The sequence below is a fragment of the Podarcis gaigeae genome (assembly GCF_964106915.1).
Source record: "Podarcis gaigeae genome assembly, chromosome: 11".
Lineage (NCBI taxonomy): Eukaryota > Metazoa > Chordata > Lepidosauria > Squamata > Lacertidae > Podarcis > Podarcis gaigeae.
Window position 1 is genome coordinate 14,796,055 of NC_139687.1, and position 72,089 is coordinate 14,868,143.

A 72,089-nucleotide genomic window follows, 5' to 3' on the forward strand; every position below is an offset into this window, starting at 1 on the left:
ATGCCTTGCACTTCATGTGGTACCTGCAGGGTTTAATAGTCATACCTTCAACCAAGGCAGGCATTTTAGATACTGCCTCAAAATGCAAATGACCAAATTTTCGATGAAAATCGTGAATACATTCTGCATGCAAACTTTTGTTAGAACCTGCAATGCAACAAGTGTCATCCTGCACAACATCATCAAAATACAAAACATACAAACGATCAACATATTCAGCATGCAATACATAATCATTTTTCTTTGTGATGATACACCTTTTGTTCTTAAAGGAAACGTCAATTTTCCGCTCATTCAGCTGTCCAACGCTGAGCAGATTATGCTTGGCATCTGGCACATAAAGCACATCCTGTATCGATAAGTCCAAACTGTGAAGAACAACAGTTCCGTAGCCTTTACTGGGGATTGTGTGGTCAACCGCCTGGTGAATCGCACCTTCCTGCGGTGTAAAAGACACGAACAGTCGCTTATCGTTGCACATGTGGTGGGTCGCCGCTGAATCAACAACGAAGAAAGATCTAGACGTCTTCTGGACCTCTGCAACCTTTGGAGTGAAGCGTGAGACCATTGCCTTGTGCTGCGTTGTCCTGGACACCGGACCTTTGCCTTTGCCTCGGCCTTTTCCACGCGATGAGCTTTCGCTGCGCTGCTCTGTCTTGGCCCTGGGATTTCTGCATTCCCTCTTCATATGGCCTAGACGTCCACACGAGTAGCATTTCACTGCCTTCAAAGCTTTGGCGCCATCTGGTGGTTCCACTGCACTATGGGATGACGACTGTGAAGTCTCCCCCTTGCCCATGCAGCTAGCACCCTGGCGGTCTGCTCCATTCTGAATCATGGCAGTATCACTGGCTACTGTGAGTTGAACATTTGGCTGATTGGCATCAAATTCCCCACTTGCCTCATCCAGCCTTCTGCAGCTAGCCATCATGACTATGGCATTAGCCTTCTGCGTCATCTCTGCTGCTTTAAATCAGGCTGCTTCATACAAGCTGTGTCTGTGCTGCTTCATTCCAAAAGCAAGTCCAAAACAGCCTCTGCCTGTGAGCCTGTGCCACTCTGCTTAATTGCAGCTGCTTCAAACCTCATTCCAAAGGCAAGTTCAAAAGTGCTTTCTCTCTGCTGCCTTAAATCCTGCTGCGTCACTGCTGCAGCTGCTTTAGTCCAAAAGCACTTTTAAAAGTTACTTTCGATTTCCCCCAGCATAGGAGCTTGTTCCTTTGAGCCCGGCAAAACGGCCTTAAAAGTTCAAAGTCCAGCCATAAAGCCATTAATTAGAAGCTGGCAGGCTGCCCGGAGCAGTAGCACATACCTCATCAATCATCTTGACACGCAGAGCAGATTCCGTTCCGATCTGTCCCTCTGCATTCCGATCCTTTGCCGGCACTCCGATTCGACTTCTGGGCCCATAACCATGTGTTGTGTGATGAGCAGCGTCCCGTGCACAGCGGAAGGATGAGGAGTACGTGCCACATACTCTATATTGCTTTATTTACACTTCAAAGCTGGTAGATTACAGAAAAACATCTTGCCTCTGCCGGAGCAGAGAAAAGCATCCTCTCTCCTCTAAAGCACGGAGAGAACAACACACTGAACTGCAAAGAACAGTGAAAAACAGGAAACCAGTGTACGTCACATCCAGTCTCCTTTCCCGTGAGAAAACCCAACAGCACTTGACTGTGGAATGTAAACATTGTCTTGTGACAAGCACTTCGCTGCTCAGTGAAGGAAGCAGAAACCAACAGTGGCATGCTGAAGAATATCCAGGAGTATCTTAGCACCAAGGCAGCACCCTATCATCTCACATGAACAGCACATTTTGGCTGGGATGCTCTGGCAATAAAACATCCCTTTGTACAGGGATTGTGAGGGATTGTGGGGAAGGATTGTGAAACGGTACAGAGATCACAAAACAGTACGGAATGAAGAGTGCTGTGACAGTTACCGCAACTTACTAAGCAAAACCAAAATATATGGGGATACGTGTGGTGAAGTTTTAACAAAAGGTATGTTAAGCAGGGAATCTGTCCGTGGCAAAGGATTTATATTGTTCTGAGTTTGGGGGTGGGGGAGGCTGTATGTCTGAGTTCCTTCCATTCCCAGGATCCAGAAGGGATTCAAATTGCTGGAATAGCTGACCAAACTAGTTTGGCTTGGTTATATTTGGTATGTGAAGAAGTATGCATGCACACAAAAGCTTAGACCCAGAACAAACTTTGTTGGTCTCTAAGATGCTACTGGACAATTTTCTTACTTCTCATTTTTTTTATTTATTTAGTTTGGCTTGGGTAATGGCCCAAGTATGAGTTGTTAAGGTAACAAAGGAAACAGCTCTGTGCCAGAGGAAAATGGGTGGGGCCTCTCCATCAACTGTCTAGTTAATAGTTAGAAAGACAAAGAGTTGAGTTGTGTGAGTGAGTTAGTGAGCAAGAAGCCTCAGACTGCAGGCTGGGATGCGGAAAGATGGAGCCTTGCCTGATTATTTCTGCTGTGGCTATGGGAAAAGCAAGACCCTCTTTGGGAGTTACTGCTGTGAGACCCTTCATCGTAGGCTCAGGTTGTATATACATGTAAATAAACCATATATCATCAAGATATCACCATCTCTGCTGTCCATCATTCTGAGGAAACAACCCTGGATAAACACCTGGAACCCCTGGAATTTCTCACCTCTTGAAGATTAGGGTGACGTGTATCTATTCCTTGTTTAATCAGTGTACATAAAAATTGTTAAAAGCATACAACCAATAAAATCAATTAATATTAATCATAAAAGCAGAAAACTACCTTAAATATATATGAGGAAAAACCAGTAGGTCTGTGTAAGCTGCATTGAAAAGTCTTGACCTCTGTGTCATGTAAACTGCTAATCTATTAGACTTGGTAATTAAGGATAAAACTTTAATATCACAAGTGGTCTGTCAGCCAGGGACTGGCATTACCATTCAATAATTAGAAAAAGATGAGGAACTGTGATCTGAACCAAAGTCCACTAGAAGTAATTTGCTGCACATCTCTTGTGAGTTTATTATTTTTTTTAATAAAAAAAATCCCACCTTGATTATATATTTAATCTCCAAACCAAGCAGTTTGCTTATGCTATCAAACTTTGTGGAGATTTAACTTTACACAACTGAGCAAAGTCAGACGGAGTTCTCAGAGATCAAAGACTTTCTTGCATGTACTTTCTCAATGGGTAGAAAGTTGATAACAGGGGATTCTTGTGGCTTTCGTTTACTTCACAATTCAAATATAGTGCAGCTGGGGACCGAATCTGCATCCTATTTACTAGTAGGTCATCTGGGGAATTAAAGATTTGGAAGGGTGATAAGAGTTTATCACACCAGAACAGTCCCCGCTTCCAAGGCAAAGGACAAGCATGCTAGCAAAGAATACTTTAGGGGAAAGTTGTTGGCCTGTTTTAAGAGAAGAAAATGGAGCCAAATTGCCCCTTTGAAACTGTATAGGAACTTAAACTTCTGGCAGTGCCAAAGGTTTTTTTTTTTTTTTAAGAATATTTATTAAAGTTTTCAATAGTAGTACAATAAAAATCAAAAAGAAAAAAGAAAAGAAAAATAACAAAAATACAAAAATGAAAATAATTAAAAGCACGCAAAATTTCCATTACTTATTTCCATTAACTTATTTCCCAGACCTCCTCATACCTCCCTTTTTTGTATTCCAATTCAAATTGTTAGTTCAGCAAATCCTTATCAATAAATTTTAACCTAATTCTAAACCTTATTTTCCATATTCTCTTAGGGCATTACAGCTGGAAACCACTTAGTTTCTATCCAGTGGAAGTAGATAAATAGGTACCGCTGTGGCAGGAAGGTAAGTGGCATTTCCATGCTCTCTGGTTTGCATCACAGTGTTCTGTTGTACCAGAAGCGGTTTAGTCCTGCTAGCCACATAATCCAGAAAGCTGTCTGCAGACAAATGCTGGCTCCCTTGGCCTGAAAGCGAGATGAGTGCATTTGACTGGGCTTAACCATCCAGGGATCCCTTACCTTTACCTTTATTTTACAGTGGGTAAATAAAGAAAATGAGGGTCAAGGGGTCCTGCATTGGAAGAAAAGTTTATGAGGTATGAATGCATCTTCCTTGCCAACGAGGAACCTCTGTGCTTAATAAAATGTTTCCACAATACAATAGTATTCTCAGACAATTCTGCTTAGGAAGGAAGGAAGGAAGGAAGGAAGGAAGGAAGGAAGGAAGAAAGAAAGAAAGAAAGAAAGAAAGAAAGAAAGAAAGAAAGAGTTGCAAAGTTTCACTTTTTAAACAATTACAGTATTTGTTACAGTATCCAAAGAATAATTCCCACACCGCTCATTCGCTCCCTCAAAGATGCCAAGATATAAAAGCAAGCTGCCTTCAAAGAGCTTTAAAGTAGTTTTTCCAAGGAGATTTTGGGTTTCGGTTGGAGACGACTTTGTAAATTCATCAAGGGGCCAATGAACTCAGAAGTTTGGGGAGCTCTGCTGTAGATGTTGTGGGGCTTCAGTTCTCATCACATATACATTCAAGACGACAGTATCATGGGAATTGAACTGAGCACAGTGACATCACAGTTCCTTGCAGTACAAGGGCGATTTCACACAATAAAAATAGGCCTTCCCACCTCCTTCCCAAAGCTGGGAAAATGCTAACTAGGCTTTGGGAAGGAGGTGTGAAGACTCTAGGACCTTGTCAGAGCCTCCTGCTCCCTTCCCAAAGTTCAGGGCCTTGCTTAGCGGGCTGTGAGATGGTGCCTCCTTGTCTCAGCATCCTGTTCGTGTGCACTGCTCACACAGCTCAAACTTCACCGGTCTACTTCTCTTGTAAGGTCCACTGGGTTTGATGGAATTATTATCAAATGCCAAGATTTTTTAAAAGTGTAAGGGAATAGCTACTATTCTTGGCAAGCAAAAGTAATTATTTTCTGACTTAAATGTGTTACACACACACACACACACACAGTGCTATGTCATCTAGAGGGAAACTTTTAAAAACCAGGGAAAATAAGGAGAGAAACAAGGAGGAGGAATCTCTGGTGCAACATTAGAAGGAAAACAGTTCAGGAGACATGGAATGAGATTGCAGCCACAAATGGACCCTAGACGGCAGATTGCCCCCTGTGCATTAGCCCTAGGCACAGAGGGGGAAAGTAAATTGGGCTGCTCTGAATATACTGACATCTGTAGCATCCACAGCACAGAAGGTGGTGCCCTGATACAGCTTCATCAGCAAATAGAAGCAGCTTCAGTCTCTCATGTGCCACATCAGTTGTGCCTATTAATTTGAATTTCTAGCCCACTGTAGGCACATTAAGCCCGTTAAAACATAGCCAGTGACTATTCAGTGCATTATAGCACTCTCCTGGCTGCAGAAGAAAGGCAGAAAGGAGTCTGACTCTCTGAGCTGAATGACATAATTGTTGAGGGAAATGCAATCATAATGTGCTGCCCCCTTCCCAGTTCTTCTTGCTACATCATTAAGATTAGGTTCACTTAGACTAAAGTAATGCAGCTCCATCTATAATGCAGCCAAATGTCTACAGTCCCATCACCAGGATATTCTCTCTTAGACCAGTTATGTGTTGTGCAATTGCTTTGTACAAACCTTCAATGTAGTACCATGTGAAAGCAGCTGAGATCACTGTCCCACCTGCCCCCCTGGCCACACACACATTTTAAATTATAGATATGCAAAGGTAAAAGTAAAGGACCCACAGATGGTTAAGTCCAGTCAAAGACGACTATGGGGTGCGGTGCTCATCTCAATTTCAGGCCCAGGGAGCCAGCGTTTGTCAACAGACAGCTTTCTGAGTCATGTGGCCAGCATGACCAAACTGCTTCTGGCACAACGGAACACTGTGACGGAAACCGGAGCGCACGGAAACACCGTTTACCTTCCTGCCACAATGGTACCTATTTACCTACTTGCACTGGTGTGTTTTTGAACTGCTAGGTTGGCAGGAGCTGAGACAGAGCAATGGGAGCTCACCCCATCACGTGGATTCAAACCACCAACCTTCTGATCAGCAAGTCCAAGAGGCAAGTCCAAGAGACGTACAAAAAACCCTCATAAATACATACTATATAAACTATCACAAGACACTACAAAACAAGTTTACTCATAATACTTTGGTGACCAGTTCATAACCTTTCTGGTTTTTCATAATGTGTACAAAATAACTCAATGATCTAGACTCATCACAATATAGTCACACCAATAAAGCAAATACTCTATACATGTTAATACCAATATTAAATTGTCCTTTTTTATAATAAATAAATGGCATCCAACACTGCTCAGGGGTTGTTGTTTTTTGTCTACTTCACATGACTGAACCTTTTTTGTTAGTTTAACTATTGATGCAACACATTCTATAGGTTGTTAGTCCTTTCCTTTCCAGAAACTTTCTGTTTCTGTCCAGTCCTGTTCAAGCAATGACCAGCATTTTGTTTATTGTTCCAATAAGACCTCTAGAGGAAATGGGCAAGAATTTTTCTTTTATAGAAGAAAGTACATGGATGGATGGAGAGATGGGCCGACAGATATCTATTTTCCAAGATACAGTTCTTGAGGCAAAGGAGTGGTGACGTTTGACAGGTTTTAAATCTACCCATTTGTGGTAATTCTGACAGCCAAAAGTTCCAGCAATGAAGTGTACCTGAAAATGAAAAGTACTGCCATCTGTTCTCTGCAGTCAATAAGAAGGCAGGTTTCCAAATACTGATCTCATCTCCTCCAGTGTCAACAGAATTTCCTAAGATTTAATGAAGGACAGATTTTGCCCTGGAATACATGTGTGGCACATTGTCGCTAGTCGTTTTTAAAAATTTGCTAATAGCTGTAAACGCAAATGAAGTCATTTGTGATTACGAAACCAATTTTATCAGTGTCAAATTTATGTTCTCCTCTAGGGCACTCATATGGGAGGCTGATGACTGGAGAGACAGAGACATTCTCAGTGTTTTCATGCCACGACGATTGTACCACTATAATCTTATATAACACTTGCTGTGTACTTTAACACACTGCTACACTTTGAGCATCAATAGGAAAAAGGAATGACAAACAGATCCCACCCAGCTCTAATCTTGAGATGTGCATATAAAACATCTTGCTTTCATCTGGTTAACTAAGCATAAAATTATTAGAGTATCAAACATGATAATCTTTCATCACACTTGTTAAGATACAGCTCCACAGTTTTTTAGATTATTCATTCCGTTAGCACTGATAAAATAAATATCTGGGAACAACTCCATATGCCATTTTCCTTCACAAGAGCACCTTCTATTCGATAGCATTCCCAAGGAAGAGAAGATATTTTCAGGACACCTTAAATATATATATATATCATGCACACAAATTGTGGAAATGTGGAGAACCCGACTTAACATTAGAAAACTGAGGAACTGAGAGAAAACAGAATTGACCAATTCCGCCTTCCCCAACCCCATAAATGGAAGCTGGCATACTGAAGAAAAGCTCTTGCAGACTTAGGGCAGATCCATATCATACAATTAGAGCACACCCAATGCAGGCTGAAATCCCATGGTTTCTGCCCCAAAAATATTGGGAACTGTACTTTGTTAAGGTGCTGGTAACCTTGGTGTTATCAGCACCATGCTCTAACCAACTCAAGCCCCATCGTTATATGGAAAAGAAGCAAAACAACCAGCCAATTTGACCTGTGGGGAAATTCCTTATTGATTCCCTAAATGAGGCCCAGATCCTGTTTGAGCAAAGCGAATCCCCTTCGTCACTCCAATAAAAAATGTTTTTGGCTGCAGCCTTATGTAACAGAACATCCTGTCTCTAGTTAATTGTGGCACTCAGTGATGTCCCAGAGGGAAAATGGGGAGAACCACAACCATCTGCAAAAAGGGAAGGGAAAAGGCCTGGCTGGGCCAATGAGTTACAACAGAAGCCACCAGACTGCTATGGCATGCACAAGTCTGATAAGGGACAAATGTATTCAAATTCCTTAAAAGGATTATCAGCCCCTGTAGCGGTTTCTGATCTCTGTAGCTTGTTGGTATTTGCAGATCAGCCTTTCTACACTAAGAAAACCCAGCAGCTTCTGAAGCTGGGCACAGAATGCTGCATATTTGTGAGCGTAACCAAATCAATATTTAGAAACATGTCTGAGAACTGTCTTCATATTATGATTACTAGTCAAATCTGTTAGGAGGGTGATAAGTTTATCTGGATCTTTTTATGATAGTCACCTGAGTGGTTCTTCAATTAAAAACTTGAAAACAAAGAAATTACAAATTAGCAGTGGACCTCTAGACCAGTGTTTCCCAACCTTGGGCCTCCAGATGTTTTTGGCCTACAACTCCCATCATCCCTAGCTAGCAAGACCAGTGGTCAGGGATGATGGGAATTGTAGTTCAAAAACAGCTGGAGGCCCAAGGTTGGGAAACACTGCTAGACACTATGCATGAAGTCCTATCGCCCCTGGGAGACATCCCAGAAGCCATATAATGCATCAGGTTGCTCTCTTTGAGAGGAGAGAGAGAGAGAGACAGCGCTCTGACATTAGTGAGGGAGACTGAGAATTCAACAGCATTAGGTTTTTTTTAAAAGCGTTTTAAATACGTTATCATACTGTGACACCAGATGGCGCTGTAGAGTTCCATCTTTCGGCAATGTGATTTCCCATTATGACATTTACAATGTGTTTTCCTTAAACTTTTTTTTTTTTATGTGTCTAGATCCAGCCTAAATGTTCGATTCACTATTCCTGCCTCTGGGGCAACTCCTGTGACTGTTTCCTTATTAACACCAAAGCACCAATATTGGTAGGAATGGGAAAATAGGCATGTTGAGGACAATAACAGTGAGATCTGGGGTTTCTTTTAACAAAAACTGGAAAAGGATGGATGAGTATTCACTTCTGCCCTGCCAGCAACAGCCCAGCAGGGCACTGGATGAGACAGAGACACTGCTTTCATCTCTCCCCATACCCACAACTTTACGACTGGATGGAAATAAAGTTACTACAGCACTACCCTGGCTCAGTGTTGAAGACAGAACCTATTTTCACAAGAATTCTAGCTCACAGCAATCCAAGTGAAAAAGTACTGCATGTGGTAGAGAGGGAGAGTTTCCCCCATTTTCCCCTGACGTGGTCTTGCTGAAAATGCGCTTCCCGGGAGCTGCTATTTGCATCAGGAAGAACGCTCCTGGGAATAACAGATTTGGATATTCCACAAAAGAGGAAGGGTATCTTTTTATATGCGACGGCGGCAGCAAGAGTTTTGATCGCAGCAAATGGAAGAGTAATGAAATCCCCTCTATACAAGATTGGATCCAAAAGCTGACAGAATATGCCGAATTAGATGGTTTATCAGAAAAAAATAAAGAATAAATCAAAACAGGAATTTGTTTCAAAATGGGAGCTTTTCAAAGATTATCTGAAAAATCAATATAGTAGTTTAAATTCTGTTGCAGCATTTGAGGAACTTCAGTAATACTCGCAAGGTATATATAAGAAATTAGATTTATTGAGAATAAGTTTAATTATGATAAAAGCGTATACTGGCAAAAAGTAATATGAATTTGAAATATGGAACAGACGGGAGGTTGGGTCTTTAGTGTTAAGACCAATAGATGTTTTATTGTTTGCTAAGAAAATGATGTGCCTATGGTTATTTTTGTAATTTGTGTGTAATTTGGTATTTGTGTGTGTGTTTTTTTCTTGTTGTATAAATAAAAAACTTTAAAAAAGAAAGGAAGAACGCTTCCAAAGGAAGGTGAAAATAGTAAGAATCAAGGCTGGAATGAACCAATGAGAAGCAAGACACAATATCATGCACAGTTATCACCTTGAATTCTGTTTGTTACCTATTTTCTACTTAAACCCGCCACTGATATTTAATTCTTAACATGGAAGGGAACCTGTTTTGTGCATGCTCACACCATTATAATGAGTGGGCCTTTTAATCTGCTTGAATTCCTTGTTCCTTTAAAATGTTATTTGGTGGTGGGTGTAATTAAGGATTTGTGGGATACGTTAATTTTAAATGCTAATCTGCTCTGATCTGTGAAACCTATCAGTGTCTCCTGAGCACTGCATCATTGAATCATGAGAGCTGAGATACGGCACTGCGAGATTGAAGCACTTTTAATTCGGTCTTGTTGACCTTCCAGTGGCAATTTGAGAATGGCTGAAAAATGAACCCTTCAATGATAAGGCTGACTGTCACTGAAATTTAATTGTCCCCGGTGTTGGAGTGATTAGTTTTAGGGCCTTCCCTTGTCAATGCTTGAGCTGGCGTTGGTGGCATCAATAAACAGAATACTTTATCAGCTCTGACAGTTATGCCTGAGAGCTATGATTTAAGATAAACCTGTTTGCTGGGGAGAAACACCTTGGTTCCTATTGGTGTTTGGTTTGGTTTTTACTTTTTTGACTTCTAGGAAGTAGGAGTTCTGATCCAGAGTCTCCTCTCCATGCTTCCTGCCTCCTTGCAACCAGTAGCTAATCCCTGCACTTAAAGGTATAAATGGGAAAACAAACAAAATGTCAAGGCTCATTATGGGAGAAAACACCAGACCTTAGTCCATAGCAAATTGAGTGGTGACTTTTAAAAATTATATAAAGGTAAAGGTAAAGGGACCCCTGACTGTTAGGTCCAGTCGTGACCGACTCTGGGGTTGCAGCACTCATCTCGCTTTACTGGCCGAGGGAGCCGGCATACACCTTCCGGGTCATGTGGCCAGCAGGACTAAGCCACTTCTGGCGAACCAGAGCAGTACACGGAAACGCCGTTTACCTTCCCGCTGGAGCGGTACCTATTTATCTACTTGCACTTTGATGTGCTTTCGAACTGCTAGGTTGGCAGGAGCAGGGACCGAGCAACAGGAGCTCACTCCGCTGCGGGGATTTGAACCGCCAACCTTCCGATCGGCAAGTCCTAGGCTCTGTGGTTTAACCCACAGTGCCACCCGCATCCCAAAAATTATATATACGTATATAAAATCCAGCGCATGTCTAAACACTCTGGTAAGCTGCTTAAACTTCAGGTGGATCTACACACAGGAGGAAAATCCCGCTATAAATAAGCCAGAAATTAGATCAGGTAAAAAACTATGGGAAATCACATAGAATTTTTTTCTGCTCTCGACACCACACCATCTGGTGTGGCATGTTTATATCGCATTCAAATCATTGTTTCTTTACTAACGTAGCTGAGTCCTTTATTGGGTATAACAGATGCTTCACAGACAGACATACTGCACCATATTCATCACTCCTGATCTCGACATTTGTGCAGAAGCAGCTTGTCCGGTGTGGTGGAGTCGTTGCATTAGCGTTCTGATCACCATTATGCTTACTTAGAGGGAAATGGGAGAAGCCAGGCAGTGTGGAGGTCTGTTCAGGGCAAACACACCAGCAGAGGCAATCTGATATTCCTGCTGGTGGATTTGCACTGCACCAATCTCCCCACCAAGACCAGATTAAAAGACTCCTGCTTCTTGGGAGAAAAGCAATGACAAACCTAGACAGCATCTTAAAAAGCAGAGACATCACGTTGCCAACAAAGGTCCGTATAGTCAAAGCTATGGTTTTCCCAGTAGTGATGTGTGGAAGTGAGAGCTGGACCATCAAGAAGGCTGATCGCCGAAGAATTGATGCTTTTGAATTATGGTGCTGGAGGAGACTCTTGAGAGTCCCATGGACTGCAAGAAGATCAAACCTCTGCATTCTTAAGGAAATCAGCCCTGAGTGCTCACTCGAAGGACACATCGTGAAGCTGAGGCTCCAATACTTTGGCCACCTCATGAGAAGTGAAGACTCCCTGGAAAAGACCCTGATGTTGGAAAAGATTGAGGGCACAAGGAGAAGGGGGTGACAGAGGATGAGATGGTTGTACAGCGTTCTTGAAGCTACCAGCATGAGTTTGACCAAACTGCGGGAGGCAGTGGAAGACAAGAGTGCCTGGCGTGCTCTGGTCCATGGGATCATGAAGAGTCAGACAAGACTAAATGACTAAACAACAACAACAATCTCCCCACCACCTTGTTCGGTCCTGCAACCCACCAGCTTGGGAGTGTAACGGCTCCGTCCAACCCAGAAAGCTGCTTCTCCATCTGTGCTGTGCCCTGAACAATATGGCTCAAACCCTCTCAACAGTCTCTGCAATAGTCCTTGAAGTGTTGGCCCAGGGAGGTGGTAACTGGGCTCTGCTTCAGAGAGGGACACCATGCAAAGATAACTGCAGTGAATGGGCTTTGTCGAGCAGTAAGTGCCGTGTGGATACCTCACCTCACTCTTAGTGCTATGTGTATAATTATTCACCGATAAATTTGATCTGAACCACCTCCTTTATTGTTGGGCAGATGAAGGACACCATTAAAATGTATGCAATGACTCTGGCAAAGCCAGTAAATTATCTGTGCTCTCCTCTGGAGTGTCTAATAAATATAATAAGCATGATGATTAATCTAATCACCAAGTTGATAAGAAGCGGTAAACAATCCAGAATCCAAATGAATGCTTTTTGTCTTTTCTGGGATGGGGGTGGGAAATTTGATATCTAGTCTGCTCATTTTACCAGCTGGCAGAACAATAGAGTTCCCCGTTTCATATAATTGAGATATTCATACAGGTTTCACCAATGAGATGAAGAAAATTGCAAACGCTTCCAACTCCCCAAACCAGCATATACTAAATTAAAATCCATTGTCATAAATTCATTTCAGTTACATTTAATTTCATGGTATTGTGGCGTGGGCGTTTTTCCTCGGAGTTGCAAATTTCATATTAAACTCTTTTCCTATTCACCCCTTCTCCCAGATCCATCATTCCTCTGGATTACTTGACCGCATAAATGGAAGAATACTCCATTTGACACATGTCTTCCTGATACTGTAGTGTTATGAAATCCCAAACCTCATCTTAAGAGCAAAATCCATGTTAATGTCATGAAATTTCCCTCTCTGCAAAATTTCCCTTGGTTTTGCTTTATAGGGTGTTGCTTCAAACTTATCAGTACATACAATTCAACTGCGGGCCTGGAAGAATTTCAGTTTTCAACTGGGAATTCTCCAAGGCAGAAGAGGGCAGGGAGATGATTTGCTGCATTGGGCTGTATCCACAGGCTTGTGAAACTAACCTTCACTGTAGCCTTTGTCATCCTGCACAAAAGACATTCCACTAGCTGGTGTAATTGCTGTGATATAGGTAAAGGTAAAGACAAAGGACCCCTGGATGGTTAAGTCCAGTCAAAGATGATTATGGGTTGTGGCGCTCATCTTGCATTCAGGCTGAGGGAGCCGGCGTTTGTCCACAGACAGCTTTCCGGGTCATATGGTCAGCATGACTAAACTGCTTCTGGCACAACGGGACACTGTGACAGAAGCCAGAGTGCACGGAAACATCATTTACCTTCCTGCCGCAGTGGTACCTATTTATCTACTTGCATTGGCATGCTTTCATACTGCTAGATTGGCAGGAGCTGGGACAGAGCAATGGGAGCGCACCCCATCGTGGGGATTCAAACCGCCAACCTTCCAAGAGGCTCAGTGGTTTAGACCACAGCACCACAGCACCACCCATGTCCTGAATAAACAAGCACACAATCACTGATAGGTCCACCCGCCATTGTGAGGCTCAAAGCAATGAAGATGATGCCTCCCCAGCTGTTGACATTGGCTGTGGGTTTCTTGTGATGTCACAAAAGCACTTGGCAACTGAGTGGATATAAAGGCTGGCCAAGGGGAAAGCCCTTTTCTGATTCCAGCAGGACACACCTGGCAATGGATGGGACATTCAGCACTGCCCAGGTTTCTTCCACTTGGAGAAGGCAAACTGATGAATGGAAGGAGGCAATCCTCTGGCAGTGGGATGCTAGGGAGCGATAATAAGGCAAGTTTGGTTGCTTGAAGGCTGCTGGTATCCGTGGTTGGAAGCTGGCTGATGTCTCATGATGGACCTAAGAGAAGCTGGCAGATGTTGGTGGATGGAAGCCAGTGGCATTTGGATTCAGAAGTTGGTGGAGTCTACAAGGCTAAAGCAGACTGATATTTGTGGATGTCGGCTGATGGAAGTTCACCTTTGGAAGACAGTCAACAGAAGCCAGTGGATCTTTGTGGACTGAAGCAAGGGTATGAATCTGAATGGATGTCATCTTTTTGGATGTCGGCTGGTATATGTGTGAGTACATGGGATGTTTCAAATGTGGTTGAGGCAGAATGGTGTTTGCATGTGCACAAATGTGATGTGTGAAAGAACAGTTGAATCCCATGGGGGGGGGGAGGCCACCCCCGTACTGTTGTGATATAATGGTGAAACAAAAAGAAAGCTGTGATGCACATGCAGGGTCATTGGTGGCATGCATGCAATGCCACAGAGAAAAAGAGAGCAACCGCAATGCACATTTCAGGGAGAGGACCAACAACAACCAGCAACATTCATAATAAAAAATTTTGGACAGAGGATATGCATCTTAACACATTCTAAAGCAGGCATAGGCAAACTCAGCCCTCCCAATGTTTTAGGACTACAACTCCCATCATCCCTAGCTAACAGGACCAGTGGTCAGGGATGATGGGAATTGTAGTCCCAAACATCTGGAGGGCCAGAATTTCCCTCTGCCTGTTGTAAAGGCAGTAGCATCAATGATGCAGGTTGCATATTCAAATGAATACATTACTGAGACGAGTTGCCCACTATACTTAATTGAGAGGCACTATTTTTTCTGTGTCCCTATATAATTATCAACTTCTCCTAGTGTCTTTTTTCTTTCATTGCAAGCAGCTGTGGGAAAGGGAAGGGGTTTGGATCAGAGTTGTGACACTAAGGGATGAGGTTAATGTGGGATGTAAGAATCAGGTGCAGTCAAACACAACATTGCTAGAATAGACATGAAGGTTGTCTCAGTCCTCTAGCCGGAACTTCCTGCTGAGACGAAACTTCCTATGTGTAACTTGAGATGGGTGTGGCCTCTCCTGAAGTAAAAGAACTAGAACCACAGGCTGGTGACCATCTTGTCTCCTCTTGTCTCTATTGATGCCATCTTAACAACAGCACTACTAAAATGCACCCTTGGCTCCAGGCCAAGAGAAGAATAGAGGAGCTTTCTCCCATAAGGAGATAGTCACCACATTTAAACTATGTTCTAACCTTTAAAGTCTGCCTTCTTTGTGTGAACAGATGATTACTTGTCAGTAAACGTTTTATACTATACAGAAGACTGTGTAGTGTCTTATTTTAGGAGGGATTAAACGGGGGAAATACCAGAAAATATTTACAGAGACTCTTAACGAGTCTGAGCAAGCTATCTGCTGTGCTTCTGTTTAAAAAGGGGAATGTTAACTCTGCTGATTTTGTTGAACTTGTAAAGACAAGTTGGGACAATATATCCTTCCCCTCATCCCTAAACATTCCCTTTCCCTCATGGTGTTTCCCTGAGATATTAAACATTGGGGAGTGGGAAGATGCAATGTCCCAGTCCGCACATAACGGCTTAGCATGAATGAGCAGAGAGTTGACACTCTTTATAGGGAAGGCGTCCAAGGGTGGGTATTCTATCTTACTGAGCAGTGTGTGCAACAATATGAATGTCATTTAGCGGTTGGGAGCTCAGAAAAGATCTAGCACCTGAAGCTCACATATTCTTCCTGAAATTGAGCTTTAGAAAGACGAAAATGTTGTTCCTGTCTTGTTAGATAAAGGGCAGAATATAAATTGGTTTTGATGTTATGAAACCATACTGACCTACATTTAGAAACAGCGCATGGGTGGCTTATATTGATTTGTTTAATTAGCTAGATATTATGTTTGCTTTTTATTTAACCAAAAATAATAGAGCCTTGGGGCACCTAAAAACAGATAGATTTTATTGTGTCATAAAGTTTTGAGATCCTGAGCCCAGGTTGCCAGGCTAAGGGAGCATTATTCTCCTTTAGCCAATAGGCATGCACAAGGCTTCAGCGTAGGGAGGGCAGAATTGGTCCATTTGGGTTTCTCATTTTTCCAGTCTTCAGTATTCCCCTTTCTGTATCAGTTGGTGATTTTTTAAAAAACCAATCTACGTGAAAATTCAGACATATTTTCATGTACATTTCTCCTATCCACACATTTTTGTGGGACAATTTTGCCTAAATTCCGTTTTTCTTCTTCTTGCAAGCCATTTCCCCTAATGCAACCGCAACATGATTTTCTCCTCCATCCTTTGTTCAGAGAGAGAGAGAGAGACTTGTTGGGAAAGATCAGAAACCAGGAAGACCAAGTACTCTTAAAAGACTGGAAGAACTTTTTCACATATTTGAGAGATCACTGCAAACATTGGAATTATTGGCAGGGATACAACGACATGAATTTTGGATACTATGATTATATAATAGATAGAATACAGTAAAAAATGCAGAAATAAAAATTAGAAATGGAACCCATGTAGGGAAGGAAGGTCTGAATGTTCGAAAGAACCCTTTTTAAAAAAAAAAAATGAAATTGTTATGTTTGTTGTGCACAACCTTTATGTAAAAACAATTTTTATTTTTACTTTTTTTAAAAAAAGCTAAGGATTCCAGGAGATTTGGGACACTTCACTGCTGAACCCAGATATATAAAAATGGAGAGACAGTTTCAAAACAGCAGCCACTGTATCACATCTCATAGCCTGTAATAATCTCCTTCTGTTAGTTTCTACCCAAAATAAAGGGAAACAAATCGACCCCAAAATAGCAATAATCATCACCTTCTTTTTGTGGCTCCTCCTTGAGAGCACTTGGCACTTTGGGATTATTATTATTATTATTATTATTATTATTATTATTATTATTATTTTGCACATTTTTGGTGTGCACCCCATGACCCCATGGACTGGAAGATAAGGCCCAAATATTTGAAAGCTTTGACCTGTTTGATTGGCTGATTGGCCATACGCCAAGTGTGGGGCCTATATTTTCTTCAGAAAACCATAACTTTGGTTTTCTGATAGTTTACGACCAGGTGTTCTCTCTGGCAATACATTGAGAATTCTCTTATCAATCTTTTTAGGCCTATTTTTGTTTGGAATAAGAGGACCACATCTTCAGCGTATAATAGTACAGAGGTTGGTTTTGAGGCCAGGTCAGGGGCATGGAACTCTGGAGAAGTTAGATACTGCACCATGTCGTTTATGTATAGGTTAAAGAGTGCCAGAGTTAAATGCATCCTTGCTTGACTCCCTTTGTGGCTGGTACAGATCCTGTAAGTTGGCCATTTGTAGAGCAATGCACTTTCAGCACAGTGTCTTTATAAAGGTAAAGGTAAAGGGACCCCTACCCATTAGGTTCAGTTGTGGCTGACTCTGGGGTTGCTGTGCTCATCTCGCTTTATTGGCCGAGGGAGCTGGCGTGCAGCTTCCAGGTCATGTGGCCAGCATGACTAAGCTGCTTCTGGTGAACCAGAGCAGTGCACAGAAATGCCGTTTACCTTCCTGCCGGAGTGGTACCTATTTATCTACTTGCACTTTGACATGCTTTCGAACTGCTAGGTTGGCAGGAGCAGGGACTGAGCAATGGGAGCTCACCCCGTTGAGGGGATTCGAACTGCCGACCTTCTGATCAGCAAGTCCTAGGCTCTGTGGTTTAACCCACAGCACCACCCACGACCCTGTCTTTATAAAGGCAGTTAATCAGATATAATAATCTTCGGTCTATGCTTGAGGTGTTTAATTTAGCCCATAGTCTTACTCATGAGACTGAGTCAAAAGCAGCTTTCAAATCAATGAAAGCAGCATACAGCTTGCTTGGCATATTTATCTATGAGGTGGGCTAGGACAAAGCAATGGTCCTCCTTGAGAGGTTCAGAGGTCCCCAATTGTGGAGTGCTCTCCCCAGGAAGTCTTGCCTGGCACCTTCATTACATATCTTTAGGGCCCAGGCAAAAACATTCCTCTTCTTCCAGGCCTTTAGCTAATTAAACAATCTATGACTTTTTAAACTGCACATAGGTTCTTGTTTTTGCTAATTATTATGTTATATATATTGTGTTTTAATATTGCAAACCATACTGTGATCCTCGGATGAAGAGTGCTATAGAAATTTAATAAAGAAGAAGAAAGGTAGCTTATCTCCACTTAACTGCTGTTGCAGATCGATCCTGCTGTAGCATTTAGGCTCTGCATTAAAAGGCCTATTGCTACCCCTTTCATTTCATAGCATTTTTGCCCCACATAATGTTTTCTCATAAGACTTTTTGTCTGCTTGCCTGTAACACATTAGCACTACAGTCCCTCTGATGTATTTGTGTTAGGTCTAGATGAGTTGTTTTAAGATTGTTTGCAAATGCTTTGTCAAACATATAAATCATTCTCCATACCAAAAAAGGATTCTCTGGGTTTTATTGCCTAGAGGTATAAGAATTAGATGGGGAAAGTCTTAAGCAATTGCTTGCAAGACTGATGTTCTATCCTTGTTTTCCCCAGTTCAGGGCAATTTCAATGTAGCAGTAACCAGAAATCAATGTTGCTGCTGCTTCAGTTTAAAGCTTTTATTGGTGAAGAGAGAGGTACTGTATTACATTGAAATAATCCTTGTTATCTACTACAATCGCTAAGCAAAACTCCACTTCTCTTGTTTAGCAGAGCTAAATATCACACTGACAATCACCGTTCCCTCCTACCTGACCATTGCATTTTCACTCCTGAAGTAGTTTCCAAGATTTTGTGATCTACAAGTGGAGAAGTAAATATCATGTCTGAGTGGATGTAGCAGCAGGAAACAGGTTAGCTGACTGCTTTCCAACTGCATATTCTTAATGTGCCCCAGACATATTTTGTCTTCCTTTCACCTTGAGATATTATGAAAGAAGTAGTTAACCTACATCTCAGACAATAATGTCTGGGAATCAGTGTGTTTTTACATAAGTAGAATGTGTCCTTTTATGTAAAATGCATCTCTGGGTGATTTGTGGGGCATAGGAATTCGTTCATTTTTATTTATTTATTTCAAAATACAGTCCAGGCCACCACATGGTCTGAGGGATGGTGGACCGGCCCACGGCTGAAAAAGGTTGCTGACCCCTGGTCTAGGTCTTTGCTTCTGGAACTAAGTTTTGAGTTCTGGTTGACATTTGGGGACTGGGTTTGGAAACTGGAAACATCAATTTGGGGGTTGGGGACTGCCCTGATGGCAGTAGTCTCAGTCATGTGACACTCCTGGCAAAATGAAAAGAAGGAAGTCAACTTTTGTTTGTGATTCCTAGTTGTGATCCAAGCCACATACTCATTTGCTACAATTGCCAGTTGTGGCTTGTAGCTACTGCATTTGCTATCATATTGACGACAACAACAGCAACAACAATTTATTTATACCCCACCCATCTGGCTGGGTTTCCCAGCCACTCTGGGCAGCTCCCAACAGAATATTAAAAACACGATAAAACATCAAACATTAAAAACTTCCCTAAACAGGGTTGGCTTCAGATGTCTTCTAAAAGTCAGATAGTTGGTTGTTTCCTTGACATCTGATGGGAGGGCGTTCCACAGGGCGGGCGCCACCACTGAGAAGGCCCTCTGCCTGGTTTCCTCTAACCTCACTTCTCACAGTGAAGGAACTGCCAGAAGGCCCTCGGAGCTAGACCTCAGTATCCGGGCAGAACGATGGGGGTGGAGATGCCCCTTCAGGTATACTGGGCCAAGGCCATTTAGGGCTTTCAAGGTCAGCACCAACACTTGTGCTCGGAAACATTCTAGGAGCCAATGTAGGTCTTTCATTTCATGTTTTCCGTGGGCAGGGGGAGTGACTGGGGGTGTGTTGGAGAGTGAAAAGGGGGGTTGCAGGGTCAGGTCCAGTGCACGGAGAGAGTTTTTGAGCGGGCAGAGGAGGCAGGAGTGGGTTGGACTTAGAGAGTGAAAGATGGGGTTTGCACTGTTAGGATCATCATACTCTCATGTGGGACGCGGGTGGCACTGTGGGTTAAACCACAGAGCGTAGGGCTTGCCAATCAGAAGGTTGGTGGTTTGAATCCCCACGACGGGGTGAGCTCCCGTTGCTCGGTCCCTGCTCCTGCCAACCTAGCAGTTCAAAAGCATGTCAAAGTGCATGTAGTTAAATAGGTACCGCTCCGTTGGGAAGGTCAACAGCATTTCCGTGCGCTGCTGTGGTTCGCCAGAAGTGGCTTAGTCATGCTGGCCACATGACCCGGAAGCTGTACGCCGGCTCCCTCGGCCAATAAAGTGAGATGAGTGCCGTAACTCCAGAGTCGGTCATGACTGGACCTAATGGTCAGGGGTCTCTTTACCTTTACTCTTGTGTAGGACCCTGGCAGAGACACATGCCTGACTGGCAAGTTCTTTCCCTCCTGGTTGAGAGCAGTGGGAGGAGAGAGAGTTTTTGCGTGGACAGAGGCAGGTGGGTCTGAGGCAGAGACGTGGAGACTTGGAGTCATTGTAATGGATTGAAGTCATTTCTGCAACAGGTAAAGTGATTTTTAGCCCTCTGACCGGTCCCATATTTTGCTTGACCTGTCCTTTATTTTGTCCAACCAAAGGTCGCAACAGTAGGGATGGGGGTTAATGGTCTGTTCACTGCATGATTTTATCTGAATAAGACCTGATGTACTCATTCTCGACAATGGACATGCACACACAAGAAAACACACATACATGCATTGCCTGTCACACTGCCAACTAGACAGCTTACCTTCTGCAGCCGGCCAAAATGTGGTTTCAGTCGATTCTGTCTTTATGCCTCTGAGCTACTAATTTAGAAATGCTAGGTTTCCCCTTGTTTTTTTCCTAAGCTGTTTGCTCTTGTTTAATTCTGTTTTATTGAGTTACAGCACAGCAAACACTGCTTCAGGCCTTCCTACTTCGCTTTCAGTTCTTGCAACGTTCTAAACAGGGTCAGGATATATATATATATATATATATATATATATATATATATATATATGCAGCATGTAAGAACAACAAGGTTTATAGCAGGATCTGGTTCTCTTCTTATGTCTGTTGGGAAGAAAGGATCATCCCTAAATGGCAGACACATGATGCACATCTTGTAAATCACTCGTTTGAGTATGCACTAAGTTTAATGAGATATACCAGGCACAGGTAAACTCGGCCCTCCAACTGCTTTGGTACTACAACTCCCATCATCCCTAGCTCACAGGACCAGTGGTCAGGGATGATAGGAGTTGTAGTCCCAAAACATCTGGAGGGCCGAGTTTGCCTATGCCTGAGATATACGATATCTACACATTTTGTGTATTGTTTTGGAAAGTGTGACTATGGTTGATTCACCTTTAAATAAGAACTGAATTGAAATTCTCCTCCCTCCCTCCTGAGATCTAATAAAAACTTATCAAAACAAAACATATTTATGAACGGGCTGTTATTTGCATCTGCTTAGGAGATTCTCAAAAGAATGGATTGTAAATATGTGTAAGAACCAACTTTTTAAACAGTAAATAAGGTGAGCAAATTTGTGATTTAATTGTCCTCTCTCTCTCTCTCTCTCTCTCTCTCTCTCTCTATCCCTCCCTCTCTCTGTAGAAGTCTCCTTCAATTTCAGAGCACCAAAATGATATGAAGTATCTGAATAATAAGGCAGACATGTAAGGAAACAAGAGGCTGATTGCGTAAAGATGGAAAACCGAAACTGATTATGAACAAGATCACTTTTTCCACAGCCCCTTGCAGTCAATTAAAAAATGGTTTACATGAAAATAGAAAAGCTGAATAAGGTTGAGGATGTGTATAGCAGAGCTTCCTCAGATTCAGATGATGTATGGATCTCTTATTACTTGGGGAATCTCAGAAAATACCCCTGGGTAGGGATGGAACACCTGGGTGGGTGGATGCCATTTTATGATGAAGTGCTGGGTGGGCAACAGGAGGATAAAATATTGCATTCATTCTGTGTTTTGGAATTCTGGTATAATATTGCTACATTTCAAAATAAAAATATGATTTTTAAAAATAAATTTAAAAACCTATTCTGTGCAGATGAGATGAAATGCCAGGCTGCGGTTGCTTAATTTGAGCACTTTCATTTCATTGCTGCTGGGCTATGCTGTAAATCTCAAGCATATTAAACACCCATTAAAGCCTTATTATTAGTCACCCAAAGCCGAACTTTCAAGCAAGCGCTGAGAAATAATTTTACCTGCAAGGTCTGCTGCTTTGGGAGAGAGCTGTCATTCCAGGCCCCTCCTTAAGGCAGCTATTGAGTCCTCGTAGCCTATTAAAATATTCTAATCCCCATGCTAAGCATATGTTTTAGATCAGCAGGCCAAAAAACTACCGGCTTTCATTATCATATTGAAATCAGCACAGAAGGAAAAATGTCTTTATATGTGGTCTATCAGTTTGCCAGTTTCCCCAGCATGTCAAAGACTGAGATTCAGGAAAAGCGGCTTGTTGATGTCATCAGGCAGGGTCTGGTTCTATCACAGAGTTGTTAACTCCTGGATGTAATAAATCAGATACATAGATTGCTTCTGAGAGTGTGTCCAGCAGTCAAGAGAAAGAGATGGAGGCATGGAGGTCCAGGGAGGGGGGTGGGAACTGGAGGGAGGAAGAAAATTAAGAAAAAATAATGGGGGGCTTTGCTCTATTTCTTGGTGGTGCATTTTTTTCTTTGTGTTTCTTAGTAGAAAAAAAAATAGATTTAAAGTATCTCGTGCAGCATTTTTCAGAATTATGAGTTAGGTTATCTAGTTTTTAAAGCAGTGCTTTAGATGTAGATGTAGGTAAACTCCCAGGAATTTAAAGAAGGAGACTCTCTCCACACAGTCCCCCCCCCCCGATATACAACGGAGCAGGTTCCCCTCTCTTCCTCCAGAAGTCCAACACCATCTCCTTTGTCTTGCTAATATTTAGGTGCAAGTTATTGTCTAAGCACCATGTAGATACTTTATGAACCTCACCTCTGTACGCTGTTTCATCTCCGCCTGCAATTAGGCCCATTATGGTATCTGCAAACTTAATAATTACTGTGGATGGATCAGATGACATGCAGTCATATGTGTACAATGAGTACAGGTAGGGATTTAAGATTAAGATTGTTTCTTCAGACCTTCCTTTGATGAGTAACTAGTGCCCATTGGACTGATAGGACAGAAAACAGAGAGGCCAAGACCCAATGACAGGCAGACCCAATGACAGGCAGAGCCAACTAATTCTACTTTTGCCCCATCCTTCTCCCTTCTGACTTCTAGGAGGAGCAACACTGAGACTAAGGAAAAGGAAGGTGATAGGAAGTTCCACCTCCTGGGATGGTTGTAAGGAAGAAGAAATTCTAGCCAATGATTTGTGGTTCTGGTGTTATTTTTATAAATGTAAAGAAGTAAATGAACTCCACCTACAGTATGCTCACTTTGTATATCAAATATGACACAAATGTTGTAAGTCTCCTTCTCTGCTTCCAAAAGGAACCAAACCAAAGAAATGCTGTCCCTGGAGTGAGCTTCTCATCCGTCTGAGAAATGGGGAGCATGCAGCACTATGCTGCCTTTGTGGTTCCTTCATTTTATTGTTATATGCCAGAATCACACATCTGATATACTTTCTGTATCCCTGGACGATTGCAGCAAAATAGGACAGCTGGTTTTCATTCCCTTTGTGTTATGTCATCCTCCATTCTAGGTTTGGCAAAACTATGCTGGGTATCAATGTTCTGTTCTTATTCATAGTCAGATATTGCTATATTTATGCTGCAAGGAAACTTTCCTAATGAAAAATAATTTGTCAAAATGCATTCTGAGCTTTTGGTTACGGATGGGTGAGGCATTCAATTCAGTTCACATTTTTAGGAGAACTTAGCACATTTTCCAAAATTAAATGAAAACCAAAACGCAGCCATCCTGTCAAATACTCTTTTCCATATTTTGCAGTTCTCCATCCAAGCACTGTGTATAAAAATACACATATCAGTGAAAGTAAAATACAAAATTGTATTATATTAAGGGGGTATTTTTTAAAACAAAAACCTAAAACAAAAAATAAAGTGTCAAATGACATACAAAAATATGTTCACACTAAAATGCTGAAGAATTTTCATAAGGATTTAAGCAATCAATCAATCAGAAATTACTGCAAAAAAATGTGAATTGAATATCTGATTGGAAAAGTGGGAAACACAGAAAACTGGAATGTGGTAGATCTGTCCATTTACTTTGAATTATACAATGAAGATTCCCTGCAATGGTAAACATAATCCAAAAAAAGAACCATCCTAAAGCAGGAAGACCATCTCTTTAAATTACATGCCTGCCAACATTTCTCTGATGAAAATAGGGACATCCTAAGGAAACGTGGGACTTTCCAGGATCAAATCAGAAACCAGGATGGCTTTCGGACTGTCCCTGGAAGATAGGGACACTTGGAGGGTCTGTCATTATAACCTACATGCTTTCAATCTGGAAAGCTATTATTGGTTTTAGTGCTAGGAACTTCAGGAAGGAAGCCATCAGGAACTGAGGACTGTAGGGCATCATCTACTAGCATTATCCCAAGTTAAATCCGTGACTCTATGGCTGGTATTTTTCACAGAGAATGAACCTGCACTTTGGCAATCCCTCAGTGTCCAACAATCTCCATTCAAGAGACTGGAAATAGACATAAAACGCTTCCACGTTATTTCTGTGACAAGGCAGGCAGGGTAGATCACACACTTTGGGGGCAAAATCAGTTTTTTAAAAGAGAGATTTTTGAGATGTTTTCATGGGGAAACGGCACTGCCGACATGCAATGCCATACGTCCAGATTTTCAAAGACATTTACCTGATTTTTGCCTTGACACTGCTGCCAACTGCATTATTCCGGATACGTCCAGAGAAAATCCAGACATGTAGCAACCCTAAAGAATGCTAGGGAGACATGGCAAAACCTTAGAGGAACATCGAAACAAAAAACAACTAGAGAATGGATAATATTCAAGAACTGTGTAAAACTTTATTGTACAAATAATTCCATATTAGCAGAAATTGAGTGATATTTGTAAAGAAAACGATTAGAGGAATATATACAAAGCAGAAAGAAATGAATCTGTGTACAAATCTGTGTTAAAAAAGAATGTTTATATTACAGTATAATGAGAAGAATGGGAAGGATTGTGTTGATGAACACTTATTGTGTAAATAATGATGCCTTGTCTTTTCTTTTCCTCTTTTCTTTTTTTTACACTTTGTATCTTTGTTATTTCTTTATTTTTTCTTTTCCTCTTTTTTGTTTCTTTAAAAATTTTCTATTCTCTACATAATTTTGTTTTTCTTCATATGTAAAGAGATAGATAGTATAGATATATAAACTTTTAATCAGTAAAGAATTAAAACAAAAACAAAAACCCTGCCTTTCTGGAACAAAGGAAGCTTGTTTAACCCTGGGTTGATGCCTTTGAATTATGTTCCGGGGGGAGACTCTTGAGAGTCCCATGGACTGCAAGAAGATCAAACCGATCCATTCTGGAGGAAATCAGCCCTGAGTGCTCACTGGAAGGACAGATCCTGAAGCTGAGGCTCCAATACTTTGGCCACCTCATGAGAAGAGAAGACTCCCTGGAAAAGACCCTGATGTTGGGAAAGATGGAGGGCACAAGGAGATGGGGACGAAGGAGGACAAGATGGTTGGATAGTGTTCTCTAGGCTACCAGCATGAGTTTGACCAAACTGCAGGAGGCAGTGGAAGACAGAAGTGCCTGGCGTGCTCTGGTCCATGGGGTCACGAAGAGTCGGACACGACTAAACAACTAAACGACAACAACACTGTTTGTTCATCCAGCCCAGTATTGTGTACTGTTCATTTCAGGAAGAGGTTAATCTAAATCTGAGCCAGCTCATAACAAGAAGCAGAAATCAAAATGGCGGGTAGCAGAAGGGAAACAGGAATGGGAAAATAAAATATTTGGGGCTGGGGGATAAAATACAAAAATGTTCAGATAGGAGGGAACCTTTGGGGGGGGGAAGATGGCATCCGCCACTCTTCTCCCACCAGTAATGTCTCCAGGGGTGTATGGGGGGGCAGAGGGGGCAGACTGCCCTGGGTACCACTTGAGGAGGTGACAAGATGGCCCACTGCCTCCCCCCAGCTGTAGAGTGGCTGAGGGCACACACGGAGTCAGTATGGGCGCCGCTCGCACAGCGTCCATATGGGCTGCTGCTCACATGTGCCATCCATATGGGTGTCCATACTGGATGCCATGCATGAGCCACTGGGTGGTTTGCTCCGCCCCTCGGCGTCCCACCCCGGGTGCCAGAGAGGGTTCCTCCACCACTGAATGTCTCTAGTATGATGCTACATTGTAATTGAACTACTCCAGTGGGTAGCTAGTGAATTATTCCAGTGGGAAAATGATGGGACAAGGGTTCGATCCCCTCACGGGACACAATTCATTTAAAATGACAAGCTATTTAACTGTCACTGTAGCTCCAGATTTCTTTAGAATCAAGGCACCCAGATTCATCACCAACAGAGAAGCAAAACGGTGGTCCTTTCTGTGCAGAAGAAAATAACTTTCCAAACTTCCTAGGAGAAGGAAGTTCTGTCCATTCATTTAAAAGGATAGATTGCCACAGTACGAAAATTAATCAACTAGTTAACATTTCAAAACTGAGAAAGATTACAACTGATGAGATTTAAAGTCCCTTCACACACCCCTAAATACCACCCCCCAAAAATAATTATCCTCTGCTTAATGAAACATCAACTTGTCTGCAAAGGTAGAAAGTCATTTTGACAGGTTCCTGTTGATGCTTCTGTGCTTGCTGAAAAGCAATTAGCCACCAAGGGCCCCTATCACTCCTTTATATATTTATTTTTCTTAAATAAACAAGTTGATGTAATTATATATATTGGGGGGTGGGTGGGGTGGAAACAACCTGGCTTTTATAATATCCATCAGAGAAGAGGAAAATGTCTGTTGATTTTGCCTCATTTTCAAGACAGGCAGCCAAAGAGGCATGTCATAAATCCATAAAGTACCACTTTAGCTATAACAGAAGCTTTTAATGAGAGACTTGGGGAAATATTTCAATTCTGTTCAATAAGGGACAGATCAGGCAGACAACTCTGCAGATGGCAGGATGCTTCCCTCCCCCTTTGGGGCCAGATGCACATGCAAATAGGGAATGAAGTTGTCAATCAGTCATCATGAGCGCACCGTGCAAGCTGTCACTCAAGCTGCGCCAGGGAAGCCAGAAGAGGCTCACAAGACTGCAGCACTTGCGTATGATCTGCGATTCAAATGGATGCTTGTGGTGTGTGTAATGGCAGTGGAGGTCCTCTTTGCTCAACCCTCTGCTTCTGTTATACAAAACCCTGGGTCTGTAATGAAAGGGATGTCTGAGTAGGCGGCGTGGCATAAAATTTAGAGTGTTAATCCCCCACACTTTCTGGGTTTATCATGAATTGCATCTGATCGCAGTAAAGTCCCATAACAACTTCTGAATGCTAATCCTGAGCTCAGGTCCACAAAGTGAAGCAAGCACATTGTCAGGCTCCAGGAATCAGCTTCCTCCCTCCATGGCAGTAGATAAGCAGAACAAAGGAACAGGAGTCTTCTTACCAGTTAGAAACTTTAACAATCACAGCGAGAAAACAAAGAATCCATCTCCTAGAACGGCGGTGCTCCCAATTAAGGCTATCCCTTATGTCCCTATTAATCTACGTCACTTCTACGTTTTGTAATCTGAGCTTGTCCCCTCTGTGCTTCGTGTGCTTTCTGCTCTGCCACTTTCTGATCTCTTCTTGACCTTGGGGAGAGTGGATGAATGCTTTCCCGAGACAGTGAATCTGTTAACCCTCTCTCTCCCAGTGTTTCTTCTCCTAGATGTTGCCCATCCAGTATTTCCCAGCTTCTGCCTTCTGACCTATGTCCCTCTGCAAACCACTGTTTCAAATCTATACTGTCCTCCTGCTCTTGGGAAGTTTGAGGATCAGGAGCAGGGGGAGAGGGAGGCTCCCACCATTCCTCCTCATTACAGCCCTCCTCAGCACAGTCCCTGGCATCATGCAGAATGCATTTAATCCAGTACTAAGCAGCCACATCTATGTGAGCCCATTGGATCAGACAATGCCCAACTAGTCTTGCCTCCAGGTTTAAGCTGTAGGTTAGGGTTGCCATGTGTCCTCTTTTTCCAGGACATGTCCTCTTTTTCAGGGGTAAAAGTTCTCGTCCTCTGTCGTCCCCTTCTCCTTGTGACCTCCATCTTTCCCAACATCAGGGTCTTTTCCAGGGAGTCTTCTCTTCTCATGAGGTGGCCAAAGTATTAGAGCCTCAGCTTCAGGATCTGTCCTTAAAGTGAGCACTCAGGGCTGATTTCCTTCAGAATGGATAGGTTTGATCTTCGTGCAGTCCATGGGACTGGGTAAAGGTAAAGGGACCCCTGACCATTAGGTCGAGTCATGGCCAACTCTGGGGTTGCAGCGCTCATTTCACTTTATTGGCCGAGGGAGCCGGCGTACAGCTTCCGGGTCATGTGGCCAGCATTACTAAGCCGCATCTGGCGAACCAGAGCAGCGCACGGAAACGCCGTTTACCTTGCACTTTGATGTGCTTTCGAACTGCTAAGTTCGCAGGAGCAGGGACCGAGCAACGGGAGCTCACCCCGTCGCGGGGATTCGAACCGCCGACCTTCTGATCAGCAAGTCCTAGGCTCTGTGGTTTAACCCACAGCACCACCCGTGTCCCATGGGACTGGGTACCTTGCGTCAATTGAAGCAGCAGAAACTTTCTAAGATGGTGGCAATGACTAGCTTTGGATCTGAGGGCATTTAAACAGATTTTTCTTTTCTAGTCCAACCAAGTTGCAATGCAGGGAAATGCAGTTGTTGCAGACGAAGATCGAACCTGCAACCTGGGCATTATCAGCGCCACATTCTAACCATCTGAGCTATCCAGGATGGCAGAGGTAGTGTGTTTCTGAATACCAGCTGCTGAAAACTGCTATTTCACTCAGATTCTGCTTGCAGACTTCCCATGGGCATCTGGATGGTCACTGTGAGAACAACATGCCGGACCAGATGGACATTGGGCTTGGTCCATCAGGATTCTTTTTGTGTTTGTATGTGAATCAGGCTAAAAGTTATGATCTGCCTTCAAATCCCAACCTCCTTAACTATGCCCTGGATTCAGAAAATCCTTATCCTTGGATGAGTCCAGCCAAGTGAAATGTTATTTCTGGTTCAGACTGTTCTAGTCTGTTTAGTAGCAAACTGAATTTTCGTCCAAGCTACTGTATATGCAGCTGCCTCTTGTGAACCAGATCTTGCAACCTTTCATAAATGTGCTTTATTAGGGCTCTATTTGCATTGAGATCAATGTGTGAAAACCTAGAGCAGCTGTACAATTACTTGCCCCAGAAATCCATATTACATGAAGGCAAAGCAATTCAAAGAGTGTGGCAGAAAAGATTTCCCATTGCTAAACTTTATTGAATAGTGGAAGTGCTTTGTATGGATTCCAAGGGACAGACTGAAGATGTGATCTCCTGTTACTTTCTCAGCTCAACAATGAATATGCATCTGTTCCAAATCCAAAATCTCTACATGGATTTTTGACCATCATTCTGTTGAGCACAAGTGAATCTGGTTCACAGCACAGTAACCCAACCTTATGCACAGCTACTGAGAAGTAACTGCTACCCACTTCGGTGGGTGTTTAACTGCTTTGCAGATACTTTGATGCATACCCCTCTTCTCTGGTCAGCAAGAAGTTGCAGGAGCGCAGAGTTGACCCAGTTTAACATGCCAGTACCTTGTCTAAGCTGCTAATCCTCCGTGTCTGACTACACATGTTCTTCTATTGGTAGCTATGCAGCCCAGAGTTTTGAAAGGATTGAAGGATTGGTGTAGAAAACAGTAGCTGATAAAGGCTTTCTGGGAAATGTTATACAGTGGTACCTCTAGTTACAAACTTAATTGGTTCTGGAGGTCCGTTCTTAACCTGAAACTGTTCTTTACTAGAGGCGTGCTTTCGCTAATGGGGCCTCTTGCTGACGCTGTGCCGCCAGCACACAATTTCCGTTCTCATCCTGGGGCAAAGTTCTCAACTTGAGGTAACTCTCCCAGGTTAGCGGAGTTTGTAACCTGAAGCATTTGTAACCTGAGGCATTTGTAACTTGAGGTACCACTGTATAATGACCTGAAAAAAATGTTTAAAATAACTTTTGTAAAAAAACCAACAACTCAGAAGCTTTCTTATTAAGAATTGTAGGTAAAGGTAAAGGGACCCCTGACCATTAGTTCCAGTCGTGACCGACTCTGGGGTTGCGGCGTTCATCTCTCTTTATTGGCCGAGGGAGCCGGCATACAACTTCCGGTCATGTGGCCAGCATGACTAAGCCGCTTCTGGCGAACCAGAGCAGCGCACGGAAACACCGTTTACCTTCCCACCGGAGCGGTACCTGTTTATCTACTTGCACTTTAATGTGCTTTCGAACTGCTAGGTTGGCAGGAGCAGGGACCGAGCAACAAGAGCTCATCCCATCGTGGGGATTTGAACCGCCGACCTTCTGATCGGCAAGTCCTAGGCTCAGTGGTTTAACCAACATCCAAAAGGAGCAGAAAAGACTTTTAATGCATGCAACAGCAGCAACACGGATGCTTCTAGCCCAAATGTGGAAAGAAGAAAGAGTCTCTACCAGAGAGGAATGGCAAACTAAGCTTAAACTATGCTGAAATGGCAAAACTGACCGGAAAGCTCAGGGACCAAGAAGACAAGGAATTCAAGACAGAATGATGAAAACATTAGCAGGATTTTAATCTCACTTGTAATGTAACAAATACTATGGATAATATGGATAGATATAAAATATAGACTACAAAATAATATGCAGTTGAAAATGTTGACAATAGGACCCATGGAGGGGATGGGGGGAAGTCTCAAGGTACAGAGTAATCTCTTTATATGGATGTGTATTTGGTATGGCTATAAATTTATATTTGTAAAATCAAATAAAAATGATTTTTTAAAAAGAGAAAACAGTAGCTGATTACTCGTGGAATGGCACCAGTCTGTGGACCATCACCTTGTGTAATACCATTGTAGAAGACAACACAGAACTGGAACAAGGGTGTAGAACTGCGCTACTTTGATGAAATTCTCTATGGTGCGAAAAGTGCTCCATAAATGTTCCATAATAGTTCTTAGAGTATTCTACAGTATCGAATGTCATCACAGCATTATTTATTTAGGGAAAAAGCACTGAATAGCCATATTGAAAGAGGCAAAGGCTATGAAAATGAATGAGGTTATAGAATGGCAAGCAATACTTTGTGCCAGAAATAACATCCCTCTCCCCTCCCCTCCGCTGGCCTCATTTTCAGTTGAAAGCATGTGTGTTTCCTAATTGAGGATGATTTAAAATGTGACTTTTATAAATTCAGTCCAGAGATCGGGTTCCAATGCTTCTGGCTAGGTGCTTGCAACACAATCCAAGGAAAGGAAATGTTTTGCAGAAAGATCTAAGCATCTTATCTGCTAATAGCTCACCCCAGCCATATTTACTGGGTGAAAGCACTTGTGTAGACCTTGCTTCTCCCAGCCAACTTTCCCATCAGCTGTATTGATCTGACATGAACTAGACAACTCAAGCGGGGTGGGAGACATCTTACAGATCTGAAGCATGGGGGATCAGAAGCAATATTCCTAATCCTGGCCGCTAGTGTCTTCAGTGGAGATTTCCATGATCATACCAGAATTTTCAGGTGTGGTCTACTCCATCACAATGAAAGAAGTTGATGTGAGCAAGATAAAATCAAGTTATACGAAAAAACAAAAAAAAATTCCTTCCAGTAGCACCTTAAAGACCAACTAAGTCAGTTCTTGGTATGAGCTTTCGTGTGCATGCACACTTCTTCAGATACACAGTGAATTTTTTTTGTTTTGACTATGGCAGACCAACACGGCTACCTATCTGTAACTGGAACTATGGAAGGCACCACATTGAGCCGCATGTGTATCTGAAGAAGTGTGCATGCACACGAAAGCTCATACCAAGAACTGACTTAGTTGGTCTTTAAGGTGCTACTGGAAGGAATTTTTTTTGTTTTGACTATGGCAGACCAACACAGCTACCTATCTGTAACTGAATCAAGTTATACGGTTAGTTATCTGTGGTGTTGTGGTCCTGATGCTAAGGTAGAATGTGGAAAATCCAAGCTGAAGCCCTCGCTTTCTGATGGAGCTTAGCTGGTGATGTTGGTCAAAATATTAACTTTGAGTCTTTCCCCAACATGGTGTCTACCAGATTTTTTGGACTACAATTCTCATCATCCTGGGCCATGCTACCTGGGCTGATGGAATTTGCAGTCCAAAAAATCTAGAACATCCAACTCCCAAGAGACTGTTATCTACTCACAGAATAAAAAACTGGCAATGATCTACCCCTTTTGGTGGGGGGTGGTTCAGATCAAAGTTGTTGAGCTTCAGAGGGGCAGGTCAAAAATGCTGAGCTTTCTTTAGAGGCAAAAGGGAAAAGTTGCTCACCAAAAGATTGCTCAGGAAACAATCAGCCTGTGATGGGTTAAGGGGCTGCTTGTGCGTAAATGGCTGAGTTCTTAACTCCTGCAATCAGTTTCTAAACTCTCCCCGTCCGCGGAGCCATGGGTGCATGGCTGCCTCAATCGCTGGCAGAATCCGTCAGTGGGCGCTTCCGGAATTTACGCCAACATAGGAGTTCCTTAACGGAAACCCTCCTTTTGTAATCTCTGCGTGACAGTTTCCTCCACGGAGTGGGCGTCCCCAGCGGAGGTCCAGAAACCTCTCCGCTGTTCTCACTGGAAGTATCTTGAAGCCATCCCTCCGATTGAGTTTCTGCGGGAACTCTCTCTCTCCCCCTGCTGGTTCCTTCCTCAGCATCCGAGGGTCTCCTAACCTCCTTGAGCCCTTCCACCACCTGACTCTCCGATGGCAGTTCCCTGACACAGCCTCACAGCAAAAAGTCTATCTTCCATTCTAGCGATCATGCAAGAATGGAGGATAGGGCGAGGGGGCGGGGGCAGATGCCCTTTTCCCCCAACAAAGGGACAAGAGCCTGCGATCGACTGCGATTGACAAAAAACTCCCAGGGGATTGACCAGTCAATTGTGGTCAACCGGTTGGACAGCCCTGATCTAGAAGCTGCCAGGTTGGAGAACGCTGGCCTAATGTATCTCCAAAAGTTGTTGGGGAACTCCAGTGTCACCCTGAGCAACTTGAAGAAAGGGCGAAAGCAAAGGTAATGTAATGAACAACCATGGCTCGTATATCATTGAACGCAATGTTTTATCTTATTTCTTATAAACAGGAAAGAAAAAGGATCTGTTCCTCCTCCTACCAGTCAACCTGGACTTTGGTATATGTAAATCTCATAAACCAAACTCTGAAAGCAGCATTGGTGCGAATCCAGAGGTTTGATTATTTCTGTATTATACATTTCTAAGAAGTTGTGGTGCTGTGAAGTGCTGGGTGTGGAGCTGCTCTCGCAGCAGCAGCAGCAGCAGCAGCAGCAGCATCGCCCCACAGGAATAAGGCAGTGGTGAGGTCAGGCTATGTGGGAACATCAGTAGGAGCACTGGTTTGGCTCCACTGGTGTGCCAATACATGGAAGCAGGAAAAGGCTTCTCTCCAGTCTTAGTACGGTGATCTCACAGCACTGAGACGAGAGATAAGCCACTGCCCAGTGCTTTTTAAGAAGCATATGACATCAGGTGGTCTCACAGTGCTAAGATGAGAGATAAGTCCCCACTGCTTTCTTATACAGTGGTAGCTCAGGTTAAGAACTTAATTTGTTCTGGAGGTCCATTTTTAAGCTGAAACTGTTCTCAACCTGAGGTACCACTTTAGCTAATGGGGACTTCTGCTGCCACTGCACCGCCACCAAACGATTTCTGTTCTCATCCTGAAGCAAAGTTCTTAACCTGCGGTACTACTTCTGGGTTAGCTGAGTCTGTAACCTGAAGCACCTGTAACCTGAAGCGTCTGTAACCCGAGCATAGCTGTCAACCTTCCCTTTTTTTGCGGGAAATTCCCTTAATCCAGCGCCGTTTCCCGCTGCTTCCCGCTGCTATCCTGGATTGTTAGATATCCCGTAGACTGTCCCCGGGACAGGTGAGGCTGCTGATCCCTTATTTTCGAGCTGCTGGTCCCTTATTTTCAAATCTGAAAGTTGAAAGCTATGAACTTGAGGTACCACTGTATTGTCATAGAGAAATTAGAGTCTTATTTCTCATCTTAGTGCTGTGGTGCTTGGCCCTTATGTCTGATTTTAGTGCTTAGCACTTAGAGAAACGCTGCCTACTCTTTTAATAGTTCACTCTCCAGTCTTAGCACTGTACTGCAGTCTATATCTTAGTGCTTAGTGTTTCAACCAGAGGTAACAGATCTCCATGCCTGATGTCATATGACATCAGGTGCCTGGCAGGTGGGCAAAGTTAGCCCCACCAACCAAATTCAGAGGCTTGATGCCCACAGGTTGGAAGATCTCCATGACTGCTAGAGGACTTTTCTGGTTCATAACATCATAGAATTGTAGAGTTGGAAGGGACCACAAGGCAGTAGCGGAGGAAGAGGAGTGCGGGGGGAGCGCACTGCCCCCGGCAGCGCGATCCCGGTGGGGTGCCATTGTGGCTACCCCCCCCCCCCCGTGCTGGGTGCCATGCCCCTGTGGGTAGTGCATCACATCCCCGGGATGTGTGCCAGTCCCGCCCCACCTGCTCTCCTCCCCCCCGGTGCCGGAGCATGAAGCTCCACCACTGCCACAAGATTCATCTCATCCAACCCCCTGCAATCCAGGAATCTTCTGCTCAATGTGGGGCTCAGACCCATGACCCTGACATTGAGAGTCTCTTGCTCTACTGACTTGTTCTTAAGCGCCAAGCTAGGAAACACTTCAGCTGTTAAAACTCATCCAGCCACCCCTCGCCTTTATTAAAGAAAACAGGCTGTTTCTCGGCCTGTGTAAACTTCACAGCATAGTCAATCTTTGTAATGTAAAGATGGTGAAGCAGTTTTTTCCTCCGCTAACTGCGAGAAAATAATATTTTTCCCCCTTTCGAAATGTATCGTCATAATTGCTTTTTAACAGCAGTAGCTCTAATTGAAGCAATTAGTGGTGTCACTTTATTCCTTTTTTAAAGATCTCAAGCTGAGAGTCTGGAAGAGAATTAGAAGCAAAGGAAGAGGAAAAGATGGAGAACTCCCAATAAGCAAATTGGCAGCAGGACGTGTTCCATATGCCATGCATTAGGGGGTTCTGACGGAGCCAGAAGAAAGGAAATCTGAAGATGAGTTCAGAGATTTAGCCTGGCAGTAGACTCCTATTTGTGGTGGGGCACCAACACAGGCTTTGGAAGCACACGAAGCTGCCACCACATGTTCCATGTGAACCGATGTGCCGATCACACAGGGTCCCCAGACATTTTACAGTCTATTGATCCCTGTGCCACCACTGTGCTCGCTTCCCTGCTGCCACCATCCCGTTACTCTCAGGTAAACACCAAGTCCAGACAGTTGTTAAAGTGAATCAAATAAAGAAGTTTATTTTATAAACATTAACACGTTTATGGTTTCTCAGATAATATTCCTGTCGGTATCTTAACTTTAGTTTCTTTACCGGCCTATACCTTCCTAATACCTTCTGACTGATTATCTCAACTGTTTGACTGACTCCTCTTAACAAATTCTCTCACTCTCTCACACCAGACTAGCCCAACCCACAGACTTATCCACTCTGTCTCTTCTCTAACTTCAGACTGACTTCTCAACCACACTAACTCTAACTCAGTGGGTCCCCATTGGTTAAAGGTAAAGGGACACCTGACCATTAGGTCCAGTCGTCACCGACTCTGGGGTTGCGGTGCTCATCTCACTCTATAGGCCGAGGGAGCCGGCATACAGCTTTCAGGTCATGTGGCCAGCATGACTAAGCCGCTTTTGGTGAACCAGAGCAGCTCACGGAAACGCTGTTTACCTTCCCACTGGAGTGGTACCTATTTATCTACTTGCACTTTGACATGCTTTCGAACTGCTAGGTTGGCAGGAGCAGGGACCGAGAAACAGGAGCTCACCCCGTTGCGGGGATTCAAACCGCCGACCTTCTGATCGGCAAGTCCTAGGCTCTGTGGTTTAACCCACAGCACCACCCACGTCCCTTTGGTTAGTCATTTTACAATTAGTTAACCCTTTCCTGACAAACCCAGTATGATGTCACACACCTAGGAGGGCAAGCGCCACAACCGGCCACTCATGAAAGTGCATTTTTTGCAATATGTACCCCATTTCCACTCCCCTGACAGGAGGCTGGAGCTCCCCTGCCTTCTTCCCAAAGCTGGGTGGGCTTTGGGAAGGTGGCGGGAGGGCTTTTAGACCCTTTGGAGCATTGCACCTCCCTCCCTAAGCTGGGCAGAAGCTTCGCAGGCTTTGGAAAAGGGGCATCAGGGAAACATTTAGGGGACTGGCTTAGTCCCCCAGCCCACCGACTGCAAACCACCGGCCACTCCACTCCACAAATAGGCACTTACTTCTGGACCGTATGCTTACAAGAGTTCTTGATGACTGAACAAACACCACTGATCAAGTGACTTATCAGATCAAAGAGCATTATGTTTCTTTTTTTAAAAAAAAAATTATTAAAGGTTTTCTTAATACAATAGAAAAAGCAAACAAAATAACATATAATTTTTTCAATATCCACATTTTCTTCACTTCTTTGGACTTCCTCACATCTCTCGTTCCTGCGTTCTAAGTTTTTCGAACTTTACCCAGCAATTTATCACCTTGCTTCAATTCTTATATTATAATTTCCAATATTGTGTCCCTAATTTTAGATAATTTTACCCAAACCTTAAAAGCTTAACATAATATTTATCCAAAATTTGTCTTTTCTTATATTTTCATTTATCTTCATATTCCTTTTAACTATCTTAATGGTGCCATATTATTAATAATCTTACATCTTTCTTAACACTCATACAATTTACAATATTTTTGTAAATAGTCCTTAAATTTCTTCCAGTCCTCCTCCACAGCCTCTTCTCCCAGGTCTCGGATTCTGCCAGTCATTTCTGATAAACTCCATATAGTCTATCAGTTGCATCTGCCATTCTTCCAGTGTGGGCAAATCTTGGGTTTTCCAGTGCTTGGCGAGAAGTATCCTTGCTGCTGTTGTTGCAAAGAGCATTATGTTTCAATGGACGCTTCAGACGGAAATAATCAAGGGTGATTTATTCTGTCTTCCCAACAATAGGGACGCGGGTGGCGCTGTGGTCTAAACCACCGAGTCTCTTGGGCTTGCCGATTGTAAGGTTGACGGTTCGAATCCACACAACAGGGTGAGCTCCTGTTGATCTGTCCCAGCTCCTGCCAACCTAGCAGTTCGAAAGCACACCAGTGCCAGTAGATAAATAGGAACCACTGCGGCGGGAAAGTAAATGGTGTTTCCGTGCATTCTGGTTTCCATCACAGTGTCCCGTTGTGCCAGAAGCGGTTTAGTACTGCTGGCCACATGACCCAGAAAGTTCTCTGCGGACAAACGCTGGCTCCCTCAGCCTGAAGCAAAATGAGAACCGCACCCCATAGTCAAATTCAACTGGATTTAACTTTACCTTTACCTGTCTTCCCAACATTTCAAGAACGGTTAATTTTCAAGTATTACGTGAACTTTCAGATGACATAAAAGCAATTTCTGAAAACATAGAAGAATCTAGCAGAAGTTTAGCACTCTTTTTCATGTTGTTGCAACCTCATTAACTTGGAAAATTGTGACAGTTCCACATCTTAATTTTCCTGCCATTTTCCTGCCCATGGCTGCTCACATGAGAAAATTTGGGGCAAAATCCCAGCATACTGTTCTTTCCCACCATGAAAAATTTACCCTGAAATGGCAGTATGTTGATGAAAAGGCCACCATTTCATGTCACAGCAGGTACTGCAGTGTAAAAGAAATGTTGGAAACTGGGACAGAAACATCAGTAAAAGTAATGCAATAAACCCAATGTCTGAATGGAGCCCAAATGTTGAGTAACTATGCGATGAGAGATGGTGACCAAGCCATTGACAAAAAGTAAAAAGCAACTGCTCTTCAAATAGATATGTATTATATTAAGCAATGTCGGGTCTCTAAAAATAAATAACTCAATATATTTCAAAAGGCTACCGTTCTGTATTCTTTAATTACTGTATATGTGGACCTTAAAAATCTGACGTTCATTCAAACTAATTTTGCATTTTCTGAAATGCATAATGTTATCTTGGGAAGGGGGGAATTATAAAAATCCATATGTTCCAACTCCTATATCAGATATTTTTCAGTTCTCTAACCAAAAGTGACAGAAATGCAAATATCCGCTGATCTTCATAAAATGGCATTTCATACCAAGAGGGAGAGAAAGATGATAGAAGTGTTGGGTGGAAAACAGGATGAACACTTATGAGTACTGAAATAAAAAAGGAAGTTTTTATTATTAAAGTTGAGGCAAAATTCTAAAACATTCCTGTTCACCCAGACATTTTGCTTGTTAAAAGCAGGGATTGGTGAATATAACAGCTTAAGTTTCTTGCCAATTTTCATTTTCCCCAATTTAAGTCCATTTCATGTCAGTTTGATAATATATTTTATATTTGTGTTGGTGTATGTATAATATTCTTTATAAAATATTCTCTCTCTCTCTCTCTCTCTATATATATATATATGTTGAGAATAATATAACCAGCAATTTAGTGTGGATTTCACCTAATGCATACATTTTTTGTATACAGCTTCACTTTATATATTATTTTTAAAAACATCTTCCCCTACTATAATGCATTTCATGCTATTTTCACCACCATTTTGATGCACACTTCACCCTAATATATGTATTTTGTACACGTTACTTGGATGGAGAACTGTATCACAAAATTCAGACAATTTCGAATATTGTACGGTGGCCCTTTCAGTTCATTGATTGCTTCAGAAAGTTCAGGTAAGGTAGCTCCGCTGTTGATACAAACTGAATTAAATTTCTCCCCATCTCTTGTTGAGATACATTGTTTCTGACAACTTTGAAACTATTAGCTGGACAATACCGAGCTCGATGGACCAACAGTTTGACTCAGTATAATATCAATAAGGCAACTTTCCATGTTCCTGTGTAAATCCACTATGTTTTCCCAGCAGACATCCCCTTGGAGTGTGACTTCACAGCACAATCCCCCCCTGACTTTAGCACTGAAAGTCACGGACCCCTTCAAATAAATTTTACGGCAGCTGGGCTTTTGTCACAGAAAGGTCAAGCCACTTGTTGGTTATCTACATCTGCTCTTTCCCATCTGCTCACATCTTTGGTTAATAAAGAGCTATTCCTCCTCCAGTAGTTTCCAGATCTCAAAGGACACTGCTTCAGGATGGCAGATAATGAAATAAACAGGGAGAGACCTGCCCCAGACAAAGACAAGGAACAGCCAAAAGAATATTGAGAAGCAGAAAGACCATGGGATGAGTCATAAGACATGCGTCAGAATAATTTACCAAATACTATGTTTTAAGAACTGTATTATCACCCTCTGATTGCCTTATGAACATCTAGCAAAATGAGAACTCATCAAATAATTCATTTTACCCAATTCTTACTTAGCAGAACTTTTCAACTTCGCTTTTTCACAGTGTCGCAAAGCCAGCGTCAAACATGTCCCAATTTAGATTATTTCACGGGAAGCCCTAAAAATAACAGCATTTTTAAAAGTCTGGTTGCTGGAGAGGCTCATCTGAACTAAGAGTCTGAAATTAAAACAATTTTCATCATTTTCTTGCAATTGAGCTATAGCAAGCGGGCGTCTTCTGACACTCTCTGAGAGCCCGCTATTGGCACGAGCCTTTTAAAGAGCATTAAATTATTTCTTTGAATTCACCGCATTGACCTTGAAATGATCTTAGAAATGGGCATGATGCACCTCTTGCCAATTTCCTGTCAATTTCTCACCTTATAATAGCCTGAAAGGGACTTATTCATCGCAGCAGTTATCCACCACCCAGTAACAACGTTCTCTGGATGGTTTACAATACTTCCATATTTAAAATATGGGTCAAAACCATAAAAACGAAAATATAATGAGAACTCAGCATAAAAAAAATTAAGAACAACTTTCTGAAAGTAAGAGCTGTTTGACAGTGGAATGGACTGCCTCAGAAAGTAATGAAGGTTTTTAAGCAGAGGTTGGATAGCCATCTGTCAAAAATGCTTTAGTTGTGATTCATGTATTGCTGGGGCTTCGACTCGATTACCCTAACCCTTCCAACTCTACAAGTTTGTGATTCAGTGGCAACGGCTAATATCAATACAGCAAGAACTCAACAGCACAAAATATAAGCTGTGTTCACTAGTGCCTGGTGTAAAATTAGACTATTGCTCACTAAATTGGCTGGTGTTTAGCATGTGTAAACTCACCTCACTTTTCTCCCAGTAGCATGTTTATAATTCTTCCTCCTCCATCTGCTTTAAGCTTACTCTTAGTGAACCTTTGTTTAGCTCCTTTGCTGGGCCATTTGTTCAAGACAAAGGAAATCTGCTACAAAGATAGCATACAATCCTCTTCTTCTTCTTCTTCTTCTTCTTCTTCTTCTTCTTCTTCTTCTTCTTCTTCTTCTTCTTTTCTTGGCGATCACTCGTAGCCGAGCAAGATTGTCTTCCATAAACATGGTTTTAACAGTGAGTCCGTAAGTGACTGTGGAGGCCAATTCTGGATCCACACGTTCTTCCACAGTGGGGACATAGGATTCCAGGCGGGAATTGATCACGGTGTGGATTTGCCAAATGTGCCTTCCTCTTACAGCCAGTGCTATATATATATATATATATATATATTTGCTTTCGTAGATTTTCACGGGTACAGGAATGCAGGTTTTGGTGTCCTCGGGTGTCTTCCCGTGTAAAAGTTGGGGTGTCTAGGCGACGTTTCGACGAGGTCTCACTCGTCATCTTCAGGCTGGTGCTTTCGGCTTCTTGTTACTGGAACAGAGCGGGATCTCAATGTTTGAGTTCCTATAAATACTGTAGAGGGGGTGTGGTGTCTAGCCTCCAATGTTCTGGGCAGAGAGGAAGTTCCCAGGCTAGTGTGCCTTTTCTTCTTTTGTTCCTTAATTACTTGAGAGATACCTTGAGTGATTTCTTGAGTGATATCCTGAGTACCACTTAGGTGGGTCATTAGGTGTGGATTGTTGCTAAAGTCTTTGTGTCTTGACCTCTTGAACTTTGTGAAGAGTTTTCCTGAGAAGATGGCTGTATTGCACTTAGTTGTGCTTTGGCTTGGCTTCGTGTATAGGGGCGAGCTGTGGTTTTGTGGCTAGTGTCAGCCAGATCTGTGTAGGGATTGCAGGGGGGTGCAGCATCCGGAGGTGCCACCATGGATTGGCTACTGGATGGTGTCAGTAATTCATCTGTGGAGAGGGTCTGGGTTTGGGTCTGGTGTGGTTGATTGGTGTTGGCGTTCTGTGTGCCTCTGGATCTGGTGTCAGTTTTTGTGGGGAGGGCTAATTTCCAGATGTATATATATAGGGATACTCTCATTTTCCTACTCAAGTCTGATAGGTACAGGAGACACCAATACCATTGAATTTAGAACTGTTCTTGATCATTCCCCCATTATGGACAGCAAAAAAGTTCCACAAAGAATATTCTATATTCCATTTTTGCTATCCAAACTTGCAATGCATTTGCAAGGAACATGTGACTGACAGACTGCATATGTTGATTCATTTCTAAAATGCTTTCTTTTCTTAACCAATTTGCAGCGTGTGCCTTATGGCATTTTTGGAAATGCACCTGACTCTTTACAAATTGAACACTGCAGTTGGGTGGTGCTCTTGAAAGCATTTTTAGAGATGACATCTCCAAGCAAAACACGTTAGAATTATTTCCTGTTGTTTTATTTGTCAAACATAGTGCATGACATCTGATTATGAAAGGCAATGTATTGACATCTAACATTCAGAGGACCAGACCCTGCCAACAGGCTGATGGATTGTTTTGCTTCTCCAACTCTCCCCCCACCACCACTTTAAATCCTCTTTTATAATATTCAAAGAGAGTGTGCTTTTTCCTCTTCAGCACAAAAGGTTAGGATGAACGGATGACATCTCTCTCATTTGAACCCAAATAAATGGGCTAGATTAGCATTTGCTGAGCAAATGATGGCTATTACTCCTGCTTGTGGTTAAAATAGAAGCACTTCCACCCTTCCAATGCCTTTTAATAGCAGAATTCAGGCGTGCTACCTGGCCTCTTGTGAATACAAAATGTTCTATGGAATGTTTGTAATTTTTAATCACATTTATTTATTCCATTCCATGCAAGAATGCAAGGCAATCTCCTAGAACTCATATTCACTCTGAGTAGCAAAGTTAAAGAAAAATATAGTGTTTTCTTAGTTTAAGTCTCTTCTACATTTCTGGTTTGTAATTATTCTGCTAGGCAGGCGAGGAAAGCCTGCTTGCCTTGGTCCAAACTACTCAAACTGCTCAATATTTGATCTGTAAATTCAAAAAATGCAGTGCAATATAGAAGTAAATCCTGGCCACGTTTCACATGAAGAAAAGTGAAGTGACCAATTTTGGATGTGGCAAATTGTAAGTTACAGTGGTACCTCGGGTTACAGATGCTTCAGGTTACAGATGCTTCAGGTTACAGACTCCACTAACCCAGAAATAGTACCTCAGGTTAAGAACTTTGCTTCAGGATGAGAGAGATTGGTGGCAGCGGGAGGCCCCATTAGCTACCTCAGGTGGTACCTCAGTGGTACCTCAGGTTAAGAACAGTTTCAGGTTAAGAACGGATCTCAAGAACGAATTAAGTTCTTAACCCGAGGTACCACTGTATATAATTTGCTATTTCATTTATTTTATTGCATTGCAGGCCCTGTTTTTTTTTAAAAAAATAATGCACAGAAAGCTGATTGGATTTCTGCCTCTGCAATTTAAGTAACAATGCATGACAGGCACAGACTTCCGGGACACACGGGCAGAAAGCAGGAGAGCTGAATCCCAATTGTTCAGAAATGCTCCATCTCAATTAACTCTTATTGCTTTTGCGGCAAGAAGTAGCAATCAGCCCTACAGGAGCACTCAGGGATTACTGTGGCCATGGAAGTTAACCCCTTTTTTAAAAACAAAAAACAAAAAAAACCTTATTTTTCATACGACATATCAAGCCATTTCAGGTTTTTGAGGAGCGTTCTTAAATAAAACCAGTATTCCGTTCGGATTATTGGAGCACGATAATCTAGTCACCAGAAGGCTTATCTGTCCCAGATGCCAGGATGGTAAGGTAAAGGTAAAGGTACCCCTGCCCGTAGGAGCCAGTCTTGCCAGACTCTGGGGTTCTGCGCCCATCTCACTCAAGAGGCCAGGGGCCAGCGCTGTCCGGAGACACTTCCGGGTCACGTGGCCAGCGTGACATCGCTGCTCTGGCGAGCCAGAGCTGCACACGGAAACGCCATTTACCTTCCCGCTAGAAAGCGGTCCCTATTTATCTACTTGCACCCGGGGGTGCTTTCGAACTGCTAGGTTGGCAGGCGCTGGAACTGAGCAACGGGAGCGCACCCCGCCGCGGGGATTCGAACCGCCGACCTTTCGATCGGCAAGTCCTAGGCGCTGAGGCATTTACCCACAGCGCCACCCGCGTCCCGCCAGGATGGTAGGGACCCCACAAAGCCAGGCTGTTGCTTTCGATTTTCAGGAGGGGGGAAATTGTGCTTGCAGAATGTATGTTTGAGACACCCCTATCTGAGCAGGCATTGTCTCAGGCCACAAAAGCAGAGAGGGGTGGTTGAAAATGCTGATCCATGGTCAGCCCTTGATACATGACAAAAGCTGTACAAAGGAGCCTCAAGAGCACATTACGGTTTTATGCAAAGTATTTTAGATTAACACCAGGGCTGCCAAGAGGAAGACAGGTGATACACCTGTACTGACCCTGATATTAGGAGGAGCTCACCTCTGAGCAGCTGCTGTGCTGCCTGTCTCACTTGCGGAGTACATCCTGTCATTGAAATTCTACTCAATATTGATCCAGAGTAGATTCCAATGTATAGTTATCAGGGTTAAAACTTAAAACACGGTGCAGGATTCCCAAAAGGCAACTAATATTTCATCCAGCAGAGCTTTACTGCTACTGAAGGCAAATAGGCATAATGGTCACAAATCCAATACATTCAGGATTGGCCCTGTCCATAAGAAATCCAGTTGCAGCAGACTTAACTTAAACTTACAAAAACTTATAATAAGTCTAAAACCTTAACACTAAGCACACTATGTACAGAACACCACACCAGAAGGAAAAGACATAGAAAATATGTCAGGAGTGCTCTGATGGTGTTTCCTGCTTGGCAGGGGGTTGGACTCGATGACCCTTGTGGTCTCTTCCAACGCTATGATTCTATGAGAAAGAGAAAGTGAAACCCAAGCTCCTTCTGGCCTATTATTATAGTCAGAATGATCTTGACAGAAGAGGTAAGAGAACCAATTTAAACCAGCTGTACTCAGCTTCTCTGAAGGTATATATCCCAAACATCATGAAGTTTCTTTCACACAGAGAAGCTTCCAAAACCCTCTTGAATTCAGTAGAACATGAAAGATCTCTACACATCAGATCAATTCTTTCTGCACTAAGAAACTCAAACTGACACAACCCACCTCATCTATGGGCCAGTTCTGATAAAGATACTGCCCATATTGTAGATGTTCAGAACCACAATACCTCAATGACCGACCGCCTTGCCCCATATGAACTAAGCCAGACCCTGAGACCATCATCTGAGGCCTTTCTTTGTGTGCCTCCTCCATGAGAGGCACATGCCTTTTCTGCAGTGGCTTCCCATTTGAACAATGTTCTCCCTACGGAGGTTCTCTTGGAGCCTTCACTCCATATCTTTAGGTGCCAGGCGAAATCATATCTCTATTTCCAGATTAAACATTCTGTGACCTTTAAATGTGTTTTTTGGGAGGGGGGTTATTGGTTTGTTTTTGTTTTATTGTGTATTTTGTATTCTCATTTTGCATTTTTGTGTTCTCAGCTACCTTGTCATATTTTCTACAAACGCGTGGTTTGAAAATATTTAAATAAAATCAGATAATGAATGATTAAATTGCCACATTAATTTGTCAAATGGGCAATAGTTCAGAAGAGGTATCCCATCTTCATTAGGGATGTCATCAAGGTTCCCATTGACTTGGTTCAGAATTACGGTTTCTTAACTCTGTGGTCCATAATTTAAAAAAAGGGAGAATGTGAGCAAGAAAACATCTTCTCATGTGTGTGTTTATTTATAACTATAGTTCAACATATCAAGAGAAATGCTAGTTCTGATTAGATTTCCTGACCCATAAGTTTGCTTTAGATAAGCACCTAGAAGATCAGTCACTGATCCCAACTGAGCCTCTGACCATTTTCATTAATCCTAAAGTGTAATTCTGAAATGCCAGCAGCAGAAATAATGCGAAAGAAGCTGAGCACTTAAGGATATCACCATCCTATCAAAGCAGATGATGACTTGCTGCAACAAAACAATAGCAGGTTATATGCACACTCAGCTGGGAATTCACACTTTTTTCACACATTTTTTAAAAAATTCAAATTGTAACCTTTGCCTTTACCTTGAATCAGAAATCCCTTTACAACATACTAAAGAAAGAAAAATACTTCTGTAGGATATAACATTTACTTTCTTTCCCACTTAAATGGGGACTCATAATAACATCATGGACATGATTTGGCCACTCAGTGGCTGCATCTACATCACTCACAGGTAGACAGATTGCGGCTCTATCTGGTATATAGGCTGAGACCCTACCTGCCTGCAGACTGTCTCGCCAGAGGGGTGCATACTCTAATTACGGTACCTCTTGTTTGGACTACTGCAATGTGCTCTATGTGGGGCTACCTTTGAAGGTGGCCTGGAAACTACAACTAATCCAGAATGCGGCAGCTAGACTGGTGACTGGGAGCAGCTGCCGAGACCACATAACACCAGTCTTGAAAGACCTACACTGGCTCCCACTACGTTTCCGAGCACATTTCAAAGTGTTGGTGCTGACCTTTAAAGCCCTAAATGGCCTCGGTCCAGTATACCTGAAGGAGTGTCTCCACCTCCATCGTTCTGCCCAAACACTGGGGTCCAGTGCCGAGGGCCTTCTCGTGTTTCCTTCCCTGCAAGAAGTGAGGTTACAGGGAACCAGGCATCCGCCCTGTGGAACGCCCTCCCACCAGATGTCAAAAAGAAAAACAACTATGAGACTTTTAGAAGACATCTGAAGGCAGCCCTGTTTAGGGAAGCTTTTAATGTTTAATAGACTATTGTATTTTAATATTCTGTTGGAAGCCGCCCAGAGTGGCTGGGGAAACCCATCCAGAATGGTGGAGTATAAATAATATATTATTATTATTATTATTATTATTATTATTATTATTATTATTATTGAACATTTTTATACTCCCCCTCAGCAACACAACAGACAGGAGATCTGTACACATTTCCTCATTCCCCTCTCTCTTGTTGGTCCAGATTACTCAAACCTTGACCTTGAATAACTTCTATCCAGTCAAGGAGGCGTGGATGGTAATATGTGAGGTATAGATCTTCACATTCCCACAGTACTACGACGGTCTGGTGTGTGTGTGTGTGTGAGAGAGAGAGAGAGAGAGAGAGAGAGAGAGAGAGAGAGGAAAGCTGTTACACTGCTGATCAGAAATTACTCAGATGGGCTTATCTTGGCAGATAATGTTAAACAGCTTTTGCTTTTAAAAGTAACTAAAAGGATCAGTCTACATTAAATCAGAGGGGGGAGGCATTCACCTAACTAAATAGGCTTTTCAAATCAGCCTCTGCCTTCTTAGAAAGCCACCAAATTAATGAATACCTTTAAGCTAGAAGCACACTTTGTCATCACATCTCAATTTTGAGATTCCACCTTTGATGATAAACTGAATTAAGAGATCTCGTCTGTTATCATACTGAAAGGGAGGAGCTACACATGATATTATCGCTCCCAAGACCTTTAATCTCTGCACTGCAGGGCTCCCTCTGCATACTGCCACACTAATGCTCTAAATTTTGGTGAAGATCAATAGAGAAACCAGAGAACGCTGGGTAGATAAAGGAAAGCACAAGAGGGAGCAAGCTTACCCAAGAGAACTGAAGCAATTAGTGGTAAAGGGCTGCTCTCAGACTCCCATTATATTAAAAGAAGATATGATCCAGATCACAATAATTGTTTGTTTGGAACATTTGTGCCCCGCTCTTCAGCCACAAAGGCTCCCAGAGTAGTTTACATACAATCAAAACAAAACAGTCCCTACCTGCAGACTTAAAATCTCAAAGAACACAGCACACAGGGGGAAAGGGACAGGGAGGGGAAAGGGAAATATAAGCAAAAACTCAGGCACCAGTTTCTAAACAGTGGCTCCCATAATTAGGGTTGCCATATTTTGAACAGCAAAAAAGGGGTCGCTATGAAGACTCATTTTAAATACCCCTACTATACGTAGGCTATAGAAGGTGCGATATATTGTTGAGTGGGGCAGGAGAAGAGGAAAGGAAAGCAAGTCTTCCGTCACCAGTTATGTCTATGTCTCATCCAGAAAGTATAGCCAGAGACATTTTGGCAAATTTTAAAAAATCCACTCAGACAGAACTTTCACCCCTGAAAAAGAGGATATTTCCTGGAAAAAGAGGCAACCCTACACAATGGGGCCTGCTGGCACTGGTCGGGGGAAGAAGGTGCTTGATGGAGCTGGTCCTCCAGCAAAACTGAGGAAATGAGAGAGTCTTGCTTCCTATCTCTCTCCCTGAGGCAGCCTGATGAACTGGCTGCCCTCAGATGGCAGCTGAGAAGAGAGGAGGTCTGATGGAGATGGGCTGTCACAGCAGAAACCAAAGGAGTGAGTTCTGCTTCGGTCACAAGACAACAGCAGACCCTTCAAGTGTCCCTATTTTCCAGGGACAGTCCCAGATTTACAGAAGCCGTCCCCAGTTTCTTTCTTTTTTTAAATAAAATTTTATTAGAAACTTAAACAAAACATATTATCTAAAAACATAACATCCTTCATTTCCCCCCATTTTCCTCCCTCCCATAACCCTCCCCCCCGACTTCCCTCAGTTCCAATCTTTGGTTTCTCTATGAATGCTATTCTCTGCATGTTGCAAAATTGTATAAGTCCTTAAATTGTCTAACTGATTATTGTCAATAAAGAGTTTGTGGGTGTTTATTCCAAACCTGCCAAGGAGTCCAATTCACTTTGTTGCATCTTCAAGTACTTAGTAAAGGGTTTCTATTCATCTTTGAAATCACAGTTGTCCTTGTCCCATAACTTATGTGTCAATTTTTCCAGTTCTGTATAATCCATCAATTTCTCTTGCCATGATTCTTTAGCTGGGATTTCTTCGAAGCTGTCCCAGTTTCATATTTGATCATGAAATCTCCCACTTTTCCATAGGAGCTCCCTATTTTCATTGGAGAAATATTGGAAGGTATTGAGTTTTGCGACCCCCGAGTCTAGGAGATAAGTAACTATACAACCTCTAGAAGACATCTGATAGGGAAACTTTTTAAATGTTTAATGTTTTGTTACATTTTTATATATGTTGGAGCTGCCCAGAGCAGCTGGGGCAACCCAGTCAGATGAGCAGGGTATAAATAATAAAATTATTATTACAGAATATAACTTCCCCATTTTCAACAGAGAAATGTTTGAGGATATGCAACAGTGCAACACTGCCTTTTCACACATGACCACTGGTGCCAATTACCATAGAACTATAGGCTTCAAAATACTACGGAAGGCCTTATAAGAAGGTGCAGAAGCTTCTGAGAGTAGATGCTATTAAGTATAACTGTTTAATCGTCACCGACATGCACAATGGCTAAAGGTGTATTGCTAACATTGAGGGTTTTCCATGGCAGCAAAGTGAGCTTTAACTAGTCGATAATTAACTGAGGATGTTCTCTGCTCTAATACTGAATGTGACAAATGTATTTGGTTGCAAATCTCTATTTTGAGTTGGTTTTAGTCTTTGTTCCCAAGCTCTGTGGGAGTAAGGATGTGTAAATGAGTCTCCTGAAGGGAGAGAAAACAGCTCCAGGCAATCTGGAGGCTGTAAGGCAGGCATGTCCAAAATCCATTTCAGGGGTCTAATCCAACCCCTGCCGGTCAGTTAATCCGGCCCCTGTGGCAGTTTATTTCCTAGGGTAAAATCCTAAAAAAAAACCAACAATCCTTAAAAAGGTCAACAACTTTGGGCGGCCCCCACAGCCCTTCACTTCATCAAATCTGGCCCTCTTTGGAAAAAGTTTGGACACCACTGCTAAGGAGATAGACATTTGATTCTCGTCTGCTTGGAATTATATAATATTCCTAAGAAGATGCTGAGCCTATGCTTGGATAAGTGCATGTCCTTTGTAATGATTTGGATATATCCTTGAAGAATGTTTAGAAGAAGGTTCTGAAAGTAAAGTTTGAACAATATCTAATGGGTCTGGGCAATGTTTTATTCCAAAAGGAATCAGTTTTTTATGCATCCAGTTGCTTCATACAGTGAACATTAAGATCTGCAATAGATACCAGTTCCTCTTTAATTCCTCCACCCACACTAATTATTGATTAGCTAAAGAGGCACAACAGCTCAGCTGAGCTACCTCTCCCAATTCATGCACAATACAGGAAAGAATTGATGCTTTTGAATTATGGTGCTGGAGGAGACTCTTGAGAGTCCCATGGACTGCAAGAAGATCAAACTTCTCCATTCTGAAGGAAATCAGCCCTGAGTGCTCACTGGAAGGACAGATCCTGAAGCTGAGGCTCCAATACTCTGAATATCTCATGAGAAGAGAAGACTCCCTGGAAAAGACCCTGATGTTGGGAAAGATGGAGGGCACAAGGAGAAGGGGATGACAGAGGACGAGATGGTGGGACAGTGTTCTTGAAGCTACTAACATGAGTTTGACCAAATGGCGGGAGGCAGTGGAAGATAGGAGTCCTGCTGTGCTCTGGTCCATGGGGTCATGAAGAGTCAGACACGACTAAAGGACTAAACAACAACAACAACAACAACAACAACAGGAAAGTTTAGGGTGGAGACGTTTGCTTTGGAGTGGAGATGGAACCAGATAGCAGCTGGATTTAGTCTTTTCAACAATAATGGATCATCCATTGCATGCTTCCTGGAGCACATGGTAGAGCCTTAGCCAATTAAATTTTCAGTCTCCCCTGAATTCCATTTTGTGACTAAATGCAGGTACTGTGGTTTCAGCATTAAAGGTACTCCCAAATGTTGACAATTTAGTAGCGCTCAGTCATTTATATTCTGGCTTAACCTAAAAGTGGAATAGCAGTTTCTAGAATCTAATCAACATTCTGCAGCCAGATGGGCAGCTCCCTCGTTCACTAGTCCCCAATGTTGCGAGTGATGATTGTCACTGTGACCATCGTGTGGGAGGAAAATGTTGCACTTCCAATCAGGGTTGTCCACCCACCCACCCAATTGGGGATGGGAAGAAAATATACCAATATCAAGACATTGCTATTTAGAACAGAAAATGAAACAGTTGGTTCCTATGGAGTAAAACTGGACTACAACCAAGAAAACATCTAAAAGAAACAATACGGATCATAACTAAGTGGAATAGGTGCATGATACGCCATGTTTACCTGGAAAAATAGTGCTGATGTCCCTGTGTGTGTGTTTAAAGGTAGAATTGACTGAGCTGGAGGGGACACACCCCTGAAATCTGAGCATAGAAAACATAAAAAGGTAAAGGTAAAGGATGCTTGACAGTTAAGTCCAGTCGCAAACGACTCTGGGGATGTGGTGCTCATCTCGCTTTACAGGCCGAGGGAGCCGGCATTTGTCCGCAGACAGTTTTTCCGGCTCATGTGGCTAGCATAACTAAGCAGCTTCTGGCACAATGGAACACTGGAACCAGAGCAGTGCATGGAAATGACATTTACCTTTCTGCTGCAGCGGTACCTATTTATCTACTTGCACTTTTTGGCATGCTTTCGAACTGCTAGGTTGGCAGGAGCTGGGACAGAGCAACGGGAGCTCACCCTGTTGCGGGGATTCGAACCGCCAACCTTCTGATCGGCAAGCCCAAGAGGCTCAGTGGCGCCACCCGCCGTTCTCATAGAAAACATAGGAGGAGCATATTTTGATCATTAAATCATGCAGATGCCCAAACCCTTGGTAAGTTAGGGACTTCCCCTGCATGCAAAGACAGGCTGTAGCAGATTGAGCAGAGGAGACCAATAGTGAGTTGAATGGTCAAGAAGGCAGCTGCTGCCTGTGCTGTAGAGGGAAGTGAGGGGCAGATCATCAATTTGGGAAGGTAGCCCATATAGGAAAAGGAAAACTCTGATCCTAAACCAGGAAGGACAGCAGGGCACCAAACAGGTAAATGTGTTTTGGGTATACCTAGGCATTTGGCTATCGTCAGTGGTACTGTTTACAAATAGGTTGTTTTTATTACATTTCCTCCCCTTTGCTTGTAAATTGCTTCAGGACATTTTTAGTGGGAAATGATCCATATAGTGAATAAACTTCCTCCCAGGAGCTCAGTGTAGCCTATGTGAGCGGCACACATTCCAACCATAGTCATAAGAAGGGCTTGGTTGCAATTTTCAGAGTTGATGATGTGTTTATTTCATTATTATTTTTTAATATCACTTTTGGTATGGGGGCAGAATTGTAGTTTAGAGTTGTTAATTTCTTATTTGTAGGCAATCACTTAATTGACGATCGCTTGTAGCCAAGTAAGATTGTCTTCCATGAACATGGTTTTAACATTGAGTCTGTAAGTGACTGTGGGGGCCAATCTGTGGATTCACACGTCCTTCCACAGTGGGGAAATTGGTTTCCGGGTGGGAGTTGATCACGGTGAGGATTTGCCAAACATGCCTTCCCCTTAGCACGCGTCTCCCTTTTGTCCTAAGTTTGGGCCTCTTCAAAGCCCATTACACCTTTGGTCAAGGCTGTTCTCCAACTGGAGCATTTGAAGGCCAGTGTTTCCCAGTTGTCGGTGTTCATACTACATTTTTTTAGATTTCCCTTGAGATAGTCTTTAAACCCTCTTTTGTTGACCACCAGCATTATACTTTCCATTTTTAAGTTGGGAATAGAGTAGTTGCTTTGGAAGACGATAATCAGGCATCTGCACAACATGACCAGTCCAACGAAGTTGATGTTGAAGAATAATTGCTTAGCCACAGCAGCAGTATAGCATTAGTAGCAGTAGGGGAGCCAGATGGGTTGGTTGAGTTCTGTCCCCCTTGTAAGATTTCTGAAAGAAAAGCAATATATAGGTTGGGAGATGAACAACTTCTTGGGGGAAGAGGTGTGTGCCCCTCCTCTCATGTCCTGACTATAATTCCATATTGTTGAGAAAAGATGATGCATTTAGAGAAACTGGTGAGACTATAAAAGATGCCAGTTTTTCTTCTGAATCTTGACATGAGTTCAAACACTGTTGGTTGTTATTGCCAAAGTACCGTAACTGAGTAAGACTCTTATGTGGTGTATCCCCTTCCCTGTGTCCTCTTAGAATCAACCAGTCACAAATGGCCACAAGTGACCTCACTGATACCTCTAGGCCTCAACAGTAGCTCCATAATTGCTTCCAGACAAACATGATGGGGGAAAGGCTACTGTAATCCTTGAAACACATTTAGAAAATATGAGTCTAGGGTAGATACTTATGTATCACCAAAAAAGAAAAGAAAAAATGCTTCACCAAAAGTACATACCCTCCAACATTTCTCTGATGAAAATAGGGATGTCCTATTTGATGATGATGATGATGATTATAACATGCCGTCCATCTGACTGGGCTGCCTTCAGATGTCTTATCAAAGTGGTATAAGTAGTTACTTATCTCCTTGGCTTGGGGTTGTATCACTCCATAGCTTCCAACATATTTTGGATGAAAATAGGGACGTCCTAAGGGAAAGTGGGACATTCCAGGATCAAATCAGAAACCAGGATGGCTTCTGTAAATCCAGAACTGTCCCTGGAAAATAGGGACATTTGGGGGTCTGAAAGTGTATATTACACCTCAGCTTAGTAGAAAAGCCTGACCAGTGTACTGTGTTCCTGCTCAGTCTGATGGATGGTGGCTGTTAGTGGACAACTTCAAGGCCCCTGCTATCCCTTCCTAGCATTTGATTTTTAATTTTCAAAAAAAAACTGGACTTGGACCAGGCAGCCCTTCAGACAGAGGACATTTCCCCCAGAGTGTGCACATTTACTCAACAAATGTGATACTAGAAAAAGGAAAGAAAAACACTTTTCCATGTGCTTAAAAATTACATGGAGTTAATTCCAATTAAAACCACCCACCACTTCAGAGGTATGCAAACAGTGCTATTTATTACAGAAAAAATAAAACTATATTAATTTTAAATGCATAAGCCCCATATCTATCCAAAGACCCCCCAAGGCAGTGTACATGAAAGCAATAAAAATACAATAAAAATGCAACAAAATAAATAAACATTAACAATTCCACAAACAATGCAAACAGAACAAATAGAAGCAAAATTAACAGCCAGCAGCCTCAACAAAACCATCCTTCTTGAGGGCCCATTAAAACATGAGAGGGCTTCACAAAATGTCTGGAGGTCAATAAGAGGCCAAATTAAACCTCCTGGGGGAATGTTTTGCACAGGCTAAATGCTGCAACTGAGAAGGAAGCCCCCACAAAGAAAGGGGATAAAATGTTTTAATGAAAGCATATTTCCATTTGTAAATGAATGCAAACACCGCAATTATCAATATGAGCCCATTTTTAACACAGCAAAGGGAGAATAAATTTCCATAAACAAATAGGCAGGAAATGGGGACCGAACCCTGCAAAATTGCATTGAGGGATAGGTAGAAGTAATTTTGTCATTCTAAAGCAACAAAACGAGTCACTAACTAGGAGTGGGGCAATCCCAATCCCAGAATCCCCCAAAGACAAGCTAGTTGCATCAGAATAAGGATCTCCTGAAGCTGGAGCAGGACGGAGTCAGTACACCAGGGCAAGAGGATGATTGAATCAAACCAGTAATAAGAATACAATGTCTCTTGCCACAGCACAGCAGAATGTAATAGATCAGGGGTCAGCAAACTTTTCAGCAAGAGGTCAGTCCACTGTCCCTCAGACCTTGGGGGGGGGGCTGGACTATATTTTTGGGGGGAATGAACGAATTCTTATGCCCCACAAATAGCCCAGAAATGCATTTTAAATAAAAGCAGACATTCTATTCATGTAAAAACACGCTGATTCCCGGACCGTCCATGGGCCGGATTTAGAAGGCGATTGGGCCAGATGTGGCCCCCGGACCTTAGTTTGCCGACCCATATAATAGATGATGGGAATTAGCATGTAATTCCAGTTGGTCTCAAAGGTTGCAAGCCTGGAATTCTGCTACATACCAAACAAGCCAGTGGAAGCACAGACTCTGTCACTGGATACAATTCCAGGCCAATAACCCTTCGTTCCTAGATATTCCCCCTTTTTCCAACCAGGGATGGGTTAATCCATAGCCTTCCAGGTGATGTTGTACTCCCATCAGTCCCAGTCAGCCAATAGTCAGGCATGATGGGAGTTGTGGCCCAACAACATCTGGAGAGCCACAGGTTACTCACCCCCTTCCTTAGAGTAAGAGGTTTTACTCAAACAGTTCTCCAAAGAAGAGTGTGTATAACGGCAGCTACCTTGATTCTAGCATTCATCTGTGCAAACTGGAGGATTTTTCTAACCTATTGTGTCTCAGCTTTGCTCAAAAACTATTGAGGTGACCATGCCTTTTGTAGAAAATAGAATTAAGATATAAAGAAGAAGAGGAAGAGTTTGGATTTGATATCCCGCTTTATCACTACCCGAAGGAGTCTCAAAGCGGCTCACATTCTCCTTTCCCTTCCTTCCCCACAACAAACACTCTGTGAGGTGAGTGGGGCTGAGAGACTTCAAAGAAGTGTGACTGGCCCAAGGTCACCCAGCAGCTGCATGTGGAGGAGCGGGGAAGCGAACCTGGTTCACCAGATTACAAGTCCACCGCTCTGAACCACTACACCACACTGGCTTTCAGTGTAAAGCAATAGGAAGACCACACAGGGTGGAGACTAAATTCCTGTACTTGCAAAGTGGGTCCTGCTGACAGACAAATCTAAGGTACATGTCAGGGATTGGGGACTGCTGACCTTTAAATGTTTAGAACTCCAATATGTATCAGCCCTAGCAGGCATGACCAGCGGTCAAGGATAATGAGAGCTATAGTCAAACCCCATATGAAGAAACACAGGTTTCATCCCACATGGTACATGTGGTATACTGTTAGAACTCTAACAGATGATGCTAGTTAAATTCAGTGGTTGAAGCAGCTATTGAACCACCTAGAAGAGAATTCCCAGAGAACAGTTTTATTGGGCTGACCAGCTATTAGAAGTGCTCAAGGAAATCGGCCAAGACATTGTTGATTCTTCTTTCCTAAAGCATCCTTGTAAAATTTTGTTCTCTGGTCCTCTTAATGCAAATCTATCAGAGCAACCTTTAGTAATGCTAACAGTAATTTTACAGAAATGCATTAATGCTATGATGCACAGAACATATTTTGAAAATTGTCAGAAACGTGTGTGTGAACATGTCAGGGATGACAGCCTTGACAGTGCAGAGAACTGAACCTGTTAAGAGCTTCCATCTTTGCCCAAGTTGTTTTGTCATAGCTGTCAAGTCTGCGATTAAGAAGAGTGCTTGCAATCTGCTGCAATCCATTAGGCTTTCATTGGTAACCCTTGCCTTCTTTCAACAGCAACCCCAGTCGACAAAGGTCTTACAGTGCTTCCTGCACAGAATGTTTCACTCTCTACATTTACAGTGATTTGAACTCACTTTGATGGTGGTAGCAGGAGGGTGGAGGCTGGGAGAGAAATGGAGATTTGTGAGCACAACTGCAACAGTGCGAGAGACCAGGGGACATAAGTCCGCTTAGCCTGTAAAGGTGTGGCAGGATTGTGGGCCAGCAATGGTATCTCTGCTGCCTCCAGCGGTAGTGTCAAGCTTCTGGGATTGGCCTGGTCGGTGGTACAACGCTCTCCATCACTGATGCCAACTATAATGGGCCCAGGCACCCACAAAAAATGGCTGTGAGTGCTCAGCACTCACATTGTGGGGCCTCCGAGGTGACTTCAGGGACTCGCAAAGCACCAAAAGTCACGTCAGAGGCACCACAAGGCGTTGGATACCACCTCCAAGGATCCTCAAGCCCTGGGACGCGCATCCTCGGCCCTCCGACATGACTTCCAGGTGCTGCTGTGGTGTGCAAAATAACTTGATGTAGTGACATCACAGAGCAATGTGATGTCATGATGTCATGTTATATGCGACGCTGGGCACCCATAATCTGGAGCCCAAGTCAGTGCCCCTGTACCCTGTGCCTATTGGCAGTTGGATTCAGGTCTGCCTGCATGATTGGCCAATCCCAGCCAGCAGACTGCGAGGCTGGGTCTGTCTTGGGGGAGGACCTGATGGAGCATGTAGGCATCCCTCAGATATGCTCCCAGGTTATTTAAATCAGCCCACCCTGGTCTCAGTACAGTGGTACCTCGGGTTAAGTACTTAATTCGTCCGTTCTTAACCTGAAACTGTTCTTAACCTGAAGCACCACTTTAGCTAATGGGGCCTCCTGCTGCCACCACGCCACCGGAGCACGATTTCTGTTCTCATCCTGAAGCAAAGTTCTTAACCCGAGGTACTATTTCTGCGTTAGCGGAGTCTGTAACCTGAAGCGTATGTAACCCAAGGTACCACTGTACTGACAGATTGACCCTTGGTGTCATTTGCAGCAGACGGACTGGGAGTTAAAGGTTGCGCAATGTCTGTGCCAAACCTCTTTCATCTGTATTCAATAAAGTTGTGGCCTTATCCGATCCAAAAACTAAGTTGCGTTGTGTCCGTTATTAATGTTCAGCCAGGAGGGCGGAGAGCAAGGAGTCCTGACATGCAACTGTATCATTATTTAGTAGCCCAAAAGTAGTGAAGTTCAATAAATGCTCTCAGAAGAACACGTTCTTTGCACATAGAAAGAATTGTCCCAGGTGCAATGTCTAGTTTCTGTGGTTAAAAGAATCAATACATGTGAAAGACCTCTCTCTGGTTGAGACCTGAGGGCTGCCAGCAGTCACAGTAAGCAATAGTAGGCTGTTTATTTTTATGTATTTATAAAGATATGTCTATACCACCTAGTGCTCCAGAGAATACCAAAATGGCTCTACAACCCAAAACCCAAACAATGTAATGATATGTTATGAAGCATTTTGGTAAAAGCATATCAGGAAAATATTAATATCAATTACAGTAACTGGTATTAACAGTCAGTGGTTCTCAACCTGTGGGTCCCCAGATGTTGTTGGACTACAACTCCCATCATTTCTAGCCAGCATGACCAGTGGTCAGGAATCATGGGGGTTGTAGTCCAACAACATCTGGGGACCCACAGGTTGAGAATCACTGAGCTAGATAGACAAATAGTTCCATGTGTTATAAAGCATCTTCCTCTGTTCCTATGTCCTACTGAGCTTAATGTGATTCCCTCGATCAGCAACTTTGTTGTTGTTGTTTAGTCATTTAGTCGTGACCAACTCTTCGTGACCCCATAGACTAGAGCACGCCAGGCACTCCTGTCTTCCACTGCCTCCCGCAGTTTGGTCAGACTCATGTTTGAAGCTTCAAGAACACTGTCCAACCATCTCGTCCTCTGTCGTCCCCTTTTTCTTGTGCCCTCAATCTTTCCCAACATCAGGGTCTTTTCCAAGGAGTCTTCTCTTCTCATGAGGTGGCCAAAGTGTTGGAGTCTTAGCTTCACTATCTGTCCTTCCAGTGAGCACTCAGGGCTGATTTCCTTAAGAATGGATAGGTTTGATGTTCTTGCAGTCCATGGGACTCTCAAGAGTCTCCTCCAGCACCATAATTCAAAAGCATCAATTCTTCGGCGATCAGCCTTCTTTATGGTCCAGCTCTCACTTCCATACATCACTACTGGGAAAACCATGGCTTTAACTATACGGACCTTTGTTGATAAGGTGATGTCTCTGCTTTTTAAGATGCTGTCTAGGTTTGCCATCGCCTTTCTCCCAAGGAGCAGGCGTCTTTTAATTTCTTGACTGCTGTCACCATCTGCAGTGATTATGGAGCCCAAGAAAGTAAAATCTCTCACTGCCTCCATTTCTTCCCCTTCTATTTGCCAGGAGGTGATGGGCCCTGTGGCGGCAGCTAGGTACGCACTATACTTTGTGAGGCACATTCAAAGCGCATTCTTTCCCTCAAAGAATTGTGGGCTTTGTAGTTTACCCTTCACAGAGTTTCAAATCCCAGCAACCCTTAACAAAGTACAGTGTCCAGAGCTCTGGGAGGGGAGAAATATGCTTCGAAGTAGCTATAGTAGGATAGCATTTGAGAACAGTGTCCTAAGGGCCAAATGCCATGCTCTCTTACATTACTGAGTTACAACATCCTAGCCAAGTCTATTGAATTCAATGGGCTCACTCCCAGGTACCCCAAACACACCTGGTGCTAAACCACCGAGCCTCTTAGACCTGCCAGTCAGAAGATTGGCAGTTTGAATCCACTCCCATTGAATGAGATCCCGTTGCTCTGTCCCAGCTCCTGCCAACCTAGCAGTTCAAAAGCGTGAGTAGATAAATAGGTACTGCTGTGGTGGGAAGGAAAATGGTGTTTCCATGCAGTCTGGCTTCTATCACGGTGCTCCATGAACCAGAAGCGGTTTAGTCATGCGGGCCACATGACCTGGAAAGCTGTCTGTGGACAAACGCCAGCTCCCTTGGTCTCAAAGCGGAGACATCCCATAGTCGATTTTGCCTGGACTTAACCGTCCAGGGGTCCTTTACCTTTACCTCACTCCCAAGTAAATTGATTTAGATCAAGTCATTAGCCTTGCACTCACAGAGGCAGACTCTCCTTTCTTGGACATGAAAGTGGTATCTTATTCCTCTATCAGCTGCTTTCCTTGTGCCTGGCTCTACATGAAAAGAGAGAGCAAAGCAGAGCACAGCTGAATATATTTTGGCTCTTGGCCTGACTTGGCAACAGCCCTTGCTTCCCTGTTCACATAACAGAAATGTGTCTGACATGGGGTGACGACACGGCAACATGCCCTTGTTAAATTATTAAAAGGTTGTAAAACGAAATCTGATGCTGCTTTGGCTGCTTGGTTGTGGCCACACACACACAAACACCACAAATATCGTGCCACCTGTACTTTAACTCCCAAGCGCACTTATTATGACCATTAACATTACTGAGCATTAATTTGCATAACTTGTACTTAGTGCATCTAAGTAGCCAAATTGCTCCTAGACAAATGAGGAGACAGCTACAAATGGGCCAGGCTACTCTCAGGCAACTGGCAGGTCTGCTATCACTGTGGCTGATGCCCAGGCGTGGGAGAATCCCATGGAGTTTTTCCTTCTCAACCCAGCTCAGCTCAGCTATGGCGACAATAGCACTACGATAACAGCAGAAGGTAAAACAGCTGCATCCAGAGGTATTTAAGCAGAGCCTGAATGGCCATCCATCAGGAGTGCCTTGTAGAGTGTAGTTGCATCTTGCATTACAGAACCTGCATTGAGCAGGCAGCATTCAGGATGTGACTTAATTCTCTTGAGTGACAGCAGACTCTGATTGGATGGAGGTTCTTGTCAGCTGGGAGTTAGTTGTCAGTGAGGAAGGCAATTGGCATTTGACATTTGGTGCTGGGAGCCAGGTGAAGCGGTTCTGAAGGAGTTCTTCCCCTCCCGACCTAAGAAAGACAATACCATACTCTCTATTTTCTCCTCATGCTATATAATGTTACAAAAGTTGGGTGTATGATAGCAAGATCCCAGGGGGTTCCAGGCACTTACCCAGCATCTGTGTTCCATGGAGAATTGAGACATGGTGAAGACTTTAAGAAATATGGTTTATTCACCTATTTACACCTTCAGTCTGTGTGGAGGGAGTCCAGATCTTCCAGCATGGTCATTTCAAGAGGGACTTGTCCCTCACAGCAATGCAGCCCTGGAGGCCAAGACTCCCAGCCTGCCTTCAGCTAACCTTCCCAAGATGGATCCCAGTCTTTCTTCTTCATCTCCCCAAAGCACCCTACTAAAAACTTCTCTTTTCCTGTCACCTCACACACACACACCCATTACCTTGAGTACATATGTCTCTCTAGGCCGAAGGATTCCTCTCAGGTGTTCCCATCAACCCCTTTTGTCATGTTAACAGATTTGATTTTCGCTTGGCCAGCCAGACTGGTTTGTATGATGATAACAACAACAACAACAACAACAACAATTTTATTATTTATCCCTGCCCATCTGGCTGGGTTTTCCCAGCATAAACCAGACTAGGGATTCCTTGTCAGGCACAGCTCTGCAGCTTCTACTTTCATCCATATCCCAATCAATCAAAATCCTACCATTTATTAAGTTCAAATCAATAACACTGTTATAATAATACTGTTTTTCTTCAGTTATTATCAGTATTATCAGTTTTCCTCTCTGGACTCCATCTGCTTTATTCCAGTCACTCTGCTAATAGGACGAGATGATCTCCCAATACCCTTTCAGGTCCATAATTCCTGACCGCAGCAATATTTTGCTGATTGCTTCTCCCACTCTGCCATCATCTGAGACCTCCCTGTATAGGGTGGAATATAAATTCAATTCATCATCATCATCACCACCACCACCATCAATATCATCTTCTACTCTGTGTTTCTATTGCCTTCTACTAAACAGAAGGTGCATCATGTGACTTAGCATGTTGATTTCATCACACATGTGGCTAAAGTGGGTGATGTCATCACTTAACCGCTGAGAAGCAACTGCTTCAGGGTACTTCCAAATTTTATGCTGATGTTGGAAGAGGCCAGAACCAATCTTTTCGTTTTGTTTCTTCATCCCAGATATGGCTTCTGGATTCTTCCTCGTGACATTCAAGCAAATTAAAGACACCTTTTGAAGAGTTGTGTGTGGGTTAATAAGCATAATTGTCCTTGTCAAAATGATATGCTTTTTGTGATTTACAGACAATTAACAAAAATCTCTGTGAAACATGGAGAATGCATTACTAAGCAGTTGAAGGTTATCAAGGCCAAACAGGCAGCTTCAGAAAAAGTCATAGCTCCTCCTTGAAAGCGATGACAGTGAAGGTTGTGGAGAGTTTCTGCGGTGACAATATATATATATGCTGACACTTTAAAAAGAATCTTGCTGCTGTGAAAAACTCCTGATCCGTTTTTTATAAAAAATAAAGGTTGTCAAATCTCATTTGCTTCAATTACAGCTAACATTTAAAACTCCATTGTTCCCCATACCAAAACTACATTTGTTAACACAGTCACCTTTGGTTTCTGCTCAAGTACAAATCCCATGTTCTGATTCTGGAAATGCCCCCTGACTTCTCTAGACACAGGCCTGCGTTGGAAAACCCACCACCCAAGAAAACTCAGAAGTGATTCAATTTCAGCTCAATGATATTGCCCCTCCGCTGGCGTATTCTGCTTAGCATTTTCTGTTTCCAAGAGCTACTTTAATTGCATGGGGATTTATTCCTAACTGCTACTAATTATATCGTACAACCAGCATGCAATATATTCAATGCCTTACAGAGCTACAAAGGCAACATAAACATGTCATACCCACCAACATTTCTCCTATGAAAACAGGGACGTCCCATTCCACAATGATAATTTTACTATTTATATCGCACACATCTTACTGGGTTGCCCCAGCCATTCTGGGCAGCTCCCAACATATATAAAAAACATAATAAAAGATTAAACATCTAAAAAAACCTTCCCTATACAGGATTGCCTTCAGATGGCTCGAGGGTCGGATAACCCCATACCCTCCAACATTTATCCAATGACAATAGGGTCGTCCCATTCCATAATGATAATTTTACTATTTATGCGCCACACATCAGACTGGGTTGCCTCAGCCACTCTGGGCAGCTCCCAACGTATATAAGAAACGCAATAAAACATTATACATTAAAAAAATCTAACCTATACAGCATTGCCTTCAGACAGCTCGAAGGTCAGATAATTCCACACCCTCCAACATTTCTCCAGCGAGAATAGAGACATCCTAAGGAAAAATGAGACATTCCAGGATCATATTGGAAACCGAGACAGCTTCTCTGAATCAAGGACATCTCTGGAAAATAGGGACACTTGGAGGGTCTGACATATCCATTTCCAAGAAGTGTACAATATCAAATAGACAACGGGAAAATAACTGAAGAAGACAGAGGAAAGTGGGGACAGGGAGTGGCAGTGGCATGGGGTGGGGGGCAGAGTTGTAGTGCTGTACCCCTGTAAGCTTGGGACACGGGTGGCGCTGTGGGTTAAACCACAGAGCCTAGGACTTGCTGATCAGAAGGTCGGCGGTTCGAATCCCTGCGATGGGGTGAGCTCCCATTGCTTAGTCCCTGCTCCTACCAACCTAGCAGTTCGAAAGCACGTCAAAGTGCAAGTAGATAAATAGGTACCGCTTCGGTGGGAAGATAAACAGTGTTTCTGTGTGCTGCTCTGGTTCACCAGAAGCGGCTTGGTCATGCTGGCCACATGACCTGGAAGCTGTACACCGGCTCCCTTGGCCAACAAAGCGAGATGAGCGCCACAACCCCAGAGTCGGTCACGACTGGACCTAATGGTCAGGGGTCCCTTTACCTTTACCTTTAACCCTGACAGCAGTGCTGCTGCTGTTCACTGGGCTGGGGAAGGGTGAAGTAAAGTGTTGGTGAAGTTGTGAAGCTCCTTCAACTTTGCCACTACCTCACACACCTCGCCACCAAACAGGCAAATTCTAAGCCCTGCCACTGGGAGGATGCCACTACCAATTTGCCATTCATTCATTAATGTATGGCAATTATTTATTGCTTAATATAATAAAAAAAATCTAAGCAATTTGCATAAAAAGAATAGAACACATCAATGACATTTCCTAAAAACGGGATAGGAAGGGGGTGAAGGGGGGCAGATATCATTACGTAGGGTTGCCATATTTTGAAGAGCAAAAAAGAGGATGCTCTGACGACTCTCATTTTAAATACTCCTACTACCGTATATGTTGGTTATAGAAGGTATGATAATATTGCTGAGGGGGACAGGAGAAGAGAAGAGGAAAGCAAATCTTCAACCACCAGTTATGTCTATTTCTTATCTAGAAAGTATAGCCAGAGACATTTTGGCAAATTTAAAAAATCCACCTGGACAGAAAATTTACCCTGCTAAAAGAGGGCGTGTCCTGGAAAAAGAGGACACATGGCAACCCTATCATTATGTGTACTTCGCTACAGTAGGGGATAGAGATTCAGAGTCTAGGCCAAAATGCATGCAAAAAAACGCCCCCAAACAACCACACATTTTAGAAAGGATTTGAAGGAAATGTGAATGAAGGCACCACATACACCCTTATATATCTACAGTTATTTCCCCTTAAGACCATCTTTGCCTTCATGCGTTTCGATTCAATGGTCTCCAACTACTCCAGACTGCTATGTCCTCTTGAGATGGAGCACCCAGCTTCTCTGGCAGACTGTATGCTGACATAACAGGCAGAACAGTAGCAGAGGAAGCCTGCGTACTTTTTGTAAGAAAACACTGCAATGCTGGTCTAGGCCAACCAAAATTTGGCAAAGTCCAATGAAAATATGTGTTTTGGGCAGCAGAGCAACCTACACCAATGCTGATTGGCTAGGTTGCAAGTTGGAGTTGATTCAGGAGTCACTTTTCAGATATGTGAGCTTCCTGGCCTCTCTCTTCCCTCACCACTCCTTCATGAAGAATTGCAGGTTCCTCCATCTTGTTTTCCATTAAGGTGGTATGGTTGGGTGTAACATGTAGTTTATCCCTAAAACTGTGGGTCCACAAAAAAATGGATCAAGAGAAACCTATAGACCTGGAACTGAGATGGATATGGATTGACAGTGAGGATTTACAGTTTGAATTGCATGAGCTATGATGATCCACATGTCAGGAGAATTGTCTCATATTATTGTCATAAAATGGAGCACAAAAATCCCTCAAAGCCTCCCACTCACAAGGAGGAGGATTAATTAATTCTACTCTATTTAGAGCACTAGAGACTTGTTATGTCACATTGATTTTTGCCCTTAAAAATATCTACGATTATTTTAAAGTACAGCATATAGGGGAGTTCATAGTTCATTATAAGTCAATACAGTGCAAATCTTTGGTGGTAGTACACCATCTGGCATATCCAGTGTGAGAGGAATTCATAACTCAAGGCAATTAAAGAAGTGTCCTTATATGGAGGCAAATTACTGGTCCGTCTAGTTCAGCGGGTGGCACTGTGGGTTAAACCACAGAGCCTAGGACTTGCCAAACAGAAGGTCGGTGGTTTGAATCCCCGCGACGGGGTGAGCTCCCATTGCTCGGTCCCTGCTCCTGCCAACCTAGCAGTTCGAAAGCACGTCAAAGTACAAGTAGATAAATAGGGACCGCTCCAGCAGGAAGGTAAACGGCGTTTCCGTGTGCTGCTCTGGTTCGCCAGAAGCGGCTTAGTCATGCTGGTCACATGACCCGGAAGCTGTACGCCAGCTCCCTTGGCCAATAAAGGGAGATGAGCACCGCAATCCCAGAGTTGGCCATGACTGGACCTAAGGGTCAGGGGTCCCTTTACCTTTACCTAGTTCAATATTTTTTGCTGTAGCTGTGATTTTCCAAGGTTTTAGACAGGAATCTTTCCAGCCCTACCTGGCAATGCCAGGGTTTGCAACTAGGGCCTCGGGCATGAAGTCATTACACAAGACCCTAGAAGTGTCCCGATCTTCCAGGGATGTCCCTGATTTACAGAAGCAGTTCCGGTTCCTGATTTGATCCTGGAATGTCCCACTTTTCCCCAGGATGTCCCTATTTTCATTGGAGAGATGTTGAAGGATATGGTAGGACATCTGTATTTTCATTGGAGAAATGTTGGAGGGTATGGAGTTATCCAACCCCTGAGCTGTCTGAAGGCAATCCTGCACAGCGAAGTTTTTAAATGTTTAATGTTTTGTTATGTTTTTATCTATGTTGGAAGCTGCCTAGAGGGGCTGGGGCAACCCAGTAAGATGTGTGGGGTACAAATAGTGAAATTATCATATGCGGACTGGGACATCCCTATTTTCATCGGAGAAATGTTGGAGGGTATGTTACACAATCACAATAAAATGCATACCCAAATACAATCAGTAGTCCAAAGAAATGTAAACTCGTGATGGCTAATGAACCAGCAAATGCCAAGGTAAATAAGATATTCAACATGCATCAAAATGGCAGTAGTGCTGGCATGTGCCTTATTTCTGGGAGAGTGCCCTTCCGGAGTCTGGTGAGAGAAGGGCCTCTTTCTGGTTGCTGCTAGATGGACAGCAGCAGGATCCTGTTGAAATTTCCATTCCACCTTAAGGAGCACACATGTAGAACTGTTGCGTGTCACATGTCTGTTTACATTCCAGCACAGCTTGCTGGGAACTTCCGTTGTGTGTATAGCTTTTGCTTTTCCCTGTTCTCTCTGAGAAGACAAGAAGAGAGAGAGACGACATGTTTCTTTGTCCTGATTTATCATTAATAAATCTGTAGTTGTAGTATGCTTTCACAAGCCTCAAGCCTATTCTGTGCGCGCAGTTCAATCTGCTGATAGTGCGCCCTGGCTTTGAAGCCCGGGTGGCTGATTTAAGTCAGAGCAGAGGCCGATGGGTCTTTGCAGCGGGACAGCTGGAAGGAGACAGCCCAGCTGGGGCTAGCCAGCTGGCCTCCCGGCCCTCTGCATGTCAACAGATCCCTGCCATGACGGCTGACCAGGGCTGACCCAAGGCATCTCACTATCTGAATTAGAACAGCAAATAGCAGTCCCCCAAATCCATAGGAATATAACACCAAAGGAGCCTAGCATTAAAGGCTAATTCAGTTATTCTGGGGAACTTAGGCAGAAACTCCCACCAGCACCTCTCCCCCTACCTGGCAGCCCAATTCAGCAATAATACATTATTGTAAAAATTTCCTGCTGTCGTGACACTCCAGGTCAGCTGCTTGAGGCATCCGCTTCATTCTGCCCGGCGGTTGGGTCAGCTTGGGGGAACTTACAGGAGGGTTTCCCAAACTCGGTTTTCCAGCTGTTGTTAGACTACAACTCCCATCACCCCTAGCTAGTGGGGCCAGTGGTCAAGGATGGTGGGAGTTGTAGTTCCAAAACAGCTGGAGACCCAGGTTTGGGAAAGCCTGACTTAAAGGGTCTCCCCTGTGTGGTAATAGGCCTTCTTCAACACCTGCGACTCCTTCCCTTCTGTCAGGTAAGGCTTCGAGTGAGAGGGCTTAGGAAGAGGCAAGGGCAGATAAATAGGTTCAGCTACCTACTTGGGTTTTTTAAATATTCCACAAGAATTGTCAGATTTGATGGCTTTTGGGGTGAGCCAGGGGTAAGGGGTAGACTTCAACATAACTAAATATAGTATGGTGTCTCACAACTTTTTACACTAATTCTCCTTCACAGAGATTACAGTGTGTGTGTGTGTGTGTGTGTGTGTGTGTGTGGGCAGGAAGAGGGAATGAATATCACTATCAGGTATAATACCGTCTCTCAAATTCTGCTCTTCTTAAGTCAGAACAACAAAGAATTGGAAGCGCCTCTGAGACTATTTAGGACTGTGTTCAGTTTTTTCAAACCTTGTCTTGTGTTCTTTTAATCTGCCAGTTAATGTCATCCAAATGACATTCATCCTTTCGTCCATGCCTCTTCCCCACAGAATTGGTTTTTTTAATATGTTTTTAAAAAAACCCTCTCCCTGCAAAAATCTTGAAAAATCCTACATCAAAGGCTGCATGTCTTCAAATCAGCCATGAAATAAAAACAGCCATTCCTTCTGTCTTACTTTTCAAGTGCGAGCAGATGAAGAGACAGAAAGTGTTTCACTTGTGGAACTGGGTGATAGTTTTACAGATTTTTTTTTTAGCACTTAGAGCTATTAAAATTCAGGTTACATAACCTCATAAAACTTAAAGAATTCATCAAACTGCAAGCTGCTCTCGGCTTACTAATGCTTTAAGGTGCTTCAGCATCATTCTAATAAATCAATATTAGGAAACACATCCTGTCCATTAAGGCTTGTGACTCAGTGTCTCAAAAACCAAAGAGAACAACAGAAATTAGATGTTTTGGTTTTGAGTGTTTGCTGAGAGTGAGCTATGGAGAACTTCTGAACTTGGGGCTCCAAAGTTTGGCTGAATCACCACCACCCTGCAACTTTCACAGGGAACAGAAGTAATTCAATGGGAGAAACTCACCACCATCATGGGTTCTTTTCCTGGCTTGTTGCTTTGTTGTTGCTGTTTCCTTTCCCCCCTATAAAAATTAAGGCTGAGCTAAAATGCCCTTCTATTTTACTACCCCATTTACAAGCAGAAAAAATAATGGTTTGGGAAAATTTCAACAACTTTTCAGGGATGTGACCAAACTCACCACCCAGCAACAGCTCAACTTCATAACTGCCATTTTTATTTTTATTAGCAGAATTCCCAAACAAAGCATCCATGGGAACCCCAGATTTCCTGACATCACTTCTTAGAATGAAACTGTGTCTGCACATTCTTTTTTCTAAATTAAATTTTATTAGATGTTACAAAAAAAAGTGAAAACAAAAAACAAAATAGAAACAATACACAACCATACATAAAAACATTTATCTACTCAATTTTCCAGAATGCAGACTAGAAAAGAAGAAAGACGAAAGATAAAAGAAACAAAAAAAAAAAGAATGAAGAGAAAAAATACTTTTCATAATCAATCATTCCAAATTCATACTTCAGACATTACAACATATAAATCCTAGTTAAAATATTATAAAAGACTTCCACCGCATTCACCACAGGTCTCTTGGTTATCTAATTCGCCTTTACATCTGTTCTTCAGTCAGTTCCTTTCCTTAAGTTCTTTCGTAGTCCACCTAATCTTTGTAAGAGCTCTGCTATTGCCATAGATAAAACCAGAACTGAAGCAACTTGCTCTGGTACCTGGAGCGGCACTCGTCTCAGGGGGCATGGTGCACCACCCGCGGGGGTCATGGCGTGTGTCCCTGGCGCATGGTCGTGTACCGGGGGAGTGCGTGGTGCACACCCTGGGGGATGCCACCGATCAGGGGTTGACATTTTGTCAAACCCCCCCTTTTGGAATGGTACCCGGGGTAGACCGCCCCACCCTCACCCCACCCCTCAGAACACCCCTGGGTAAAACCAAACCCTAACACACCTTTCAGAGTTCTGGGAACATAGGCGTTATCCGTCTGTACTAAGTCATTACCCCAAATCCTTATCGTGTGCTTCTAGTTCTCTGAACAAGGAGAATGAGTGATATAACTCCGAGCCAAGTGTCTTGATATACAAGACATGAGTACCGAACCGACCCCAACTTTATCCAGTTTTCCACCTTGCTGTGGCCATCTTGTGTCCTGCCAGCGAAGGGATATTGCTCCACTGGTATATCATGTTCCAGCAGTGCAAGTGGAATTAGGAATGATTCTGTTCTAGTCATTGGGAACAAGTGAAAGCTAACGTTACTTTGAAACTGCAGAAATCTGATGGGTATAATCAGCAGTTTAGCAGCACACCATCAACCAGCATTCTGCACATGGGATGGGACAGAGATATGAATTTTACAGCTTGCAATCCTTCATCAGTTCTCTCGCTTTCTCTTTTTTAATTAGGGGAACTTTCATATAAAGTTCCAACAGATGTTACATTATTAGTGGTAATCTTTGCAGCTTCACAAAACTGTCATTACTGCCCTTTTTATTTGCTAAAAATGTCATCAGTGATAATCACTTAATTAGAAATAAAGCTATTTTATCCATAATTTCTGCCATCAGTGTTCTGGAAGACAGTGTTTGCTCAGTTAATTATGAATTTGACACCTGACATTTGCTTGTATAAAATGAAATTACCTGAACAATTAAAGGTGTCTCATATGTGTTCCCCACAGTTGTCAATGGCCAAAGATCAAATTAGAAAGTCAATATTGGGTCAGAAACATATAAGATGACTTATGGGTATATTGTTATTAAATCATTAACAAGGCATATTTCTCATCCAGCAAATGATTTGTTCAGGCAATACTGTTGAAAATGAACACAGTGATAATTTATGATTCCTCTACTGAGCATATTAATAGAAAACAGCTTTCATAGTTGTAGGAGCCACCTAAGATTGCAGTAGACACCACTAAAGGCATTTCTTAGGGAAGCTGGTGAGAGTTTGGTCTGATGTTGTTGTTTAGTCGTTTAGTTGTGTCCGACTCTTCGTGACCCAATGTACCAGAGCACGGCAGGCACTTCTGTCTTCCACTGCCTCCCGCAATTTGGTCAAACTCATGCTGGTAGCTTCAAGAACGCTGTCCAACCATCTCATCCTCTGTCGTCCCCTTCTCCTTGTGCCCTCCATCTTTCCCAACATCAGGGTCTTTTCCAGGGAGTCTTCTCTTCTCATGAGGTAGCCAAAGTATTGGAGCCTCAGGTTCAGGATCTGTCCTTCCAGTGAGTCTGGATAACCAGCTCCAAAATGCTGGTCTGATAACCAGCTCCAAAATGCTCTGGTCTGAAGAGTAGATGCCAAGGGGAAAATGTTTCTAGTTAGTTTTACGTTCCTTCTGGATTCTATCCAGAAGAGCCAGTCGCTTAGATGACACTTATTTATGGTCAAAGCAGAGCTCAGTTCAGGAAAATAATAATAGTCTAAATTGACAAGCTGCTTTTGAGAGTTGTTTACCATCCAGTTTCATATATCACAGAGCAGAAAAATGCTCAACAGGCATAGCAGCAATTTTAAAAATATATTTTGACTGAGTGCAATCCACTCTTGCCTTAACTGTTGGCCAACCAGATTCTGTACAAAGAGAAACTGTTGATATTCCTGATGGTAGCAAATGTAGCTTCTGGAAAGGAAATATTGTGCAGAGTTTCCAAAACTTTAATAGAGTTTGAATTATAGTCCCAGATTTCAGCACTGTAGAGCATTTGAGTAAGCACTTTAGGGCAGGTTCAATCAGCTGTCCTCCCTTATTGTAACAGAACTTCATCAATGCCCCTGTGGTTTTCTGTATTTTGACTTTCATTCCCAACATAAGATTTCATATGGGTTTCATTAAAGAGTACACCCAGGTATCAAAAGGAGCGAGTTTGTTCTAGAGTAGGCTTCCTCAACCTTGGCCCTCCAGGTGTTTTTGGCCTACAACTCCCATGATCCCTAGCTAGCAGGACCAGTGGTCAGGGATGATGGAAACTGTAGTCTCAAAACATCTGGAGGTCCAAGTTTGAGGAAGCCTGTTCTAGAGCCTGCTGATCAAAGCACCACCTATGCCTGGTGCCACTGCAGAGAAGGCCCTCTCCTGGTTCCCTGTAACCTCACTTTTTGCAGGAAGGGAACCGCCAGAAGGCCCTCGGAGCTAGACCGCAGCGTTTGGGCTGAACGATGGGGGTGGAGATGCTCCTTCACCACCAACACTTTGAATTGTGCTTGGAAAGGTACTGGGAGCCAATGTAGGTCTTTCAGGACTAGTGTGATATGGCCTCAGCTGCCACTCCTGGTCACCAGTCTAGCTGCCACATTCCAGATTAGTTGTAGTTTCTGGGTCACCTTCAAAGGTAGCCCCACGTAAAGCGCATTGCAGTAGTCCAAGCGAGAGATAACCAGAGCACGCACCATTCTTGAGAGACAACCTGAAGACGGGTAGGGTCTCAGCCTGTGTACCAGATGGAGCTGGTAGACAGCTGCCCTGGACACAGAATTGACCCGCACCTCCATGGACAACTGCGAGTCCAAAATGACTCCCAGGCTATGCACCTGGTCCTTCAGGGGCACATTTACCCCATTCAGGACCAGGGAGACCCCCACATCTGCCCACCCCATCCCCCAAGAAATGTACTTCTGTCTAGTCATGATTTAATCTCAATCTGTTAGCTGCCATCCATCCTCCAACCACTTCCAGACACTCCAAAAAAGCTTTTAATGTTTGTTGTTGTTATTGTTCCTGTATTTTTGTTGGAAGCGACCCAGGGTGACTGAGACAACCTAGTCAGATGGACAGAATATAAAACATTATTATTATTATTATTATTATTATTATTATTATTATTATTATCATTATCATCATCATCATCATCATCATCATCACCACCACCACCTTCATCATTATTATTAGTCTTACCGCCATTTAAAGCTACTCCGACCCTCATTTCTGTGTTGTTATATAGTTCTTGGGTCCATAGCAAAAGTCTGCAGTCAATGTTGGCAAACTGAAATTTCTCCCACAGTCTATTTCAACCAGTAGAGTCAAATGCAGCAGAAATATCAATAAAAGCTACATAGACTATTCTTACTTTTCTTAGTATATTTCCTTATAATATGGCTTAGGTTAAAACATGGATCCATGGTACTGTAAAAAAAAAACCTGTATCCTCCTATGAACCCTGCTTGATCTTTTTTTTAAAAAAATACTTTTTATTAATTTTTAACATAAATATAGAACCCTGCTTGATCTTCATGAATAATGTTGTTCCTTTGCAACCAGTATGATAATTTTTGAAGACGATGCCATGCATATAGCTTTGAGATTTCTAACAAGCTAATTGTTCAATCTTCTCATTCTGTTCAGTCAGGTTGTTGTTTTTTTAAAACCACCCCTTGCACTGAAACATTTTATGGCTTCTGAGTCTGTTTCTGTTCTTTGACTTACCTATTGAAACTAACAATGGGCATTTATGGAAGACTCCCTGGGGCCCAGATAGCTTTTGTTGAGGCAGTCAGGAAAGGGGATTACTGAGCCAAGTTACTTGGAAATAAAATAACCCCCAAAGCAGAGCATTCTTTATCAGCACTGAATTTATGCAAAACTGTTTTGAAAACGTGGCTCTGTGAATGTGTGCCCATCCTAATATAATCATGAGCTGCGAAATAAGATAAAAATACATGAGTGGATCTCAGCATCGTACAGAACAGTTGCCTTTCTCTCAGTATAATTTGCTGTGAGAAACACAAATGTACCATCACTATTCAATGGGATTATACTTTGGAGGAGTGTGACGTGCATACATTTTATAGTCTCTGGAGCCAACGATGCATATA